Source organism: Pseudorca crassidens, chromosome 19 (genome assembly GCF_039906515.1).
Source record: "Pseudorca crassidens isolate mPseCra1 chromosome 19, mPseCra1.hap1, whole genome shotgun sequence".
Classification (NCBI taxonomy): domain Eukaryota; kingdom Metazoa; phylum Chordata; class Mammalia; order Artiodactyla; family Delphinidae; genus Pseudorca; species Pseudorca crassidens.
The window spans coordinates 41,493,384-41,561,338 of NC_090314.1; the positions used below are offsets into that span (position 1 = coordinate 41,493,384).

Consider the following 67,955-nt stretch of genomic DNA (forward strand, 5'->3'; position numbering starts at 1 on the left):
CAGAGTTCCTGACATTGAGAATGACCAAGGCATTCATTTCACTTCTAAAGATACATAATACTGCACTCTTGAACAAGGCATTCCGTAGAACTTTCACCTCCATGACTGGCTTCAGGCTGTATGCTCCTAGAGCACCATAATGGCCTACTTAAACGAATTCAAATTTAATTAAATGAAATGACACATTTTAGTTATGAAACATTAAGGGTGAATTATAATCCAGGTGTGCTAAGGGCTTGATCATCTTTTCGTATGATTATTGGCTCATAATCTGACCAATAAAATAATTCTCAATAAATTTAAAAGGATTAAAATTTACAGAGCATGTTCTCTCCAAAACAGAATTAAACCAAAAATCAATAACAACAGAGCCGATAAATCATCAAAATTTCTGAAAATTAAGCATCACACTTTTTTTTTTTTTTTTTTTTTGCGGTACGCGGGCCTCTCACGGTTGTGGCCTCTCCCGTTGCGGAGCACAGGCTCCGGACGCGCAGGCTCAGCGGCCATGGCTCACAGGCCTAGCCACTCCGCGGCGTGTGGGATCTTCCCGGACCGGGGCACGAACCCGTGTCCCCTGCATCAGCAGGCGGACTCTCAACCACTGCTCCACCAGGGAAGCCCTTTTTTTTAAAAAAAAAAAAAAAAAAAAGCTTTTTATTATTATTTTGGCCGTACTGTGCAGCTTGTGGGATTTTAGTTGCCCGACCAGGGATCAAACCTGCACCCTCAGCAGTGAAAGAGTGTAGTCCTAACCATTGGACCACCAGAGACTTCCCTAAACAACACACTTCTAAATAACCCACAGATCCTATGAGAAATCATAAAGGAAATTAGAAAATATTTTGAGCTGAATGAAATTGAATAATACAATTTATCACAATGGGTGGATACAGCTAAGGCAGTGCTTAAAGGGAAATTATAGCATTAAATACTTTTATTAGAAAAGAAGAAAGGTCTAACAGTAATGCTCTAAGCTTGTACTTTAGAAATTAGAAAAAATAAAGGATCAAATCAAACCCATAGTAAGCAGAAGGAAGGAAATAATAAAGATAAGAGTGGAAATCAGTGAAATAGAAAATGTATAAACAATAGAGAAAAATCAATGAAACCAAACACTTTCTTAAAAGATCAATGAAACTGATCAACGTCTAGGCAGACCGATCAGGAAAAAAAAACAACTGAGATGACACAAATTACCATGATCAGGAATGAATGAGGGTACATCCCTACAGATCCTATAGACATTACAAGAATATTAGGAACAACTTTATGCCAGTACGTTCAACAACATAGAATACATGAATAAATTCCTTGAAAGACACAAACTTTCAAAGCTTACTCAAGAAGAAATATACAACCTGAATAGTCCCATGTTCATAAAGAATTAGAACTTGAGGTTAAAAAAAAAAAAAATCTTCGGGCTTCCCTGGTGGCGCAGTGGTTGAGAGTCCGCCTGCCGATGCAGGGGACACGGGTTCGTGCCCTGGTCTGGAAAGATCCCACATGCCGCGGAGCGGCTGGGCCCGTGAGCGATGGCCGCTGTACCTGTGCGTCCGGAGCCTGTGCTCCTCAACAGGAGAGGCCACAGCAGTGAGAGGCCCGCGTACCGCAAAAAAAAAAAAAAAATCTTCCCACGAAGAAAACTACAAGCCTAAATGGCCTCAGTGGTGAATTCTACCAAACATTTTGGAAAAAATATCAATTCTACACAAACTTTTCCAGAAAATACGAGGCAATCCTTCCCAACTTATTTTGTGAGGCCAGCATTGCCGTGATATCAAAATGAGAAAAAAAAATATAGAAAACCAAACCAAACAACTACAAATCAATAATCCTCCTGAACTTAGCTACAAAAAACGTTAACATTTAAGCAAATCAAATGCAGTAGTAAATAAAAAGGCTAATACATCAGGATCAAGTGGGGTTCATCCTGAGAATGCAGGGTTGGTTTAACATTTGAAAAATCAATGTAATTCAATTCACTATATCAAAAAACTAAAAAAGATAGAGACATAAAAACCGCTTGATCAAATTTACCATCCATTCATGACAAAAACTCTCAGCAAACTAGGAACAGAAGGGAAATTCCTTGACTTGATAAGGAGCAACTAAGAAAAAACTTACGTCTGGCATTATACCTAATAGTGAAAGAATGAATGCTTTCTTCATAAGATCAGGACAACACAAAGCTATGTGCTCTCATCATTAGCATAGTACTAGAGGTCCCATGCAGTGAAATAGGCAAGAGAAATAAATGAGGCATATAGATTGGAAATAAATAAAGCTGTCTTTGTTCACAGATGAAATGATCATCTATGATGAAAATCCTAAGGAATCTACTAAAAAAACAACTACTAGAGCTAAAAAGAGATATTAACAAGGTCACAGGATACAAGCAAAATATACACCAACTATATGACCCACCAATCCCACTCCTAGGTATTTTACCAAGAGAAATGAAAACATCTGTCCACATGAAGGTTTGAGTTAATGTTTATGGCAACTTTATTCATAATAGCCCCAAACTGGAAACAACCCCAATGTCTAACATTTAGTAAATTGATAGATAAATTGTGGTTTATACATAAAAAGGAATAAATACACTCAGTGACAACCAATTACTGAAACATACAATAGGAATAAATCTCAAAATTAGCATGCTAAATGAGAGAAGCCAGACAAAAATACGACATTCTGAATAATTACATTTCCATGAAATTCTAGAAAAATCAAGTTAATAGTGACAACAAGATCACAGATCAATGATTGATTGGGGATGAGTGAGGAGCAGATTGACTGCAAAAGGACACCAGGAAACTTTCTGTGGTGACAGAAACGTTCTGTATCATGATTAGGGATAGTAGTTATGTGGCTATACACATTTGTTAAAAATCATTGGATTATACACTTTATTTTTTAAATAAATTTTATTTATTTTATATATTTATTTTTGGCTGTGTTGGGTCTTCATTGCTGTGCGTGGGCTTCCTCCAGTTGCAGTGAGCAGGGGCTACTCTTTGTCGCATGCGCGGGCTTCTCATTGCATTGGCTTCTCTTGTTGCGGAGCATAGGCTCTAGGCTTGCAGGCTTCAGTAGTTGTGGCACGAGGATTCAATAGTTGTGGCTCCTGGGCTCTAGAACACAGGCTTAGTAGTTGTGACACATGGGCTTAGTTGCTCCACAGCATGTGGGATCTTCCCCAAGCAGGGCTCGAACCCGTGTCCCCTGCATTGGCAGGCGGATTATTTTTGTGTGTGTGTGTGGTTATTTTTTTTAACATCTTTATTGGAGTATAATTGCTTTACAATGGTGTGTTAGTTTCTGCTTTATAACAAAGTGAATCAGCTATACATATATCCCCATATCTCCTCCTTCTTGCATCTCCCTCCCACCCTTACTACCCCACCCCTCTAGGTGGTCTCAAAGCAAGGAGCTGATCTCCCTGTGCTATGCGACTGCTTGCAGGCGGATTCTTAACCACTGCGCCACCAGGGAAGTCCCTATACACTTTAAAATGGGGAGTTTTATTACATATAAATTATACTTCCATAAAGCTGACAAAAAAAATACTGAAGGGCAGAAAAACCACATTCTGTGAATCTGAGTCTGCTATATCCAGACTAAATGACTTGTTATAAAAATAGTTTCAAAATTATACAAAATTAGTCTTTAATTAGCCCAATACACTACCTCAGGATCTTTGCACTAGCTGTCCTCTGCCAGGAACACTCTTGCCTTCCACGGTTCTCCTAAATAACTTTTCACCTGTCCTTCAGGTCTTAGTTTCAATATCATGTCCTTATAGACAACTTCCCTGAACCACTCTTCCAAATTATGTTCCACCATTATTCTCTATCATAGCACCTGGTTCCTTCTTTCTTCAAGCACTTTATGTGACTCTGTAATTAAACGTTGGCTTCTGTGTTAATAAATTTATTTAACATCTATGGTCCCCCAGAATGTAAGTTTCATGAGGTTAGGAACTGTGTCTATTTTTGTTCAACGAAACAAAAGGCCAGGGCTTCCCTAGTGGTGCAGTGGTTTAAGGATCCGCCTGCGAACGCAGGGGACATGGGTTCCAGCCCTGGTCCAGGAGATTCCACATGCCGCGGAGCAACTAAGCCCGTGCGCAAAGGCTGCCGAGCCTGGGCTCTAGAGCCTGCGAGCCACAGCTACTGAGCCAGCGTGCCACAACTACTGAAGCCCGTGCGCCTAGAGCCCATGCTCTGCAACAAGAGAAGTCTCTGCAATGAGAAGCCTGCGCACTGCAACAAAGAGTAGCCCCCGCTCGCGGCAACTAGAGAAAGCCTGCATGCAGCAACCAAGACCCAATGAAGCCAAAAATAAATAAATAAATAAATAAATAAACAAAATGTTTAAAAAAACCCAAAAGGCCATTGTCATCATGGTTGACAGATAAAAGGTTGAAGATTAATATTTACCCAAAACTAAGAGCTCTCTCTAAGTGACAATGAAAAGACCAATGCTTAAAATGAGCTTAGGTTTGAAATAGGCAATTTACAGAACCGCCAATAATCATATGAAAAGATGATCAACAAACCTGTTAACAAACTTGTACTCTCACACCATATATACAAATAAATCTCAGGTATATATATATATATATATATATATATATATGTATATATTTAAATTATTTATTTGGCTGTGCCAGGTCTTAGTTGAGGCATGTGGGATCTTTGTTGCTGCATGTGGGATCTTTAGTTGTGGCATGTGGGATCTAGTTCCCTGACCAAGGATCAAAGCCGGGCCCCCTGCATTGAGAGCACAGAGTCTTAACCACTGGACCACCAGGGAAGTCCCAAATCTCAGGTATATTTTAAAAAATAAAGAAAAATAACATTTAGGTGTTGTGGTAGAAAGAATAGTGACACCCCCCCCAACCCCGAACACAAAGATGTCCACACCCTAATTCCCGGAACCTGTAAATATGTTATCTCACACGGCAAAAGGACTTCATAGATATGTTAAGGACCTCGAGATGGGGAGATTATCCTGTATTATCCAGGGAGGACCAATCCAAATCACAGATCTTTAAAACTGAAGAATCTTTCCTGGCTGAATCAGAGAAACAAACCAGAGAAGAAGGAAAAGAAATTTGAACATTAGAAGGACCCGACAGGCCACTGATGGCTTTGAAGATAGAGAAAGGAGAGAGGCAAGGAATGTGGGTGACCTCTAGAAGCTGGGAACAACCCTCTGTTGACAGCCAGCAAGGAAATAGAGTCCTGCAGTGCAAAAAAGTAAATTCTGTTAACAACTCAAATGAGCAAGGAAACAGATTCTCCCCTAGAGCCTCCAGAAAGGAATGCAGCCCTCACAATGCCTTGCTTTCAGCCCAGTGAAACCTGTGTGTATGACTTCTGACCTACAAATTATAAGATGACAACTTTGTGATAGTTTTGTATGGTAGCAATAGAAAACTAATACAGGTGTCTATATGAACACTTCATGGAGTGTGGAGAACTTTCTAACTAAAGCCAGACACCCCAATTTCTATTTTAAAAAGATAAGCATCTTTGATCTGATTTTTAAAACACATGGAAAACATACCATAGACAAAATTGAAAATAAGTTGGGGAAGTATTTGCAATGCAGATGACTGACAAAAGGTTAGTAACTATAACACACAGGATATTTTGTAAATTTCTAAAATAGTACAAAAAGGGGGAAAGTTTTCAGAAAGAAAATATTCAAAGAGCACATCTAAATCGTCAATAGATATAAGAAAAGATGGACAGCCTCTCCAATATCCAGTTAAGCAAATGAAATAAAAAGGGATAACTTTTCTCTATCACATTGGCACATACGATAAAGGATAAAAACACTATTGGTGGAAATGAGAGTTATTGTAGCTTTTAAAGAAGGTTGTCTGGTAACAGCTATTGAAATACCCATACTCTTTGACCAGCTCCTAAAAGCAAGCTGGCTGTAAAGTTATGTGCATATATATATATATATTTCTATCTCATTAAAAAGAGACAAATAAGCGAAAAAAGAAAAATTCTGTGTGTATTGTGTGTTTATGTTTGTAAAAGCAAGAGAGAAAGGTATGGAAAAACACAACAATAACTTGTATTATTATAAATCCCCAAATTTATATAATTTGGGGGGAAAAGTGATGGATATTTAAAACACACAAACTTAAAAAAGGCACAATGCAGGTTTCCCTGGTGGCGCAGTGGTTGAGAGTCCACCTGCCGATGCAGGGGACACGGGTTCGTGCCCCGGTCCAAGAAGATCCCACATGCCGCGGAGCGGCTGGACCCGTGAGCCACGGCCGCTGAGCCTGCGCGTCCGGAGCCTGTGCTCCGCCACGGGAGAGGCCACAACAGTGAGAGGCCCGCATACCGCAAAAAAAAAAAGACACAATGCTTGAGTCATAAAATTGTGTTGAAGAGTAAATATATTTTTATTTTTTTTTAATTGAAGTATAGTTGATTTACAATGTTGTGTCAGTTTCAGGTATACAGCAAAGTGATTCAATTCATCCTTTTCCAGATTCTTTTCCATTATAGGTTATTACAAGATATTTAATATAGTTCCATGTGCTATGCAGTAGGCCCTTGTTGTTTATCTATTTTTTATTTAGTAGTGTGTATCTAAGAGTAAATATATTTTAAATGAACAGAAGACTCCCCTCTCCTGCCCCCCACTCAGGTCAGGGGCCTCTGCAGGGTCCCTGGGCCTGTTTCCTGACAATTTGCAAGATGGCTTCTGGCCTCCTCTCTGTCTTTCCCTCTAGAATGTGTGCTCTCTGACCGCAGGACCTGCCTAAGTCTTAGTCACCACTATCCCTCCCAATGCTTAGCAGTTAATGATTTCGGAATGAATTCTTTAATGAAAAAGACTCACAGAGGAGGATATCCAAACTGCCAATAAACGTATGAAAAAGTGCTCAACCTCACTAATCGTCAAAGAAATGCACATTAAAATCACAATGAAATATCACCTCTTACCCATCAGGATGAAAGCTATTTAAAACAAAACAAAGCAAACTAGGAAATAACAAGTGTTGGTGAGGATGCAGAAAAATTAAAATCCCATGCACCGTTGGTGGGAATGTAAAATGGTGCAGCCACTATGGAAAACAGTATAGAGGTTCCTCAAAAAATTAAAAAGAGAACTATCCAGCAATCCCATTTCTGGGTATATACACAAAAGAATTGAAAAGCAGGATTTTAAAGAGATGTTTGCACACCCATTTTCATTGCAGCATTAATCACAAGAGTCAAGAGGTGAAAGAAACCCAAATGTCCATCAACAGATGAGTGAATAAAGAAAAGGTGGTATATACATACAATGGGATATTATTCAACTTAAAAAAATAGGGAAATCCTGTCACATGCTGCAACACGATGAACCTTGAGGATATTATGCTAAGTAAAATAAGGCAGTCACAAAAAGACAAATACTGTATGAGTCCATGTACATGAGATATTTAAAGGAGTTAAACTCAAAAAAAAAAAGAAAGTAGGATGGTGGAAGGGGGGGAAGGGGGAGCTGTTGACCAGTGTATATTTTGTGTTATAAATTTTATGTTATAATTTTTTTGTTATTTGTTCTTACTACTTTTTAAAATGCATGCACACACATAGACACATTGCAACATCATTATAAACCCACCCGAATAACTAAAATGAACAAGAGAGATAATGCCAGGAATTGGAAGGGATATGGAGCAACTGGATCTCTCGTACATTCCTGGTGGGAGTGTAAACTGGTCAACCACTTTGGAAAAGTGTCAGTATCTAGCAAAGATAAACATACCCCTACCCTATGACCCAGCATTTCTACTCATGAGTCTCTAAGTGCAGGTGTCCATCAAAACACATGGGCACCAATGTTCACAGCAGCTTTTTTTTTTATAGTACTGGAAACAACCCAAATGTCCACCAAGAGAAGAATGGATAAATATATTGGTATATATTCAACCAATGGAATATGACATTAAATGGAATAAGGCAATAAAAAAGAATGAACTACTATAACACACAGCAACACGGATAAGTCCCACACACATAATATTGAGCAAATGAAGCCAAACACAAAAGAATACATATCATGACTTCATATATATGAAGTTCAAGGACAGACAAACTTATCTATGGTGACAGAAGACAGAATTATGGTTACTTCCGGGGGCTATTGACTAGAAGGTTATAAGGGAAGGCTGGAAATACCTTGATTTAGGTACACATGTACATATGCAAAAATACACGGAGCCACACACTTAACACTTGGACCCTTTGCTGCATTATCAATAAAAAATGTAGGGCTTCCCTGGTGGCTCAGTGGTTGAGAATCTGCCTGCTAATGCAGGGGACACGGGTTCGCGCCCTGGTCTGGGAAGATCCCACATGCCGCGGAGCGGCTGGGCCCGTGAGCCACAACTACTGAGCCTGTGCGTCTGGAGCCTGTGCTCCGCAACAAGAGAGGCTGCGATAGTGAGAGGCCCACTCACTATCCACGATGAAGAGTGGCCCCCGCTTGCCGCAACTGGAGAGGGCCCTCGCGCAGAAACGGGGACCCAACGCAGCCATAAATAAATAATTTTTAAAAAATAATAAAAAAATTAAAAATGTAGAAAAATAGACTCATTCATGGGAGCAAGTTGAAATTTTGTCATATTTCTATATTCATATTTAAGTGGCTATAGAATAAAATCACCATTTGGATGCCTTTTTCTCTCAGCAGTGTAAGCTCACCAGACCTGCAAACCAGTGGAGGATGCAGAGGCAAAAGGTAAATCATCCTGCCTGCTCCCCCATTTTACAGGGGAAACAAACTGAGTCCAGGGGTGGGTGGGTGGGGAGGGCTGAAGTTAGTGGCAGAGCCAGGCCTAGAACTCAGATCTGAGACACACCTTACATGCCTCCCCCCTCCCCGTCCATTTGCAGGAAGAGGCTGGATTATGACTGGGTCCCCAACCCCATTCTGGCTGTGGAGGAAGGCTTTCAGTATGAGGCCAGGCAAGCCTGGCAGTTCCTGGGGACCAGCCAGCTGGGAGTCAGGAAGGCTAGAACTCAGACTGGGCGGTTTCACTGATAACAGGTTAAGCTGAAACCTCTGTTTGGGTCTGAGAGAAAAATAACGAGAAGAGCCTGTGGTTTCAGGATGGTCCTCTAGTAACCTGAAGGAACAAAACACAAAGAAGCCCGAAGGGCTGGGATGGAAAGTGAAACTTCCAGGCTCTTCCTTTGACCTTGGGCAAGGTCGTTCCCTCGGGCCTCACCTGTCCTGTTCATTCAATGGGGGAAGATCCCATTTGCGGCCCAGGGAATAGAAGAAAGGTGGCAGGTAGAAGTGCAGCTCTCAGCCTGGTGCCGAACCCCCGGGGCAGCCCGAGCCCCAGGCAGGCCGAGCTGCAGGAGGGGTGCGTGGGAAGTCGCCCCCGGGTGCTGCATCCAGCGGGAGAAGGGCTGCAACCTGGCAAGGGACTGGGTGGGGGTGAGGGGTCGGAGGAGAAGTCCTCTGCCTAGATCTGTGGCCTCCAGGCCAGAGTCAGGGCGCCCCCTCCTCTTCTCAGACTCCTCAGACCTCGCCCTTCTCTCTCACATTCCCAACTCCCAAAGACAACTTGTCGCTCTCTTCAGAAGCCGGGGGCTTCTTTCTGTCCCCCAGACTCTGCTTTCTCCCACTTCTTTTGTCTATTTCTCCATTTGACGGCTTCTCTGGGAAGCATTCCTCGGATCCTCTTCCCTTTCGTCTGTTAACCGCCCCCCTCCAACCCCGCGCCTTTGCCTTTGCCTCCCCCCCTCCCCCGCTCTCTCTCTCTCTCTCTCTCTCTCTCTCTCTCACACACACACACACACACACACATACACACACACACACACACACACACACACACACACACACCCTCTCTTTTCTCTGCCGGCCATCTCGGCGCCTTTCCTCCGCGGCCCTGGCCTTCAAGAAGCGCGGAAGGCCCACTCTGGGAACCGCCGCGCGGCGATCCGACAGCGCCCCAGGGAGGGGCAGGTAAGACTGGCGGAATCCCCGCCCGGGCGGACGCGAAGGAAGGTGGCGTCCGCGCCGATCCGCCGCCCGGGCCCTGTCCTCGCTCCCCAGCTCGCTGGCGCCAGGGGGACGAGGACGCCCGAGTCCCTTCACGTCCCCGCGCCGTCGGCGCCGCTGCCCCAGACCTAGACGCCTTGCCCAGGCCTCCCAGGGCGGGGTTGGGGGCGGCGACCGGCAGCAGCCTAACCCCTGGCCCCAGCGCCGTCACCTCCGTCCCTAGGCTCTGTCGCGCCCAAAGCCCCGGGTTCCTGCAGCCCAGGAAGACGAGCGGAGGAAGGCACTGTCCGGAGAGGTAGGTAGACGCTCCCTGCCTCCCACCAGCCGCTGGGGGCAGCGACCATGCAGCTCAGAGCGGCGGCGCGGAAGACCCCTCTGGAGCTGGGCACTCCCACAGCCGCACTTTGAGCGCCGAGCGGCCACGGCGGGCGTGGGCCACCCGGGTCCACCAGCTAACCTTGAGCTCCTGGCCGATCCAGCCTCCTGGGTGGGGCTTGGGGCGTACCTGCAACGCCTGCCCCCCAAACCCCGCCGGCTCCCACCGGACTCCTGCTCTCCAAGCGAAGGTGTGTATAAGGGGGCAGAGGGTCGCCTCCCATCCTTCCCGCGCAACTCTGGCTTCCGGGAGCTGGGTGCTGAGGGCAGCCTTGGGTCCTCTCCGCCGGGTCTCCCTGCTCACAGCCCGGGATTCCAAGCCGTTATAGCCAGAGAGTCAGGGGCCGGCGGCCCTGAGGGGCCTTGTGGGTGGGCGTCGCTTGGAAAGGGACAGTGGTTATTCTTTCTCCACAGAAATTAGAAATTGGCCTGGAACTCTGCGTACAGACGGGAACCCCCAGGCCCCCAAGGTGCAGAATCAGCTCTCTCTCTAGCGGCCTCCTGGAAGGAATGGAGGGAGAATGTTTGGGGAGAGTCTCTTGCCTCGGACGGCCTTTCCACGCAGTAAAGGGGACCTAGATTTCATTGCCCTCCGGACTGCGCTGAGGCTTGCGTGGCCTTCTGCCTGGGAGAGCCTGTATCTGAGTATGAAGGGATGCCAGGCGCCGCCATCTTACTTGAAACTCATACTCACAAAATGACGCGTGTGCAGTTTTGTAGAGGGGCTTGTTGTTTATGGGAGGGGGCAGAAGGCCGGGAAAGGATCTCGGTCTGTATGGACTGGGCCAATACAAAATTACTCGCCTTTGAAAAGGCATGTAGAGAGAAGCAGGCATAAAGGGACTGCATGGTGGGTGTTTCAAGGTCTCCTAGGAATTAGTAATTCTCAGGAGTCAGAGACCAATCCTGTATCAGGGCAGCTGTGCCTCTCGGAGTATTAAGCAATCGTGTAAAGGTTGAGGATTAAGAATTCGTGAAAACATGCAAAAGAGACAGGAAATTATGTTCTCCCCATTGTGCTCAGTAATAAATGTAGCAGACGGGAAATTAATATTTTCACCTATTGCTCTCCCCTTCCAAAGTAGAACAGCAGTACACAGTACATTTCACTTATTCCATGTATGGTAAATGTGGAAACATACAGCACAGAATTGTACTTTCCAGTATCAGTAGAAGCACAAAGACCCATAATGGGGAGGAGGTGTTCCCTCGGAGAAAGTCCTGATCCTTGGAGGAAGAGAGTTTGGTGGAAGATGGACAGCTGGGGGCTTTTCCTGATGTAATCTTCCCTCTAACTCCCCCTTTGGAGCTGCAGCTCCTCCCTTTCTCTAGACTCTGGATGGAGCACTTGGCTCCAAGTCCAGAGAGGCCTCCTCACTCCCCCAGCCCAGGAAGGATGAAGCTTCCTTCTACGCCCAATCACATCGCCCTGGGCTCCCCAGGAGGCAGTCGCCCGCAGCCATCTGCCAGGGTTTAGAACCACCACCCCGACACACACAGACACCACACACATGCACTCTGCCCCAGAGGAAATGCAAGGAAAGGCTTTACTAGTCCCAGGTTAGGCACTGTGGGAGACCCCAGAGGCCCTTAAGAAGAGCCCCTCACTCTTCCACACTGCAATTTGGGAGACCCAGACCCCCACCCTCACCCCCAGAGTATGGATGGCTGTTCTGCCTTCTCACTGCCTCAGAAGCACTGACCCCATGACTCAGGTGGCTGAGAACTTAGTCTCTCACCCACCCTGCCTCCAGCTTCTCTTCCTGGCCTGATTAAAACAAGCGTCAGGCTTCAGATGCTGTTGGATTAGAAAGAGAGTCTGATTGTTTTAATCTATTGGAATCCTCTCCCTGGTTTTCTCCTCTCTCATCACTCTCTTTACTCTTGGGTTTTGTCTTCTCTTTCTCCCCAAACATAGAAAGACAGAAAATCCATGGCTCTTCTGGATTTGGAGGGAAGGGACAAAGAGAAAGGAGGGACTATTTGACCCAGAGCTGTGATCCGGCGCACCAAGCCATCATAGGAGACCCTGCCCTCCAGTGCTTAGAGGCTATTTGATTCCACAATCCCCCCTCACCCAACATCCAATGGCACCATTCTCTTTAAGAGGAGCTAAGGATTTGGGCCTTGTGCAGTTTTCAAAAAATAGGAAGAAGAAAAAAATGATGTAGTTATATTTGGGTGGCCAGATGTGGAGGAAGCAGGCCTGGGCTCACAGAGAAATGAGTCCTCAGAGCTGACAGGGTTGCAGGGCCAAGCCTGCCACGATTGAGACTTGGCGAGGGCAGGCTTGGCCCCTGACCCAGCCGGCAAGGGACCCTGGTCTGTTCACCAGGTGGAAGTGAGATGAGGGGGCTGAGGGTCCAGGTTCCTCCCCTGCCTGGCTGCCCTATGGGCTCCAGGGTCCCCAAATCAGGATTAACTGAAAGGAAAACCTCCCTGAAAACATCCAGATTTGTAATCTACTTAGGCACCAGACCCATCCCGAAAACAGTGGAGAAACCTGCCTCCCTGGCTGACTTTCAACTCTGCTCACTCCATGTGGGTGGGTCAGCTTGAGGTTTCAGATCTTGGGGTCCAGAGCTCACTGTCTAGGGAGCTAGACTGTGGGTTGGGGCCTCTCACCTCCTTTCCTCATACCTGCCTTGCTTCCTTCTCCTCCCAGAGCTTCTCAGAAGGTGACTAGGGCTTTCTTGTAGAGCCATGAAATCCCACAATTTCAGAGGATTTCAGAGTCCTTGAATGTTGGGTTAAGAACTGCTATTTGGATTGATCAGAGGAGCTTGCGTATGGAAAATGCTGAGACCAAATATGGTCTATTAACACAGGTCTTCACTTTTTCCCACTCAGCTGATACCTTGGTGCTTACCAGGTCCACCTCCTGTGAGAGCACCAGGCTGTGTTCCTCTCTCACCACTGTCTGTAAAGAGAGGGGCAAAAGCCAGTGGGGCCTGAAATCTGGGACAAATCCCGATGCCTCCTTAGGAAGATGCCGAGTGGCTGTCCTCAGCCCACTTCCCATCCTTCCCCTACCTTCTTCTGTCCCTTCCTCAGCTCCAGTTATAGGAATAACAGCCTTTACCTTGCGGGGGTAATTAAGGCCAGAGCACCCCCAGCCCATCCCATTTTGGGGCGGCTCTGTCTCCTCTTTCTCATCGCTCCGCTATTGAAGTACTCGGGCTACTGTTCAAGGGTGAATCTCAGCTGGAGTGGATGTGAGGGCTTAGTCCGAAATTAACTGGATATTAAGTAACAATAATGAGAAACATAACCATGACCTCCTGAACCTCCACCATCCAGAAAAGTTCCTCCTTAAACTATGGTCGAAGCCCCCACCCCAGTCGGACTAGAAAGGACTGGTCAGAATACCCAAAACTCTTACGGAGAGAGGAGTCAATATCCAGAGATCTTGTCCTTTAAAGCAATAAAAAAAAGGGAGAGGGTCCAAATTTCTACTCGTTAAACCTCTTACCTCTTCCTCAGTCCGTTAGCTCCTTGCCCCCGGTGAGCCGGGATCCTGGGCTCTGATGTGAACCGGAGGGAACAAGGCTCCTCCGGATGCTGAGATGTCCCTGCCTGCCTTGTGCACTGCAGTGGGACCAGGACTCCTGGGGATTGGGATGGTTGGAGAAGTCTTGGAGAGGAATTTGGAGCCGTTACGCCCCTCGGTCCCCGACTCCGGACGTGCTTGGGACTGCGCGGAACACCGCAGGTCCTGCCTAGGGCTCTCTGGCGCTCGGCCAGCGCGGCAGCCCCCGACGGCGCGCACTCCGCGCTGCTCAGCCGAGGTCAGCACCTTCGCCTCCGGGCTGGGCGTGGAGTGAAGATCTCGGTGCAGGGCGCTGGCCTGGCCGTGGGCAGGAGGACTGGAAGGTCGCCAGGCAGGGAGGCGGCCGCGCTGGAGCCGCAGAGTCGGCGTCCGGAGGAGGCTCAGGGGCACCTCAGGACTCCGAGCGCCTCCAGCTGAAGGTTGGCGCCGCAGGGGTGGGATCTGGAAGCCTGGGAGGGTCTAGCACCGAGCCCCGGCCCTCCGGAGGCTGGTGCCCGGCTGAGGGATTAGAAATGATGCTTTCAAACCCGGCCGAGGTGTCGGGAAGCGGCATTTACAGAGCGAAGGGAGGTCGCAATTACAAGGTGACCCCCCCTCCCCCCGGACGCCGCAACGCCAAAGGCCTGTAGACTCACAACCTCTGCAGTCTAAGGGGAGGAGATGGGGTGGGATGGGGGCTCTGTCCAGCCTCCAGCGCAGGGAGCATCCCGCCCCAAGCGGTATGGCGGAGAGCGGGGACCACCGGCGGCCAGCGCGGGGCGCCCTTTCCGAGGCAGAGTTTTCTTGCTCTCCTGCTCCGAGGGGGCGTGGGCGCTCGGCAGCCCCTCAGGAACAGTCCATTTGCTCCCTCCAGGCCGCCCACGCCACTTGCCCCCATTTCCCCCTCCCTGGATTTTTTCTCCCCGCGCCCTTCCTCCCCACAATTAACCAACTGGAGAAACCCGCCAGTTCCCGGCGGAGGGGCACTTCTCTCTTCCCGAACCGGCTAATTAATTAATCAGAGCCTTAAGGAGACCTAGGAGTTGTAAAAGGCAGTTTGGAAGAGGGGCCGCTGACTGGGGCAGGAACCTCCCGGTAAAGATGGGAGGGAGGCGCGCCTGGCCGCCTCCGCGGCCCCTCTGGGTCCTTCTCAGCACGCGGGTTTTGGCCGCTCCACCTGCCCGCCCCACTCCAGCTCCCGCCTTCCTGTCCGGCTGTTTCACTTCGATCTTTGTCATTCTCCATCTTCTCTCTGGCCGCCTTCGAGGGCCCCTTTCTTTGTGTTTGCTTCTGTCTACCTGTCCAGCTGTTTCTCGCGCCCTTTTCCGCGCCCAACCTGGGCCAAGAGAACTTTAAGGTCATGGCGAGTGGCCCCGGCTGGCGGTCTCGGCTCCCGGGTTTCAGACACTGCACTGTAGGCCTGGCTGGAGCTGAGAGAGCAGGAGACCCGGGGAAAACAGGTCCTCCCCGCACCCCATCCCCCCAAGAGCAGGGCATTCGTGAAGGGAAAACAGATCCTGAAACTTTCGGCTCGGACCAACTCAGGACAAGGCAGCACATGGCTGAAGACCCAGGCCCCAGTGGAGAAAAGCTGCATTTCGTTTTCATTAGAGACACAGAGACCTTGCACATCCCTCCACGTGGGCAAGGGTGCATGAGGTGGGGATGGGGCATTGTGGGCTGCTTGTCTCAGTCCTGGGGTCCTCAAAACCTGTGAGCAAGTGCCTCTTGTTCCGGGGAAGGCTAGGTGACAGTATCCATGCGACCTTGTGATACACACAATTGTTGGTCGGCTCCTTTAATTTATCTTGTCAGGTGCCCAAGTGTGTTTCACCGCCTCCCTCAGCATCACATTTGTGGTGTCTGTATGTGAATAGTGAATAAAAAGTTCTTAGCATTTTGGGGATCTCTGGCTCATACTTTAAAATCTGATGAAAGCTATTGAATTCCTCCTCCCCATGGGGAAAAATGCACTTATGTAGTGCTCACCAAATCCCATAATTTCAGAGGGTTTCAGACCCTTCGGACCCCAGGTTATGAACTCGTATTTGGATCAATTCAAGAAGTTGGTGTCTGGAAAATGCTGAGACCAATATGGTCACTTAACTTAGGTCTTCACTTTTTCCCCTGTGGCTGGTATCTTGGTGTTTGCCAGGCCAACTTTCACCTTTACGAATGCCCATGCAGCAGTGTTCCTCTCCCCACCACTACTGGTGGGATCTGGGTTCCCAGTGAGAGTTGATCTTTCCTCCCTCCCCAGGACCAGGAGGCTTGAGAAGATGGGAAGAGCTTTGCGGGGGGGGGGGGGCTGATCTTGGACCAGCCAAGAGTGGCACCAACTGCTAGAGGGAGCTCGGGCTTGGGCAGCCTCCCAGGGAATAAACAACATACCGGAACTCCTGGGAAGGGAACGTTATTTGGCAACAACCCCCTAGATAATGCTGTCTGTGAGCCAAGCCCATGGGCATCAAGCAACAGAATGTTCTTTTGCGTCCCTTATTGATCTACCTGTTCGGTTTCCTCAGATACCCCAACTCTTTGTGGGGTTGGAGACTTAGCCAAGGTTAGAAGCTGGGGGGATACTGAACTCTGGGCTAAAAGGGGAAGATGTTTGCTCCCAAACATTTCTGTAATCTTGTTAGTAGGAGCCAAGCAGCAGGTGGCCCCTGACATGCCTGGGGGACCTCCTAGTTTCACCCAGACTCAATGCTGTGGCTTGTTTAGACTTCATTCTTTCTCCACAGCCTAGTAAAAGCCTCCTGGCCTTCTCTCCACTCCTTTAAGTTGACCAAGTTAGACCTCCCAGAAGAAAAGGCAGGTTTCTTTGGGGTCTGAGAAGTGAAGAAACTTTCTTCTTCTTGGACTATGTTCAGACAAATTAGGGCACCTGGAACTTGTCTGGCTTTATTGCGCCTCCCCCCTACACACACACTCCAAACCCCCTTAATTGCCCACACATTTCAAGCAAATGTGACTGGGGGCAGGAAAGACCCCAACCCATTCCTGGTTGCCCCTCTCTGAGCCTGGCACAACCTACACCTACCAGTGCCAGCAGTTCTGGGCCGTAACAAGAAGCCAATGGTTGACTAGTAGTATTCAGACCCCTCCCTGAAAATAAAAAGAAAAAAGAAACTATTTTCTGCTTGGGACAACTTAAACTGAATAATTCTGGCTGTGAACACGTGACCTAAATGCTTTTAATCAGAGCAGAAGAAATATATGCCCATTTGTTCCCTACTTTACTAATTTAAAAAGCTAGTTGGTGTTCATAGGAATTTCCGACGAGGGTCAGGGGCCTGTAGTCATCTCTCCTCCCTTCCTCACGCCCCTCTGCCCCACCCCTCCCCCACACAAGATTATCCCCACCGTGGACTTGGCCTCCTTCTGACAGAGGATGGGAGGGGGATGCCCTCTGACCATCTTGCCCCTCCCCTGCACTGGGACTTTGGCCCTGAAAAGGCGATGCTGCCATTGGCCAGAAGGTCTTGCCCAGCAGGGTTGTCCCCCTTCCCGGGCCTCTGGACTAGTTTCTGGGAGCAGAGACTCCTCCCTGGCTGCAAGTCAGCAAGGCTAACGGGTGGGGTGCAGCTCCTGCTGGAGCCCCAGAGCTCAGCCCAGTGCTGGGCACACAGTAGGCACTCAGGAAATGTTTGTTGAATGTGGAATGAAAGTTCCCACCAGACAAAGGTCTGTGACTTGTCTGGGGACCCTCGGAGGCTGGTGCATGGAGAGCTCCAAGGCCTCCTGGCTGCCCAGGAAAGGAGCAAAGACCTGGTTTTTCTCAGGCATTTCTCAGATGTTCTGTTTTAATTCCAGCTTTCTGGGGTCCCTATTTCTTTTCTACCCATTCTCTAAGGCAGGCTCTTGCTCACTTGGCAAAGGGAAAAAGCTCATTGAGAAGCTGGATAAGAATATACCACCACTCCCCAGACCTTTCCCCCAACCAGATCTAGATACTTCAGGCTAAAGGGAGTTTGAACCTAAAATGAGCCAGATAATTGCCCCAATTCTCTGTTCCTTATTGAAGAGGTAGTTACAGGCCAAGAGGTTCAAGGGGCCTCACTTTTATGGACATGGCTCTAAGTCAAAAGAATATATTATACATATACAGGCTGAGACACACACCCTCCAACATAGACTGATTCTCTGAGAACAAAGCAGGCTTCCTCCTCCTTCCCCTTGCCTCCCTCCTCCACCTCTTTTCTCCTCTTTCTCCTTGTTATTAATAGTTACTTTTTACTCCCTGTTCATCAGTCATTGTGCTAAGCCCTAGGTACGTTGTATGTTAATCAATCCTTACAACACACTAAGAGTTAAGACATCCAGATTTTGCTGATGCAGAAACTGAGTTACTTTTCCAGGCATAAAGCCTGTGTGTGTGTGTGTGTGTGTGTGTGTGTGTGTGTGTGTGTAAAATCATGTCGATGTGATACTGGCAGACCTGAATGCTCAAGTGGCATAATGAGGCTGGAAATAAGGAAAATTGATAACGAGAAGATCTTAGAAGTTTTTGAAATATGGAATATTTTAAGAGAACGCAGTTCCTCCTGCCCTAAAATGAACAAAGAAATGCTGCAATTAACGGGCTAATTCCGAGGCCCAAATGCTTCCCCTTGAAATGGGCTGATAATGAGGCCGACAGTATGTTCGCGGTTGAATTTGCCTGATGTTGCTCCATTTCCCCCCCTACCTTTTGCGAATTATTGGGCAAATCACAGTGAGATGCACAGACGCCCCCCGACACGCACAGACTCACACACACAGGAATGCTGACACACACAGACACAACTTTATCCTGCCTCCGGAGTCTTTTATGACTCAGCCCTGGAAATGAAAATAGAGTTTGGAGCGGAATAATGTGCCCGAGGCCGGGTAGGGCGCAGCTGCTCCAGATGCGCTTGGTATTTAGGCGTCGGCGAAAGCCCCTGCCTGGCTGGGAGAGGAGCGTCTCCCGGGGCCCAGACCTGGGCAGGCGCTGCGTCCATGGTAGCCCCATGGTAGGCACGTGCCCTTTGCTGCCGCGGCCCCACTGGCCCCCTCGCCTCTCTTCTTCCCTTCCTTTCCTGCAGAGGATTCTCCGGGAACCCTGTCCTAAGAATAACTTTGGACAAACTTCTCTTAGAGGGCTCTGCAGTATAAAATGATGTCTCTGCCTTGGGGGCAGGGGAAGAGCGACCCCAGTTTCTCCCAACCTCTCCTCAGGTCCTGGATGTCTCTGAGCTCAGACTCAGAGGGACTGGGTCCTGAGCAAGGCTTCTTTTCCCTTACCCCACCCTATTACTTGACTGGCCCCATTCAAGCCAAGGAGAGTGACCCAACAGCCTGCCCTAAGGCCCCTTTCTTTGGGGTTTATGGGACAGTCGTATATCAGGCACCTTCTCTTAGCCATGGGGTCTCTTTTACAAAGGACTCAAACCTTACAATGTCCCCGTCCGTCCAGCAGGTCGTTTTCCTCCGGGCCTTTGAAGGACTAAAGCACTTGCCCATGATCGCACACAGCTAGGGAGGTTATAAGCAGCTTGAGCCGGCCAGTCCTGGAAGGGAAAGGGCCGGACCTGTCTTGGCTCCCGACCTTGGCCAGCCTCTCCTATATCTGGCTCCAATTCCATTATATGCCCCCCCCCAAGTCTTAAATCCAGAAAATACCAAACTTCCACCATAGACAACCTCCAAAGGCTGTCGTTCTGGAAATGAATTTTGCTTGCAAGAAAGACAGTTTTTGCTGGGGTTGTCAGAATTTGGAATAAGAACATTCCATTCGGAGTAGAGGACACATCCTCCAGCCCTGCTTCACCACTTTTAATAACTGCTCTGATCTTGGGCTAACCACTTAAATTCTTCGGGCCTCAGTGACTTCGTTGTTTTTTTTCTTAATTTAATTTTATTTATTTATTTTTGGCTGTGTTGGATCTTCGTTTCTGTGCATGGGCTTTCTCTAGTTGTGGCGAGCGGGGGCCACTCTTCATTGCGGTGCGCGGGCGTCTCACTGTCGCGGCCTCTCTTGTTGCGGAGCACAAGCTCCAGACGCGCAGGCTCAGTAGTTGTGGCTCGCGGGCCTAGTTGCTCCGCGTCATGTGGGATCTTCCCAGACCAGGGCTCGAACCCGTGTCCCCTGCGTTGGCAGGCATATTCTCAACCACTGCGCCACCAGGGAAGCCTCTCAGTGACTTCTTTTGCATGTTATGGGAGGGAGTTAAAGATCCTGGTGCTGCCCCTGAGCTGGCTTCTGGAGAGATCAAAGGCGATTTGGGCTGTGGAAGGCTCCCTAGAGTCGGGGATGGGGTAGGGGGTGGGGAGCTCATGGAGCCATGATTAGCTGTGGATTCCTTTCCCAGCCCTCACTCGTTTAATCGTGTCTCTCTTGCTTGGCAGAGGGCGCCAAAGGCGACGCGCGGGCGGCCAGCTCCAGGCCAAGCCCGGTGCGCCTGCAGGAGCCAGCCCCTTCAACCCGGCGCTGGACACAGAGCTGCGGGAGGAGGATCTTCTTCAGCGCGAACTCAACGCCAGGGCGTCGCCTAGAGGTCGGCAGCTGCCCCAGCCTCATCCGCCAGCGACCACAGCTGCTTCCGCAGCCACGGCCAGAAACTGGGGGGGGGGAATCCAGCTCGGGTTTCAGGAACACGGCTTCTGGCACCTTTGACTTGTCTGAGATACTCCCCGCCTTTAATGAACCCTAGGAAGGGACGCTGACCTGGAAGGCCCAGAAAAATTTATTCTTGTGACTCTCACTAAATGGGAGGGTGTCTCAGTTTTGGTTTCTTTGAGGATCCCGTGTTGTGCATCTGTGTCTGCACTGCCTCCTCTCACCATCCAAATTGTCCGGCCTCCTCCAATTGTGCTAGAACTCTGCTTTATCTTCAAGGAGGGAAGGGAGTAGGGAACAGGTGCCCCTAAATCTAACAGCTTGGTCATCTACATTTTCAATTTTCAGAATAATTTGGAAATGGACGTGCTTTTGGAAAGTATTCGGAAAACTTTTGAGGGTGAAAAGAAACATTGCCTAAATGGCCTTTACGCACTAAGTGACCATTAACTCGTGTACGAGTGACATTCGGGAGTGTGCTTGTTGGCATCAGCGCCCCTGTTGGTGGGTGTCTGTGCTGAGCATTTGAAAGCTGACTGTGGGGCCAGGTGACCTAGGATGCAAAGGCTGCCCGGCACCCGTGGTTCGGGTGCTGGAGGCCCCGTGCAGAGAGTTTTATTTGTTAAACTGGAATCCATGGCCTGGGTTCTCAGGATGGGGTAAGGGGAAGCCACAAAACTGAAAAGTGTGTGAAATGTGTGTGTGCTCAGGTGTGTCATTCTAAGGCTGTGGTCTCTTCCTTTTTTTCAGATTCCGCAGAGACCCAGGTCAGCAATGGGCAGGGAGCCAGCACACTGACCTGTGTCTGCCCCTCCCCAACCTAGGAGGGCAGGGGTGGGTAATAACACTCTTGAATGGTGTGGAAAGTGCAGCCCCTCAGGTCTGCCCTCCTCCTGTCACTAACAACTCCCAGAGGCAAATCCTCTCTGATGAAAGGAGTGACTCTTTAGTTAAAAATATATAGAGCAAGATGAAGGGTGAAATAAGGGAACTGGGGCACATAGCGAGGAGGGGAGCTGGAGGGCCGTCCCCATGCATATCCTGGAAAATGAATGTTGGGATGGCAACAAGCCCCTTCCTGTCTTCCGGCTGTTAATGAGCTCCCCGATTCCTCCTTCTTGGTGAAGGGAAGGAGCCAGAGGGCATCGCCCACCCCTTGCCAGCTGAGGCAGAGTGGGACTGCCTGAAGCATAGTTAACCTTTCAGAAAATGTGGGACCTGTAAACCACAGCCTAGTATTTTCCCGGTCCATTCCACTTTTTATCCATTTTGTAAAAATTCCCAGTAGTGCTTTAGGGCCTTTTCTTGGAGGGGGAGGTGGTGGACTTGGCTGGTCACGCAGGGCCACACCTGTGTGTCTGTGTGAGGAAGGTGAGGGTCAGTGCACCAAATTCCCACCTGGGTCTGCAGCTAGGCCTCAGTCCTGTACCCAAGACTTGCCTGAGCCTCTTAGACCCGAATCCTTGGTTGTTTTGTGACGAACTGGGAAGCATGGTGGAATTCCTTTGCTCTCCCACCCCGAAGCGCACCTAACCAGGCCCCTCCAGCAGAGAAAGTGAGCAAGAAATCCACAGCTTTACTCCTGGATATCTGGAGCCCAAGGCGAAAAGGGATTTTTCTTAGTTTTGGTTCACGTGGTCGAATTGTGATTCCAAATGCAGATTCCACGAAGTTTTGTAAAAAATGAACGGCTCAGAGCAGAAAAGAACTATGGAGAGGATTCGTGCAGGTCCGGGTAGCGGTCATTTTTGTTTGATTTTGAGGTTTTTAAGGAGCCGGAGAAGAGAGCAGACGGTGGCAGAGCTCGGCAGAGGCCAGCTTGGACACTACTAGGCCCTGGCCGTCACTTCCACTTCGGCGAAGACCGGCCCCTCCGTTTCTCCTCCGGGCACCCATGCCCGGCTCAGCCCCCTCAGACCTTCGGACTCCCCTCTCCTCCCTTCTAGCAAGTACCTGGCAATAAATGGGGCGGGGCAGGGCAAAGATCTGGTGGCTAGAGACGAAAAAAGAAAAAAAAAACCCGCTTTCGGCGGAAAGATGCAAAGAACGGAGGTCAGGGCGTGGCTGGCAGGGCCCGAGCTTTAGCAAGCAAGGACCGGGGCGCCTAGCTCTGCCTCGAGAAGAGCGGAGAGCCGAGCCGAGGACGTGCGCGGGCTCGGTGCGTTTTCGGTGCGGGCGGTGGCCTCCAGCCCTCGCGAGCGCCGAACAGGCCGACCGGGCGGCGGGGACCGCGGGCCAAGTCCGAGGCCAGGCCTCTTCTCTCCACGCGGACACGGTCCGTCCGGCGAAAGAAAGGGGCCGAGCGGGGCTTCCACGGCTCGTAAACTGGTTTCCCCTTCCTTTATCCCGCCCCCGGCCGTCTTTCTTTTCAGGACAGGAGGGGATGTAAACCGTTTGAAGTTCATCAACACGGTGAAGTTTTATTGTATTTCCTGTCCCCAAGATTTATACCCGGGAGGGGGAGAGGGCGGCCCCGCAGACTCCTGCGCTCCCTCGGACTTCCCCGTCGGACACGTGGCCGCTGGGACCCTTGCCTCCGGGGCGAGGCCGAGAGGGAGCCGGGCCGGGCGGGATGGGACCGCTCACTCCACGCCTCCAGCCCCTTCCGACGGTCGCTCCCGCCCAGCGCCGCCGCCGTTGCCCAGGTAAGTCCGCCGCTCGGCCCGCGCGGCCGCCGCCGGGTGCGGAGTGTTCGCCGGGGCACCTGTGAGGGTGCGGGGTCTGGAGGGGCGTAGGTGGCAATAGGGGACATCGGTGGGGGGCGGGGAGCGAAGGGCCCAGGCCGAAGGTCCGGAAGGAAGGAGCAAATTTCCCGGTTTCATCTGTGAATTCAGAGTAGAGCGTCTTACCTGGGACAGCTCAGCCTCTGTGGAACCGGGCTAGGGCGACTTCCGGGCGACTGCTCAGGTCAACCCGGTTTCCCTTCCAGTCCTGGGTTTCTGTTTGCTCCCTAGTGTTCCTGATACTTTCTCCCGCTCTGCTTTTTGGCTACCTCTCCGACTGTCAGTTTTTCTCCACTCTCTTGTCTATCCCTGGTTCAAAGTTGGGGTCTGATGTAGGGCTTGAAGATTTGGCCTCTCAGAGCTACCCTGGGTGACTCTGGAATAGAGGCAGTAGCCAGATGGTGACCGTAGACATACCTTGATAACAGTTTGAAGTTGAGAGAGAAATCATTTTGGCTGTGGAGACCTTCAGCTGCAGAGACAGAGGCTGAGAGGCAGTGACCAAGCAGGTATATCCCCAGGGCCCTGCCCAGGCCTGAGGCTGGGCCTAGGGTCCCCTCTGACCAGGGCTCCTGGGAGAGAGCGAAAGTTCCTGGAATCTGAGCTGCCAGGACCAGCTCCAGCATGTTTTTGCCTGGAGTCCTGCCTCCAGTTCTTTGGACATGTTGTTTACTAGCAACTGTGTTCTGTTTGGGAAGAGGTGGAGGAAAATGGAGTTAGCTGGCCACCCCTTTGGGCCCACAAAAATGGCGGCAGGAGCCTGCCCCCAGTGAGCCCTTGACCCAGAGCGTGAACTGGAACTGCTGAGTGAATTAGGTAGTTTCATGCTGTCGGGCCTGGATTTCTGAACACAACGACATTAAACCACCCGACTCACGGCAGTTACTGCTCCTCGCTTAGTTGGAGGAGTGGGGGTGGGTGGGTGGGTGGGGAAGCAGAGTCAGGACTACTGTATCACCCTTGCAACGTGATGAAGAGGTTTGATGTCCCTAACCCAGGAGCAGCAAGAATGTTCCCTGGAGAAGAGATCTGGGATGTTCTAGGGCGTCTTCCACTTCTGTATTTGTTTACATGTGTGTTGGGAGGGAAAGGGGGAATGGGGAGCATTGCACTCTCCAAAGGCACATTTCTGAGCTATTCTACAGAGTCAGAAGGATCTGAGTTGGGGCTTCAAGCTTCCGGCTTGGGCTCCTGTGTACATCCAGACTTTCCAAAGAAAGTCTCCCCAGCTTGGCAAATGCATGATTTCAACAGAGACACAGGGGGTCCTTGAGGTCTTTGTAACTTTTTGCGGGGTAGACAGGGCTCCACCTCAACAGGAAGCTTCAGGTCCTTGAAGAGGGCTCAGTCTGTCCCATTCTGACAGGGAAACATCAGAATCCCTTGCAGTCTCGGCCTACAGGCCCCCAGGGTCCTTTCTAGGGCCCCCTAGTGGGACAGAGGTGGGTCCAGAAAAGTCCTCCCTTTTCCCATCCCTCAGCTGGCCCCTTCCCCACTGAGTGGCTAAGCCTCCCCTGTAGACCCTTGGGCTGGGCTATGGGTATACGCACGTCTGGAGGGCCACCTCCGACACCCAGAGGGGCCCGTCTTGCAGGCTAGTGGGGACCCCAGACTGTTGGACAGTTCAGCCCAGGCTGATGGAGTGGCAGGAGATAGCGAAGGGGCAGGTGGGACGGGGCAAAGCTGTGATACCCTCTGTGACCCCAGCCCTCTCCAGGCTGCTAGCTCTCTGCCCAGGAAAGGAGTAACTAGAATTGCTGGCAGAAGGAGGGGTACAGTCCAAAGCATAAGCTAACTTTTGTTCCCAAACTTTTTCCCCTGCTTGAGGCAGAGGAAAGGTGGAAAGGGGCCCGGGGAAGAGGCTCGACCGGATGGGGCTCTGGCTCTGGGCTGACTTGGAGGGCGAAGGGTGTCTCTGAATAAGTGGACCCTGCTAGGGTGGACGAGGCCCTTGGGAGACCCACCCTCAGCCTGGGAGGAAATGCAGCCTCAAACCACTGTCCTGGTGAGCGAAGGCCAACAATGCTGTCCCTTGACATTTTCTCATCCTCTGATCTGGGTGAAGATGGTCTGGAGTGTCCTGCTGCCTGCCATCCTTCTCCTCTGGCCTCTCGCAAAGCTGCCCGGCCACTCAGAGCCTGACTGTCTTCCATCACTGACGTCCCTTTGCCACCCCCTCCCAGGAATAGTGCTGTAAAAAGAAAAAAGGGAGATGTTAGAGAGAAAGGAGGAAATAAAGTCTTTGGAAAGCAGAGTTTTACAACAGCCTCGGGTTTTATGGAAGCAATTCTGTAATAACCTTCTACCTGCTCAGCTCCTTTCCGCCCTGCCTGCCGCCCACCCCGTTTGGCCTCCTGGATACCCCCTCCCAAAGAGTCAGCCACACCCCCCAACATTCCATATTCCTGGTGGCTGATAGTTCGTAAGAAGATTCCCGAGATCTGCTTGGGCCGCTGAACTCTCCGTCCTTCCTTTCACCTCTGACATCCTGGGAGGGAGGTTTGGGAGAAGATTTCGTTACTTTACAGTTAAAATCCCCACTTGGAGTGTGTGGAAGCGCTAAGGATTGAACCCATGGGTGCAGATTCGATGTGATCCCTTTTGGAGTCTGTTGTGTGTAATGGGTGAAGGTTCTGGGGGCCTTGATTTCTTCCCCGCTGGAGCAAGTGTCCCCACACCTCTTTCTTTCCCACAGTGGGTCTGGACTCTGATCCTGGGTCAGAAGAGATAACTCCAGGTGCTTGGGGACATAGACATGGGGATTTCTCTAATTTCGTTGTACACAGCAGTGCTTTTGTATGACCTCCACAGTTTCCTGGGAGCTTTCACATTCAACTCATTTCTGTCCACTGGTCAGCTTCACACTTGTGTGGGACACGCTTGTGCCCAAGTAACGGCGCCTTCATTCCCGTGTCCATTGCTACCATGAAATAAGCATCACACGATGTACTCTGTCCCTGCGGTTTCGGGTAAGAGACACAGTAAAGGATTTCGTGGTCAGACAAAAAAGTCACAAAATTTCATGACCTGCCCTGGGGCAGGAATTTCTTTCACCTTCCAGAGAAATATTTTAGAAGGAAGTTGTAAAAGAATCCAGATTTAAGTCACATGTGTTTGCGGATACGGTATATATTTTCCTTGAATATCAAGTCAACAGGCCAATTTTCAAGTGAAGCTTCTGAATCAGCTGGTGTTTTATAGCCACAATTCCAGTCCGCAAATACTAAAGTTTTTCCGCCCTTTCTTTAAGCGTGTGATGGTTATAAAAACGTACGCACAGGCTTCTGGGTCATAGATCTTATATGAGCAGAATTGCAAACCCGTATCGTTCAGAGGGGTTATACACGCATCACGTATGCACCATTAGCTCTTATATACAAATGCCCAAGCACATTTAGTATTATAGTTGGGCAGATTTATTTATTACATATTCTATACACAACATAGAGCACAGCACATGTGCACACTGGGTTCCCCATAAAGAAATATTGATTTGAGATATAGGTACAGGAAACACACATCTATTCAAGTACGCATGCATAAATTTCAGCTTAGCTTATCGATTAAAAAACGTTCCCCCTTCTCCACTTATTGTTTTTCTTTTTCTTTTTTCTCCTTGCTTTTATTTCCTTCCCTCTGTTGAGATTTTCTCTCTCTTCTTATAGTGAAGGGCCCTTCCAAAAGCAGACCTTAAACCACAGACACTCACCGGCTGGTCCTGGCCAGGGCTGGCCTCAGCTTTCCCCATCTCAGCCTCCTTCTTGGTTCTTGGCCTCTGGGCCCTACTGTGGCCAGGAGCTGTAGCTTTTCCCTGCCTGCCCTTCCTGGAACTATCAGCTACTGGCCCCAGCTGTGTTCAGGCGCAGTGCTGGTGCAGGGAATGGCAAAAGCCTTCGAGAGGGTTTTCCTTCTTTCTCTTTAGGACTGGGGGGAGGTGGGGAGCAGTTTGGTCTCTCAGGGCAAAGTGACCCCCACTCAAGCAACCCCTCTATTAAGCAGCTCTAGAAGCTGAGCTCCAGGGGCCGCTTCTCTCTGTTTGCTTCTCTCTGTCATGTTGGGGTACCATTGTCTGGGAGAGAAAAGTATGTTTTGTGGGGTGGTCCTCAGAGCACCCAAACAAGGGGCTTCCTCTCAGCTGACCCTTTAGTCATTTGCCTGAGCTGGAATTGAGCTTCGATTTGAGGCAGCAGTGCTTTCTAGAAAGCCTGGCTGAAGTGGGACTCCTTGCTTTCTGTATCTGGATCCCCACCTGGAGGAGATGAGAGCTGGGGCACAGACTCCAGGGCTTGGGTGCTATTTCATTCTCTTCCCTCCAGAGCCACCTCTCCTGAGAAGACATGAGACCTCCAAAACCTGTCACTTTGGAATTATTTCCACCCTCCAGCTCGTTTGTGAGCAAAGACTAAGTTCTGGTCTCAGAAGAGAGGCCTGGGTCCCCTCCTTACCCAGTGCACCCAGGAGCCACCAGGGGTTAGGGACAGCTCACCAGACAACCAGCAACCCACAAAGCTGAACCCTGTCTGCTGGGACACTCCACCCCTGCAGAGCACAAGTCATGAGCCTGAATGTTCTCCTTCCTCTAACTTCTTCCCTAAACTAAGTGGCTCCTCAACTTCTCTCCTGTTGCAAAGAGAGACAGCGGCAAAGCCAGGGCCAGAGTGGGAACCAGAAGGGCTGTGGCCAGAGCCCAGCGTCTGCACAGCCTGGGTCTTAAGAACAGCCCAGTGCTGTGACTTTGCCATAAATTAAAAAAAACTCTGCCCGCAGCCCACATGTCCTTTTGGGCCCTAATTTATATACTACAGAAAGTCATATACTCAAGCCCACCATGCTTCATAACACCATTATTTACAGCAGGAGAGGAGGTTTTTTTTTTTCTGAAGAATATATTTATTACAGGTAAAGCCAACAGCAGACTCCATAGGTCTGGCAAATCGAGAACAGGTGCTTTGCCTTAACTGTGATCCATTCACTAGGCGCCCCGCTTTTTCCGCTGGCGAGTCCGGGGAACTCCCTCGACTTTCCCAAGCGTCCAACCGCTATTTAGAAGAATTTGCATCGGATTTCCCACTTGGGTGCTATGGAAAAAGCAGATCTTCACGCTGTTTGGTTCCGGATCTGCTGGGCTGTCGCCCTCGGAGAGCTGGAGTGGAAAAGGAGGGGGCCGGCTGGGCGCCGGCATTGATCTTTAAAAAATCATTTTGAAATCGCCATAATGTGAAGAAATATGGCGCTTTGCCCTCGTATTTCACGCGTAATGACACGAGATGGCTTCATTTGGAAAGAAAAGCGGGCGGGAGTGTGTGCGTGTGCGGAGGTGATCCACAGCTTTCTGCACGGCAGAGGGGTACATGGCCAAAAAGATAAAACCTCAAATTAGAATGGTCCTGCTTTTGTTAAAACGACAGGACTGGGACAGCCAATCTTATAAGGGCCCAGGGTCGGAGAATGCTGAGAAAATCGGCCCCAGCCTGCCCCAAACCCGACCGGAGAGGATTGGGTCTGTCCAGGGGCCGCATCTCCCTGAGAGCCCACACCACGAGAAGCCACGGCACCCAGGGCAGAAGCCGGAGGAAAGACTGCTGGAGATGGGCCAGGAAGCCAGCCGGTGGCCCCGAGGGAGCCCCAGCGCAGGGCCGCAGAGGAGATATCAATAAAGCGGGCTATTTGGAAGCTCCTGCGAGAGTGTCTGCAGGAGGGAAAGTGGCAGGAGACTGACCCTGCAGCCTCCCTGTCTATGCTGGTGTCCAATACAGCGTGTTTGGAAATCCTTCCGAGCAGGAGAGGCAAAAACTCCCGACTCACCTCCTTCCCCACTGGGTGGAAGGGGAGATAACTCTGGACCCCTTCCCACACCTCTGCTCTGCTGACACCTTAGGGAAGTTCCCTTAACCCTTTCTCCTGTTCGGCTCCCCCATCTGGGCAATTTTAAAGGTCTGTTATTCAGTGGAGGAAAGGAGAAATGGCTATGCACCCCCCTTCGTTCAGAGGCTCAACTTTCCAGGGGCTGTTGTATCCCTTTAACCTCATGCGGGTTCTAATTTCAGGACAGCTAAATTTTAGGACAGATCTTTGGACACGCAGGCCCTTTTATTCCCTTCTCTTCTCCATCAGCCACTGAAGGGTCAGGAGAAACTCCCAGGCCTACAAACCTCCCAAACTAGTTACAGAGTCCCCTCCAAAGCAGACAACATCCTATAAAATCCCAACTTCTCCCCCATCTCTTTTACTTCATCTCCAGTGGCTTGCTGCTGCGCTGTTGTTTAATAAATATCTGGTGTCAGGGGACAGAGAAGAGAAAAGGAGAGCCGGCGGGGTGGAGTGTTGGTGTGTTTGTGGGGGGACGGTACCACCTCCTCTTGCTTTAATTACGCCCTGGGCCTCTCCGGCTGCGCCCCAGGCTGGGGCTCGCTCCCTCCCTCTGTGCTGCGCTCCCCCTCTCCCTCCGGGACCCGTCTGGGGAGAGGGCTCCACAGCCAGCGTCCCTCCTGAGGCAGCCCGCTGCTTTCCCTCCGCCTCTCCTCCGCCCCCGCCGCCCCATGGCGAGAACGGCCCCCCTTCCTGCAAAAGCGGGGGGGCGGCCGGCAGCTCGGGCTGAGGGTTACGTGGCCGCCGGAGCCCTGACGTGATAGCACATTGCATCAGCATAAAACAATCCATCCTCGATATGGAATGCGGTGCGGACGGATGACAGCGAGAGCGCAGCCCCCTCGCCGGATTGATTTATGTCGGAGCTGACGCTTTATCAGGCAGTCGGAAAAACTTTGACCAATCATTTTGCAAGGAGCGCTGAGCCAGGCTGCTCCACTGTACTTTGTTGGCTGAGAAGTTGAGCAGGGGTGGGGGTGGGAGGGTGGGGGGCTGGGGGGTCGCGTCCGAAAGCCCTCACACCGGTCCGGGTGCCACCTCTCCCTGCTTGGGTGCTGCGCGCGAGCGCTTCCCTTCCCCCTGCGAGCGCCCGGATAATGTCTGAGAATGTCCATTTCTGGGACGCTTAGCAGCTATTATGTCGACTCGATCATAAGTCACGAGAGTGAGGACGCGCCTCCAGCCAAGTTTCCTTCCGGCCAGTACGCGAGCCCCCGGCAGCCAGGCCACGCGGAGCACCTGGAGTTCCCCTCGTGCAGCTTCCAGCCCAAAGCGCCGGTGTTCGGCGCCTCCTGGGCGCCGCTGAGCCCGCACGCGTCCGGAAGCCTGCCGTCCGTCTACCACCCCTACATCCAGCCCCAGGGCGTCCCGCCGGCCGAGAGCAGGTACCTCCGCACCTGGCTGGAGCCGGCGCCGCGCGGCGAAGCTGCTCCTGTGCAGGGCCAGGCGGCGGTGAAGGCGGAGCCGCTGCTGGGCACGCCTGGGGAGCTGCTCAAGCAGGGCACGCCCGAGTACAGTTTGGAAACTTCGGCGGGCAGGGAGGCCGTCCTGTCTAATCAAAGACCCGGCTACGGGGACAATAAAATTTGCGAAGGAAGCGAGGACAAAGAGAGGCCGGATCAAAGTAAGTTATAAAAAGTGAGGAAATACCCAGGCCGAAGGCCAGGCGAGGGGGAGGGGAGGGGAGGGGAGAAGCAATAAACTGCGGACAATGTGAAGGGAAACCGCGGCGACGGCCGGAGAGCGAGCGGGGGCGGAGGGAAGATGGAGGGAGGCAGATGAGTGCCCCAGAAAGGGAGACTGAGGCCGCTGGAGGAGCGCCGCCCCCACTCCTCCAAGTCCACGGGGGACCCGAGGCGCAGGGACCAGCTCGCCGCACTCTCGGCCTCCCTTCCCCCACGCCCCCGAGGCTTGGGCTGAAAGCCCGGGAAGAAGCCGACCACCGCCGGCTGGGAGAGGAGCTGGCGGGGCCGGGGAGGCAGCCAGCGAGGCCGAGAGCTCGCGCGGGCCAGGGCGGGAGCGCACCGGGCTCCCGGGCACCGCACGGCTGGCAGAGCTCCCCGCGCCACGCGCACACCGTAAAAGCCGGCCAAGGGGTAGTGGGAGGGGGCTCATTAGGATTTTATTTGCGATGCGACAGCTTGACGGAGGATTGTTTTTAGCAGATCTCGCTCAGTAGCCGCTCAGGGTCCGCAGCCGGCGCCGGGAGGGGCGCTGGAAGCCCGGGACCCGAAGACTGAGCCCCCTCCCCGGATGCGCCGGCCCCTCCCCGGGGGCCTTCCCTCCGGTCGCCTCCTCCCCTCCGTGGCATCCTCGCCCGGGTTGCAGCTTCCTTTTCTGCGGCTCCGGCTGCTCTCCGCGGGGCTCCCTAGCCCCAGCCAGAGCTGTCCGCCTCGCAGGGAGTTGGGGAATCGCTTCCGAACTTCGCGGCCGACCGGCTGCGTGGAGAAGGAGAGATACCCCGAAAGGACCCTGGGGAGTAGAAGGGTGGGGGGGAGAGAGGCTTGCGGAGAGGCTAACTTCATCCTCGGAAGGTAGTTTCTCACCATCTCCCACCCCTCCAAAAGCACCCCCGCCAGGAACCGAAGTCTGACTAATTTCCAGGATGTGCTGCTCGCTAAGGGCGGCAGGAGGGGAGTCGCGGATTTTTCGTCTTTTAAGGTTGAGAAGGGCAAATTGGTCGGGGCTCTTAGCCCCCAAACAATAACCTGCAGGATGGTGGGCACAAGTCCTCGCCCCTTACTCTTTTTGGAGAGTGAGGGTCAGATATTTTAGTCTTTGCTTTTGCCCTGCCGGATTTCCCATCAGCAGAGCGGCCCACAGGCCCTTTGGGGTTGCCCTTGCCTGCTGGAGGGAAGAGAACTGCCCAACTTCCCTGAGGTCTCTGTGAGCTCCCATCACCTCCAACCTGCCAGGCTGAATCACAAGAGTTGGCATTTGGGTAACACACTGGCTCTTCCCAAACCCTCCCTGCTCACACCCAAACAGAGCCCCCCCCCCCGACCCCAAGCCCACAAACCCTACTTGGAAAGTCCATTACTGCAGGGCAGCAGTTTGGCTAGAATCAATAATTAACAGTTATTTTCCTCTTTCCTATTTAATGCGGCTGTGGGTCCCATCCCGGGCACTCACATTAAGGAAGTAGCTGCAAATTGGTAAGACGCGGCACTTAGTGTAGGATGAACCAGGTGTTTTTTTTTTTTAATATTCAGTGCTTTTCATTTGGGGTGAAGGAATCTAGTAGAGGGTGGCTGTTATTTTTAATTGGCTCTCCTTTATTTGGCAACTTTTCTGAGTTCAGAGGTAAGGAGAAGAGAAGCCTGTATATATGTTTCCTCTGTTTTCCCCCACTGCTACTCAGTCACCCCTTCCCTTTCTCTGTTCCCTCTCACCACATGCAGCCAGCTGGAGCTAGCTATGCTCTGAAGGACTTCTGTTACCCCCACATGATCCATGGCTCCCCCCCCCTTAGGACTGGACCAATCTTGCATTCCAGTTTCCCTGAACTTACTTTAACCAAGCTGCGAGCTGAGCAGGAGTGGAAAAGGAGACTATTGCAACCATAAGTTACCTGTGAGCCCCCAGCACTCCCTTGTCCACAGGCTGGAGTTGATCAATGGTTGCAATTGGGTTGCGTGTGAATTGGAGTGTGCTGGGTGTTTGCAGCGTCTCTAAATGAGAATCCCTATTTGTGGTGTGGGGGGGGGGGCAGTGAGATATCTGCACAGACACACATGGCTGCTGCCATGTGGCCAAGAGATGCAAGCTTGTGATCAAGGCAGGAGGGTGCACTCAGACTGGACTGGAGGGCCGGGAGGTCTCTTGACTGTGACTGAGCAGAAGCCCCTCTCCTCTCCCCCAGCCCAATCCTTCTCTCACTTCTCAGACCTAGAGCCAGGACCCTTCAGTCAGCCACCACTAGTTAGTCTGGTAGAGCTGGTGGGGGAGAGGGCTTTAGCCAGGCTGGGCTCTGACCTGAGTCCTAACCAGTTCCGACCCAAGTGGAGAAAGAGACTGAGTGAGGACCTGGGGCAGCCAAAGCTTTGGAAGTGGTGAGAAGCCTGGCACACGTTTGGCTCTATCCTGACCAAATAACTCACCTGGAGGTGCCTTTAGCAACTCTTGGCCCATCTCTGGAAGCCTTTCTGGGAACCTGAAGGCCCAGATTGCCCCTTTCTCCAATGTAAGATGGGGAGTGGAGACCAGGGGTGCACCCTCTTGGAAGGAGAACACGGGGGCCCTTCACCCCCTTTCCTTTCTTTGATTCTATCGCTGCTTCTCTTTCAGCCAACGTCTCCGCCAACTGGCTGCACGCTCGCTCTTCCCGGAAGAAGCGCTGTCCCTACACCAAATACCAGACGCTGGAGCTAGAGAAGGAGTTTCTGTTCAATATGTACCTCACCAGAGACCGTAGGCACGAAGTGGCCAGACTCCTCAATCTGAGTGAGAGACAAGTCAAAATCTGGTTTCAGAACCGGCGGATGAAAATGAAGAAAATGAATAAGGAACAGGGCAAAGAGTAAAGATTCCCCCCAGCCCTCCCCACCCCTTCCCCATCTCATGCTTATTTATAAGGGATGGCTGTGGAGCCTGTGCTGTCTGGGATGTATTCAAGTGAATGGGGAAGGGGGTCTTTTTCTTCAAAGTCCTTTTCTGCATCTAGAGCCTCTCTCCTTTCCTTTGCCCTCACCTGTCCTTCTCTTCTCCCTGGGTCTCAGGAGGGAGTTTTATTGATTTAGAAGGTAGATATAGTTGGTTCCTAAGAAGGTGATGGGCCCCAAGGAAAGAGTGCCCCTAGTAGAGCCCCTAGCAACCCTCTTAATTTTCCTGGGAAGCCCCAGCCCCTCACTTCCAGCCCGCTTGTTTCCCCCCTGTACCTATCCCAGAGTCACCCAGGGACACTCCAACTGCACACAGCCCAACAGACGCCCACCTGCATAAAGCCTGGAGCCCACAGTAACAATGGGAAGCGCTCACAGTCAGCACTCAAATGAAGTGACACCCTAAATGCAGACCATCACACCCCAAATCTGGCGGGATAGCCCACAGACCATCAGGCAAGTCCAGGGTCTGCCCCTGATGCAATTACACACCAAGAAGAAGTCTAGAGACACACTCCTGAATGAGGCGCTGCAGCTCAAAGGGCCCAGCATCACAACACCATCCCCACGGAATCCTTAACTATACCCGGGCATGGACTCCAGGGCAAGTGGGGTAAATTCAGCTCCCAAGCTAGTGGGTGAGAAAGGACAAGGAAAGGCAGCGGTGGTCTTAGGAGAGTCTCTTAGGTTTTATGAAGGTCGTCCACATACACACATTGTGCTGCAGGAAATGTTTAATTCTGCATGTTTTCCTCTCCTTCCAACAAAAGGAGGTCAGATCGTGGGTCGTAAGCCTTGGCAGTGTCGTCCTCACGTTCATCTGTGCCCCGCTTGACAGAGACTGTAGCTTCTCTTGCTCAACACCGGCCCTGAATTCGCATCTTCCCCAGCTCTGAAATCAACTCTGTTCGGCCAATCCACCTTGCACCAGCGAGCCAAGTCGCCCCTGTAGAAACCCCCCTCCACCCTCCATCCTCTGCTAGCTCTACCCCTGCATAGGCGGAAAAGCCAAGTCAGGAGAACCCGATGGAGAATTTATTGTGAATCGATTCCCGGGCTCCTCTCCAGCGCAAGCTGTGGAGGAAAGGGGGGAGCGAAGTCTCCCCGGGCGCGCGGAGTTCGACTTCTTCCTCCTGTCCTGCCCGGTCTGAGCCCTGCGGAGGAGCCCCGGGCTTGTCAGCTGCCGCCCCAGCGCAGAAGCGCAGAGACCAGCGCCAGTGCCTGGCTTTGCCTCCCAAGACTCGGGCCTGGATGGCGATCTGCGCGCGCACGCTTCTGGGGAGCAGTCCCGCTTGCTAAGGAAAGAGGCGAAATCGCACCTAAGCATTAGGCCGGAGCTTACTCTCGGCTTCCTTTCCTCCCCCTGCTACCCCACCTCTCCAATCCCCTTCAATTCATGGACTCTCTCTCCTGCTTCTCCCGACCCTGCAAGGGGACATTCCAGTAGAACTTCTTTTGCTCTGTCGGTGGCAGTCGTGAAATTGTGCTGTGTTTTGTGATTTCTTTGGGGGTGATTGTCTCACCTGTTTTCAGTTGTTGCTTATATGGGAGGGTTGTGGGTGGGAGTGGGGAGGGCGAGGGGCTTAGAGCTGATTGTTTGTTTTGGAAGGAGAAAAACAAAGAAAAAGAACAAAAAATATATATCACTCTAGAAAATAAATCTCTCCTGTGTGTCATTCTGTGTTGGCTCGCCTCACCTGACCAGAGGTAGAGATGCTAGTTCCAAGAGGCTGGCTTGGAATAAAGAGAGAGTCCTGTGCCCAAGAGGTTGCAGGGTGGGCTTCCTAGTGGAGCTGAGAGCTGGTCCAGACCAAGGTTCCCAAGACCACTGCTTAAACTGAGCAAGAGCCTTCCAACAGGAGAGCTGGGAGACTGGAGGGGGAGAAAAGGAAAGATTAGTGGTTTGGAGAGGGGTCTGGGTCTGCAGGGAGCAATGGGAATCTTCCTCTTAAGTTGCACTAGAGACTTCCCCACCACCTCCAGAGCCAGAGGATGGCGAGGCCTGCCCTGCCATCCCTGGAAGCAGGTCCTCTCTCAGCTGGCTGAGAAAGCCACCTTGCTTTGGCCACTTTAAAGTATCATGCAAGTGAAGAAGGCAGTAACTCCGTTCTGCTATTCCCTGCAGCGGAGGGATGGGATGCAGATAGAGGCCTCCGGAAGGCCAGGCTGTCCTTTCTTCCACTCAAAAAGAGTAAGCCCCTTAGGGTTTTCAATCCCCACCTGGAGTTTGAGGCTCCAGTTTGAGCCACAGGGTAGCAGCCTTGGTGTAAGGCGGGTGGAGTTTGGTAGGGGTGGAGGCAGCTCCTACAGGCTGCAAGAGATGGTTGAGTGTGAAACAGAAATGGTTCAGGAGGGGAGAAAAACAACAACAAAAAACCCTTCCCAGTCGGACCCCAGAGTTAAATTCGGTTTCAAGGCACCTTTCTGTCCCCCTCAGACTGTGGCGTCCCACCAAAGCCTCAAATGGGGAGCGCTGTTCTCGGCAGCCCGGCCGTTCCCATCCAGCCGCTGGGATTCTGCTTCTGCCGGGCTGGCGCTTGGGAGCCGGCCTCCTGCCGGAGCCTCCCACCGGGCCCACCCAGCAGCGCTGCAGTCCGCGGAGACCCTGAGGTTGGGGTAGAGGTAGGGACAAAGCCTGGCCCTCGAGACAGCAGTCTGGAAGCGAAAAGGCCCTGCCTACCCCTCTCCGGCGAACGGAAGGATGAGCTAATCGGAGAGACAGCAGGAGGCAGGAGAACGCGAAGCTCCTGATACAGCTGGGCCCCAACCCGCATCCTCCGAGGAGGGTTCCAGTCGTTATATAAAGTGAATCTGCCTTTAGAGCTTGTGTAGAATGGGCTCCCTCCCATCCTGGGCTCCCAGGAGCCAGCCCGTGCTGAGAGTGAGCCGAAAAGGCCGGATTCCGCCCAGAGGAAACGCAAGAAAGTGAGGCAGGAGCTGAACGGAGTGCTGCGGGGTAGGGGGCGAGGGCGCCCCGGGAAGCCTCCGACGGCGTCTGGATCCCCAGCCCGGGGTGGCTTCTTTAAAAACAAACAAAGGCGAAGATGCGGAGGCTCGGAAGCCGGAGATGGGGAAATCTGCTGTCATAAAAGAGAGAGATTCAGAGAGGGGGACTGGGAGAGTGCGAGACAGAGGGAAGCCGGGAGAGGAATTCAATGCCGTGCGCGCAGCAATAAAAGAATATGACCGCTATAAAAGTTTATAGCGTATAAATTTCTGAAGGTTAAGAAACTAAACAGCAACAAAGCAAACAGAGAGGGGAAACTTTCCGGAGCTGAGAGAGCCACAGCTGGGCCTGGGCTCCGGGTCTGGCGGGCGAATGGGTGGGCCTGACTGGGCCGCCCCCACCCTCACCCTCCCGAAATGCAGGGCGCGGGGTTTCCGGGGGCCCCAGGGGGAAAAGAGGGGCGAGGAGGGAGGGGGAAGGAAGAACACTTCTGTTGTCACAAATGCTTCACGGAACGCAACTGGGACTCGTCTTTGTTCTTCGCAAACGCACCCCCTTCCAGAATCGGGTGTCATAAAGAGAAGATCCCTGCACGCGCGCGCGCGCGCACACACACACACACACACACACACACACACACACGCAGGTCCGGCGGGGCCAGACGTCTGGGCGCTGGCAGCCTCTTGATCCTTTTACAGTCTCGTCCCACTCTCTCAGGCCTCCTCTCCCCCTACAAAAAGCCCAATTGTTTCCCCTCAGAATTTGAAACAATCGTGTTGGGTTTGAAATGTGCCCGGCTCCCCCTTTTACGGGCCATGAACGGCGCACTGCTCGGCGGTCTCTGCCCGAAATTAGGGGCTTGAGGTGGGGGGGTGGGGCGAGAGAGAAAAGATTCTGGTTTCTTTTTCGTTCCTTATCCCCTCTCCGTGTTTGTTTGTTTTGTTTGTTTGTTTTGTTAAAAAAATTTTTTTAGCTTATCTGCACAATTTTATGAACCACTGCCTGATTTCCGACGCCTTTTCTCTCGCCCGCTCTCGTTTCCCTCGCCGTTTTCTGCTAATACTGAAAGTTTCTCCGCATTGTCGCCGCACTGGCTGGCTCTCTGAGAAGCTGGAGGAGACGGTGGCGGCGGCGCCTTTTCTCAGCGTGGCCGCTAGATGGCACCCTTGCTCCACGTGAAAATTCCCCATGCTGCGGCTGCCGGCGCCCGCGGCTGCACCTCGCACTTCGGTCGGCCCTGAATCTAAGAATTGAGCGCTATCAAAAGTCATGAATAATTTGCCCAGAATAAAAATATTGGGTTCATTGTGGCTATTTCCCCCATTTTGTAGATTTCAGATATAGTGATGTTGACCCCCTCTCCTCAAATGGTCAATTTTCTGAATTTCCCCCAGGAGCAGGGCTCAGGGCTTCTCACCCAGTTTACGTTCGGTGGGACAACAAATGCATGAAAACGGGGAATAATAGTAATAATAGGACTAGTGGATCCAAATAAAAGAGGAGGATTGGTTCGGGAAAATGAGATTATCCGGGGAAGGGTGCGAGAGGAATGTCTGCGGATACGGGTGAGCTGGTCAGGTGAGAAGGGCGAGCCGGCAGAAGGTCGGATATAGAGGAAGCCGCCCCAACCTGCTGCGGAATCGGCGGGAGAGGGAACCGGGTGAGCCAGCCCGAGGTAGGGGTGGGAGCGCTTTGGGGAAAACGGATCCGTGGCTTTGGCGGGGATTCGGAGGTGCCCAGAGCCGGCGGGGCGGCTCCGCACGAACCGAGGCTCTAGAGCCTTTGTATGTGGCCAGGGCTGGGCAGAGCGGCGCCGGGCGACCCAGGCTCGGGGCAGGGGCTCCCAGAACGGCGAGGTGCGAAAGGCTCGGATATTTCCTCGGTTGATCTGGGCGCTCCAATTTGGGCCGCCAAAAAAGAGTACGTTTTCCGGATGGACGTGGGAACAGGCGCAGTGCGGGAAGTAGGGGCTTGGTTCTCCCCACGTCCCGTGGCTTCCAGGTGAGAGCTCGGGCTCCGTGCCCCGCGGCCCCGGCCCCAGACAGATCTAGGGAACACCGGTCCCTTCTCAGCTTAGCAGCTGGAGGCCTGGACTTCAGGCATTTCTCCCTCTGAGACCTGAGCGCTGTCAGCCTGCCCATAGCCCCTTAGATTCCACATCTCCCATTTCGACCCGGCCCGGCCGATCCTTGCCCTCCATCCAGACAAACGCGTGCGAGAAATAGATGCCCCCTCTTAAGATTAGCCCCGCTGCAGCCTCTCCTCTCCTCCCCCAGGACCCGGAGGCTAGCGGAGTTTCTCAACTTGAGTTTCTCTAATAAATCTGCGCTCCGTTGGGTGTTTATAAATTACCTCCTCGCTCTTCCTTGTTTTTTCTTATAATAGAAACATTTTCCTTCCATCAGGAATTTCTGGCACGGTGTAGGGATGATTTAGACCAAGCCATTGAATTTCTACCTCACTGGTGAGTCCTCAAATCATGACCATAAAATCCCCGGCACTTGATTAAAATGTTCGCTTTGGCAACAACTTAACTCTGCCTTCCGCTGCCTCACCGCCCCCTCAGCCTGGCGCTGAAAATTCAAGACCCTGATCCTCTCCCCTCCTTTTCTCCTTTCTCTCTCTCCCTTTCAGCCCCTCTCCCATTCTCCAGATTCACTTTTGAAGGACCAAGTGGCCCCACCAGTACCTTCCCTTTGGAAAAGGTGATAGTTTCATTTTTACAAAGGTTGGGGTGAGTGGGATCCCCAAAAAGCACCCCTCCAAAAGGAAGCCACTCTCTTGTGAATAAACAATGGATCAACAGTGGATCGAATGTATTTGTAAAGGCTCCACCTTTGTTACTAGATTTCTTTCTCTCTCTCTCCCTTCCTTCCTTCTTTCCTCTCCTTTCCTCTCCTTTCTTTTCCTTTCCTTTCCTCTTCTTTCCTCGCTGAGTGAGCCACTTCAGGAAGCCATTGGTTTGGACCCTCAGATTGGGGCCTTCTAAAGCCTGGCCACCATTGTCACTAGGCCCAGTAGGCTGGGAAAGGCAACTGGCCAGAGGTGTGGCATTCAGTCAGCTGGGTCCAGCAGTCTGTTTCAGGACCTAGGTCCTCAGGTCTGGAGGGAGAGCAGGGTTTAACCAGAGGCTCCCAAGGGGAGAGGAGAGAAAGTGGGGGACTCGGTGACCTTGCTGCATCCAAATCCCTTCTACCCCAAAGTCAGTCTAGGTAGTGACAGTGGCTCAAAGGACGGTGAAGGCTAAATGGTGCCCCTCCCATTCATACACTCTGCAGTCACTGTCCAGGGCAGAGGAGGGCACAGGACAGTGGGCACCAAGGCCAGGCACCAGGGCAGCAGCCTCCATTGCTCTCCCCTCCCTCTGATGTGCTGATGAGCCTGGAACCGCCCTCTCAACCGAGGGTGATGCGGAAGGTGTGGAGGACTGGCCTGGGAAGGTTGGGAGCAGTTGGGCTTGGTTACTGGGTCCCGAGGCCTGGATGCAGGACTGGGGCAGCCCAACTGAATGTTATCCTGCTGGTGGCATCAGGCCCCTCTCCCATCACACAGACTTGGTCTTCCAAAGGCTTGCTGACTGGGCTCCAGGACCTTCTAGAGACCCCCTCCCCATTCCAGCAACCCCCTCCCAGGCCACCCGAGGTTGTGTAAAACTGCAGAATCGCAGTCACAGGGTGAGCTTTGGTCAGGACTTCACCACTGCCCATTAACCAGAAAGTTTCGGCTCTTCCTCCTGGTGCCTCCTCAAGCTCTCCTGGATCCCTTCTCCAAAGAAAAGCCTTGTTTGTTTGTTGGAAAGTTGGTGAGTGGCCTGGGTGGGGCAGAGAGTGTGGTTTGGGGGCTCCGGAGAGGGAGTGGGGGCAGGTGCTTCAAAGCTGAAGGAGGCCGAAAATCTCTGAAAAGTCACCGTTTGCGCCGAAAAAAACCTCATAATCATTCTCATTTCGGCTTTGTCACCCCCACCGTGCTGCAGTCGGGCGGCGGGGGCGATCGAAGCTGCAGTTTTATAGCTGTAGAGGAAAGAACTCGTAAAATGCTAACAGCTTTTATGCGCTGCGGCATAAACAACAACAGACTCGGCTTTATTGCGTTTTATAGTTTGTTAAAGAGTTTACAGCCGTTTTTGGGGGCCGGTTACCCAGCCAATTCCCTCCACACGATAGTTAAACCTTTATCAATAATAAGGAAATTGATCATTAAAGCTTTAAATATGACTACCTCGTTTGTTTGAAAATATGTTTAGGAGAGGAAGCTGTATGATTTGATAACTTGTATTAAAATACCAATTACATTTATAGGACCTTTTAAAACTCGGTGCAATTAAACCGTGTTCTTTTACATTTTTCCGAAGCGACCCTGACATTTAAAAAGACTCCAACTGCCTCGTTAAAATCGCGAAATTAACAGCGTGCCTACGCCTGGCGCGTTGTGTATGTGTGTGCGTGGTTTTTTCCGTGCGCCCCACATCAGTCTTTGGGGGTGGTCTGCGAGGGTATTTGATTTGTTGCGAGGCGAGAGATATCTCATTAATGTAGGTAGTTAAACAGATTTAATCCGTATTCATGCTCTCTCCCCCCTCTCCTCCCCGCTCTCTCCCCCTCTCCCCCTCTCTCTCCCTGGGTTTTTTTTTTTTCTTCCCCTCCTTTTTTTTTTTTTTTTCCGCTCTCTCCTCACTCCCTGGCGCTCTCTCGCTCTAGCTCTCTCTCTTGCTCGCTCTCTCTCGCTCTCACCCTAGCTCTGCGTTCTGTCCGGGAGGAGTACGGAGAAGCCAATAGGATGCGGGGTCTCTAATGGATGCAAATGATCATGAAAAGACAGTGCAAAATATGAAACAACTCATTTGCAGGGAAGTAAATCACCGAAAACTGTTTATGAACTGGCATCCCTTCTTCGAAATGTAAAGCGAGGACCTCTTTAAGTGGCGGTATATTTTTGGGGGGGGTGGGGGGTGGGGGAGGGCGAGCGAGCCGCGGCTGCCATGCAAGCTTAGACTTTTGGAGGCTTCGCTGTCCTTTTCTATTCCTGGAAATCACAAAAAGTGTGGTGGCTTCGAGATATTCTTCGCCTTTTCTTTCTTTTCTTTTTCCCCCCTCCTCCTTTTCCTCTCCTTTCCTGGCGAGGGTGACTAGGAGCCGGCGAATCCGCGTTTTTTTCTCTCTCTCTCCCTCCCTTTCCCCCTCCCCACCCCCTCCCCAACAGCCCCCAACTACAGCCGCCGCCGCCGCCGCCGCCTCAAAATTCAATAAAATGAGCTCTTATTTCGTCAACTCACTGTTCTCCAAATACAAAACCGGGGAGTCCCTGCGCCCCAATTATTATGACTGCGGCTTCGCCCAGGACCTGGGCGGCCGACCCACCGTGGTGTACGGTCCCAGCAGCGGCGGCAGCTTCCAGCACCCGTCGCAAATCCAGGAGTTCTACCACGGGCCGTCGTCGCTGTCCACGGCTCCCTATCAGCAGAACCCGTGCGCCGTGGCGTGCCACGGGGACCCAGGCAACTTCTACGGCTACGACCCGCTGCAGCGGCAGAGCCTGTTCGGTGCGCAGGATCCAGACCTGGTGCAGTACGCAGACTGCAAGCTCGCCGCCGCCAGCGGCCTGGGGGAGGAGGCCGAGGGGTCCGAGCAGAGCCCGTCGCCCACACAGCTCTTCCCCTGGATGCGCCCGCAAGGTGAGCTCGCGTCGGGGCCGGCGGGGGGAAGGGAGACCCGGGGCCCAGGCCGGCACGGGGGGGCCGGGCAGGCCAGGCGCGGTTCCGCCAGCCCCTGGAAGACTTGCTTGTTCTGTTCAGATAGGCTCCCCCTTCTTTCCTTCCTTCCTTCCTTCCTCCCTCCCTCCCTCCCTTCCTTCCTTCCTTCCTTCCTTCCTTCCTTTCCTTTCTTTTTTGTTTCCCTTGAAGGAGGTCGCTAAGCGACATTTCCTGAATCCATAAACCCCTCACCCTGCCTGACTTTTTTTCTTCTTCCCCTCCTTTTTACCCCTTTTACTGTTTTATGGGGGGTAGTGGAGAAAGGGTGGTGGGAATGGGGCGCTCAACTTTTGCACTTCTCAATTGCTTTATAGTTTAATTACCCTGAAGAAACTTTTCTTCTGGGGCAGAGGCTCTGGGGGCTTTTCAAGGTGGGTCCATTCGTCCCCATCCTGGCTTTTTTATTCTTACTTTCCCCCTCCTTCACATCCTTCCTTCTAAAGTTTATGGCACTTTTAATAGATTCAACCACCCCCGCCCAACTCTCTGGTGCTGGTTACCAGGGGAGGGGGCTCCCCTTTCTGGCTCCCTTAGATTCAGTGGTGTCTGATCCCCCTCACCCGCCCCCCCTCGGCTGACCGCGGCCTCCCAGCGCTCCCGCCCCTGCACGGGGTAGAAGGTCCCCTGCCCTTATTATACTGGTCTCCTAGGCTGGTTCACGAATCTTCCAACCTTCTCTGTCTCTGCCCCCTCCCCCACCCTCCCCTCCCCTCTGTCTCGCCCTTTCCCCCATTCCCAGCAGCCGCCGGACGCAGGCGAGGCCGACAGACCTACAGCCGCTACCAGACCCTGGAGCTGGAGAAGGAGTTCCTATTTAATCCCTATCTGACTCGCAAGCGGAGGATCGAGGTATCGCATGCGCTGGGACTGACAGAGAGACAGGTCAAAATCTGGTTCCAGAACCGGAGGATGAAATGGAAAAAAGAGAACAACAAAGACAAGTTCCCTAGCAGCAAATGCGAGCAGGAGGAGCTGGAGAAACAGAAGCTGGAGCGGGCCCCGGAGGCGGCGGACGAGGGCGACGCGCAGAAGGGCGACAAGAAGTAGGCTCCAGCTGGGACTGCCAGGGCCGCGGCCGCCCTGCCTCCGCGGGTCACCCGACCGCGCTGCCGTCGCCCGCCCCCGCCCGAGACAGCTCTAGCCCCGTGAGCGGGGCCCGGAGCCTGGCCTCCCACCGCAGCTTCCCCGCCGCGCCAGTCCCCGCTAGTGGTAGTTTCTCGTAATAGCTTCTGTGTGTGAGCTACCGTGGATCTCCTTCCCATCTCTTGGGGGCCGGAGGGGTGGGAAAGAAAAGGATTTTAAGCAAGGACTCCCTCTCCCTGCTAGGGTGAGCGGCTGCGGCCTGGCTGAGCCCCACCCCCACGCCCCTGCCCCGTGTAAAAAGCCTCCTTGTGCAATGGTCTTTTTTCCTTTGAACGTGCTTCTTTGTAATGACCGAGGTACCGATTTCTGCTAAGTTCTCCCAACAACATGAAACTGCCTATTCACGCCGTAATTCTTTCTGTCTCCCTCCCTCTCCCTCTCTCTCTCTCTCTCTCTCTCTCTCTCTCTCGCCTCGTACTCATTTCCCCTCCCACCCCCCTCCCCGCTGCCCTCTCTAGCTCGCTGGCTTTCTCTCTGGCTTCTCTCTTTTCCTCCCCCCCCCCCCGCTTTGGTTTGACAATTTCGTCTTGTGTTTCTCAAAAGAGGTTACTTTAGTTAGCATGCGCGCTGTGGGCAATTGTTTAAAGTGTTCTTAGGTTTACTGTGAAGAGAATGTATCCTGTATCCGTGAATTGCTTTATTGGGGGGCGGGAGGGCTAATTATATATTTTGTTGTTCCTCTATACTTTGTTCTGTTGTCTGCGCCTGAAAAGGGCGGAAGAGTTACAATAAAGTTTACAAGCGAGAACCTGAGACTTGCCCGGCCCGCGCTCCTCATTTGCTCCCGGCGCCTTGCAGAGCTGCGGAGCGGGGGAGCCAGTCACCGGGCTCCTGCGTCCGCCTGGCCGCGCAGCGGAGGGGGCGGGGGCTGGAGGCAGGTGGTGCGAGTCCCTTGGCCCAGGGGCGCAGGGGATGAGGGAGGCGGCTGCGCGTGATTGGAGGAGAGACGAACGAGGGAGGGGAGCCGAGAGAAACCCCCTCCCCCTCCCTTCGCGTTCCGAGGCTGCCGGCCCCGGAGACCCCCGCGCCCAGGCCATGCTGGAGAGATGCGCCTGGGCTGGTGGCTTTATCCCCCCAACCCCCCAACCTCCCCCTTTGTTTTTGTGTGCCCTCTCCTGTGTGTGTGTGTGTGCGGGGGTAGAGGTGGAGTGCGGAGCTGATGAACAAGCTGAAAAATAAAAAAAAAAATTAATTTTTTTCGTACTCTCGTGGGGGGGGGGAGCAGGAGAAGGGAGATGCTCTTCCCTGCCTCTCCCTTTCTGGGACTTGGCCACCTTCGCCCAGCTCCGAGGTGGTGGCTCGCCGCCTTCCTTCCTTCGCTCCCTCTGCTTCTCCAGCAGCCACGCTCGACTAAGGCATCCGCCTCCGGGAACCAGGAGAGCAGCATACCAGGCCACCCTCCTCCCTTCCTTTCTCTTCCCACCCACCCCACCCCCTTCCTTTTTTAATTTTCAAACCTTTTTTTTTATTTTTTAGCCACCAGAAACCGCAGCATCCAACGCCCGTGGGCTGGATTCCGCGCCTCTGGGAGCACCCAGGAAACCTCACTCCGTCCCTGCCCGTCTGGGGCAGAGAGAGAGAGAGAGAGAGAGAGAGAGAGCCTTGAGGCCAGGCTCACCTCGCTCCTCACCTCGGGAGAAACGGACCGATTCCGGACTAAGTTCCCCCAAAGGCCCAGCCAGGCTGAAGCGGTCCGGATTAATAAAGACCTGGCCTGCCCCCACCCACCCACTCACCCGGTTGTATGCAATCCCTGCGTTTGTTTCTGGCTGGGTAACGGGCTGGGGAGGAGGGGGTGACAACAAGGATCGCTCTCGGAGGTTATTTATTTTCCCTTCCACTCAATCCCTTCTTCTCCAAATCTCGCCTGCAAGCTTCCTCCAGCCCACGGGGGTCGACAGCGGCCCTTGAGCCCCCAGCCCTAATCCACAGGGCCTGGTTTTCTCATTCATTATTGATCATATTTTATAAATCCAACGCCACACAATTTTTTCCACATTACCGGGAGCCGTGGGGAGGCTGCCCGGCTATTGGCAGAGGGGACGTCACGTGGGCGGGGTCACGTGGTCCAGAGAGGAAAAAGGGGGTCCTTTTTGGTGTAAATCTGGACTCTAATTCTGTAATATATCAAGGAATCTCGTAAAACCGACACTAAAACGTCCCTGACTACAAATCATCCGGCCAAATTATGAGTTCATTGTATTATGCGAATGCTTTATTTTCTAAATATCCAGCCGCAAGTTCGGTTTTCGCTACCGGAGCCTTCCCCGAACAAACTTCTTGTGCGTTTGCTTCCAACCCCCAGCGCCCGGGCTATGGAGCGGGTTCGGGCGCTTCCTTCGCCGCCTCGATGCAGGGCTTGTACCCCGGCGGGGGGGGCATGGCGGGCCAGAGTGCAGCCGGCGTCTACGCGGCCGGCTACGGGCTCGAGCCGAGTTCCTTCAACATGCACTGCGCACCCTTTGAGCAGAACCTCTCCGGGGTGTGTCCCGGCGACTCTGCCAAGGCGGCGGGCGCCAAGGAGCAGAGGGACTCGGACTTGGCGGCCGAGAGTAACTTCCGGATCTACCCTTGGATGCGAAGCTCAGGTAACGCCGCGCACCGAGCAGTCCCGAGCGGTCCCGAGCCGCAGTGGCCCGGGCACATTCCCCGGAAGGCGCCCCCTTCCCGGCCAAGTGCCCCTCTCCTTGTCCAGAGTGCTCCTGGTAGGAGGTCGGCCCTGGGGACGCGGCCCCCCACCCCGAGCCGCGAGCCGGCGCGCCGCCCCCATTCCCGTTTTTGCTTGGTGCTCTCAGGCTCGCTCGCTGCTTCCCTAGCGGATCCCTCTCCGCCGACGCCGCGGCGCTCTGAGCCCCCAGACCACCCACCCCCACCCTTCTTCCCGGCCTTTTAGCTTTAAATATTTATCAGCCGCGCCGGCACGGGCTGGAGAGGAGGCCGTTTGTCTTGAGGAGGAAGACTGGGGTTTGCAGAGAATAGCCATTAGAATCTCCCCCCTCCCTTCTCCCTTCCCCAGCCGGGGATCTCAACTCTGGGTGTGTCCCCCAGCCTCAGCTTGGATAAGGTCTAGGGAAGGGGGCTGCAGCGCTGAGCAGTTCTCCCCTCCCTCTTTCTTCCCAGCCAACCCCGCTCCCCCATTATTCCCTTCTGGACAATTAGAGGTGGGCTCTAGAGGCCTGGTGGGAGGAGGGGGTGTGAGAGGTGATGAGGATTCAGCCAGGGACACAGAGCCAGAGAGGCAGGTGGAGAGAGGGGGGCTGAAGCCAAGAGAGAGCAGGCTCCTGACCCCCAGTAAACTTGGGAAGCGGGAGGCAGGAGAACTAGAGAAACTAGAGAAAGGGGCAGAGGCCTCAGGGGAGTACAGCTGGCTTCCTCAGGTGCCCTTCCTAGCACCCCTGGAGAACTGGCCAATTAGTTTGCAAGTGTCGATCCAGAAGGGTGGATGTCCTCTTGGGGGAGACACTAGGACTCCAAAAAGCCAAATCAAGAAAGAGTGCAGGCCACCGAGGAAGCTGCTGCAGGAACCCCAAGAGACCAGGGGCTCCGTGGGGTCTCCTGACAAGCCTGTCCCAGACAACCTTCATAATGTTGTCCTGGACTCAGAGGCCAATCTCAAGGTCCAGAAGACCCAAGACTTGTGGTCGGAAGCTCCCAATCCGGCCAGGGTTGAGGGCCAGGAGAGCCCAGCTCTTACACTTTCCGTATTCGTGGTCACGGTCCCCATTACCTGCTTCATAATTCAACTGGCTTTCCAGCTGATTTATTAAAGCCCCAATTTTTCTGCTCATAAACATTTCAGCTTGGCTTTTATCTGACTTGAAATTAGGGCCCCTAGCCCCTCCTCCCACTGTCTCCTTCCTAGGAGGGCTGGCACCAGCACCTCCCCCAAGCCTCCTCAGGGTTTGGGGCCTAACCTGGGAAGCTCTTCCCTGCCCTTCAGCCCCCACCAGCCAGATACTGAATGTTCTACCCCAACCCAGGCTGCTGTCTCTCCTCTCCCTCTGTGCCTTCCTGGAGGCCCAAAGATTGCTTTGGAGGGCTGGGTTGTCTGGGCAGGTGGGCAGGCAGGACAGCCTGGCCCTGTCTGAACCTCAGCCACTCACTGGAAAATAGTCATCAGAAGGCAGTTGCTCTCCAACTGACTCCACGCTCCAAGGAAGTCTGCAAATTCTCACCTCCTCCTCATTCCACAACAGGCTGGGGGAGGGGGGAGACTGGACCTGTGAGGCTCTTTGTCTCCTTTTCTTTTTGGGAAAAGCCCTCAGGCCAGGCCTAGAGTCCCACTCCAGGGTCACTTGCATGGTTTATGTTGTCCTGTACCCCCAAAGACCATCAGAGTCCGCATGCAAAAGGGGAGACTTGGGGTTCCTGGTCCCGGAGGATTAACTGCCTTTCATCCCACATACACACCCCTTTAGGCACAGGGCCTTCAAGAGCCAGCAGGTTAGACCTTGTTAGAGGTTAGACCTCAGAAGCCCTAGGCTAGACGACTTCCTGGGTGGAAGATGGGAGTGTTTGCCTTGGGAGGCCTGTAGAAAGGTCTGCACGTTGAGGAGAGATGGCAGGCATAGGCTGGGGTATGGATAGTGACAATTTGATGTAATGGGAAAGAAGCTCTTCCAACCACCGATGCCAAACCGCATACAGGGTCCAAGAGGGAGGGGAGCACTCTCATGGCTCGTTCCTCACTCACTGATTTTTCTCCTGCAAATAACCTGCGCAGGGACCGACCGCAAGCGAGGTCGCCAGACCTATACCCGCTATCAGACCCTGGAGCTGGAGAAGGAGTTTCACTACAATCGCTACCTGACGCGGCGGCGGCGCATCGAGATCGCGCACGCGCTCTGCCTCACCGAAAGACAGATCAAGATCTGGTTCCAGAACCGCCGCATGAAGTGGAAAAAAGAGAACAAGACAGCGGGCCCCGGGGCCACCAGGCAGGACAAGGCCGAGGCGGAGGAGGATGAGGAAGAGTGAGGGACAGAGAAAGGGCAGAGGAAGAGAGACGAAAAAGGGAAAGAGAGAGAGAGAAACCCAGCTCTGGGAACTGAACCAGGAAACTCAAGTCAAATAGGGAGGGAAAAAAAAACTATTTAAATGGAAAGCAGTTAATTTTTTTTAAGGAGAGAAGGTGAAATTTTGGTTTCTTAACACTGGAAAAAAAATACTACCTATAGGAAAGTCCATCAGGTTTGTTTTGTACAGTATGGGAAGGACATCATCTACCTGTTCTGTAGCTTTCTGGAATTTGCCTCCCCTTTTCTATGTTGCTAATTGTTAAGGTCTTTGGTAAAATCTTGCTGTTTTGTAAGCCCCATCTTTGACGCTGTCTGTGGGTCTGGAATAACATGTGTGGTTCCCCGGCTTCCTGAGCAACCCCCCCTTCCCAGTAGCGGCACTGAAGGGGCCTTAGGGAGCCCTAAGGACCCACCAACTAGCTCAAGTGTCCCCTCTGTGCACCTGGCCTGCCCGCTGCTCCTTGCTCCCACCAGCCCCTGTGATCCTCTTTGCATTCTATATGTATCTGAAGGATGGAGAAATAAAAGCAATTAAAAATAAACAGAGCCCCTATTTTCTGTGTCTCCCTAAGGCTGGGAGGGGGTGAGGGATAGTCATGCATCCCAGCGCCCCTTTGCTCCAACTTCTGCTGCTGGCCCATTTCTTTCTGTGCTGGGGCCTCTTCTGTTTTCTTGTGCCCCTTGCTCTGGGGGCTGCCAACTAGTGAACCTCGGATACCACACACACACATTCCCTTTACATTTTTTTACACATATTGACACGCAGATGCACCCAACCACACCTATTTACAGGCTAACACTGCACATAAATAAATATATACATTGTCACACACAGTCACAAACGTCCATATTCATATGTTCACAAATAAACAGACAGGCATTCACACATCCCAAACCCTGCCCAGAACACATAGTATTCACATTCACTCACACAAGTAAACCCACGTTCATACTCACAGACATATTTATACATACCAGGGTACACTCACACATCGGCTCATAAAACACACAGATTCACATTTGCCCCCAAGTAAACACGTCCTTGAGTCCACATGCCCAGTCGCACACATTCACAAAACAAAACAAAAAACAAGCCCCCCACAGTTCCACAAACTCTTCCTCATTCAGGCCTTCACACGAGGCTGTGGCTTGGCGCCGCCGAGGCACCAATATAGAGCTGAAATCTCAAGTGCTAGGCCTCAAGCAAAGAAGGAGCGGAAGGAAAGGGAAGGTGACCACCCAAATCCACTCCCCCTTCTCGCGCCGGCGGGCGGGCGGCGTTGGGCAGAGGCCAGACCGGCGAGCAAAAGCCTCCCGGCCGCCCAATCAGGCCTCCAACGTCAAGATGCTCCTGGCTTTCCGCTCGGTCGGCAAACATTTTCCACAAGAGCTATTCGGTTATTTTATTGAAATTTATTTTACTTTCATTTATTTTAATTTATCTTATTCTAAATTGACCCAGCGACCCAAGTAAAACTTGAAATTGGGGGAAGAAAATGAGCGCCGATAGCGAGAAGCTGAGCGGTGCGAACTACCCGGCTGCTGTGGCCGCATCCCTGCTGCTCTGAGCCCGGCCGCCCGCCTTCCGCGGGCTGCCTCTGAGCCTTTCTGCCCGCTGTCCGCGCTGCCGGCAACCTGGAATCTTCTCCGGAGTACAGAGAAAGAGAAAAAAGAAAAACATTTGTGTGTGGGGGAGGTTATTTCCTTTCCTGCATTTGGGCGCTGGTAGCTCAATTCAAAATTCGGGCATATTTCAGGGGACCTGGGAAACCTGGGGTGAATCTGGGTTGTTGTTTGTCTCCAAAACACCCCCTTGATTGAGGGATAAATACCCAGAGGACGGTGCCTACGTAGCTAGACCTGCGGAGTTGATTTTTAGTATCTATTCGATTATAAACCCTGAATTATTAAAATTTAAAGATCGGGCATCGGAACAGAGAAGGGGAAGAGGGTTGGAAGGAAGCGTGTTTTAGGAAAATCTGTTTAATCTGAATTTGTAAGTAAAAGGCTCCTAAACCTTCAGTTCCCTCATTAATGACCGCAGACCCCCCCGCCCCCCCCAGCAGAGCACAGGGAGTTGTCCCTAGGAACCTGGGCGTGTGGGCATTTGGGTGGGAGAGTCAAGGGTCCGGCTTTACCCTCCTCCAATTTCTGGGGTGCAGAGGCAAGCATCCAGTGGCTAGAGTGTCTGCCTTGGCCCCCATTAGCCTCTTTGGGGCAAAAAGTAGGCCCTAGGAGATCTAGGGCCCCACACCGGCAGTGCTACAAGCTTCACAGGTGGGGTTCCCGCCATCTATAGTGCTGGGAGGGAGGGGGGCATTCAGAGGTGGGAAAGGGGGCACTGAAGCTTTCATTTTGCCCTGATGCAAGTGGCAACTCTGGACACTAGCTGCTGCTCCTAACTCACCCCCAGATTGCCTTAGAATGGTCCCTGTGTGGAGGTTTTTGGGGTGAATTTTTACTAGAAGAGGGGACAGAACTCCTGTGAGAATAGGGAGTTTCCAAAAAGAACCCCCCTCCCAGCTGGATGCTTGTGCCTCCTCCGCCTGATTCCCCACACCCCAAATCGCACCCTTTCTCAGATTGGGGTTTCCCCAAAAATCGAGAAGGAGAAGAAAAGAAGATGGCGACTGAGAAAAGCGTTGCTGGTGGAGCAGCCATGAAGAAATGCAATAAATTCCTTGTTGTTTTATGAAAATTTACAACTTTGTGATAGAAGTTTATGAGTGGTTGAATCCAGCGATTGGCCAGCGCCGGTCATGTGGCCGGGCGATCGTGAACATGAACTTTTTATCATTTCCCTGGTGGTTATAATGCAGCATTCTTTTGGACACCACACCTAGGTCGGAGCACTGTCGTCCTTCAGGGCTCCAGCCTCTTGATATTTTTATACTTCAGTATCAGCTCGATAAAGCAAAAGAGAGAGAGAAAAGCGAGGGGGAGAGGAAAGAAGAGAGAGAGAGAGAGAGAGAGAGAGAGAGAGAGGGTGGGGGGAAGGAGGGGTGGGAATTACACAAAAGAGAAAACCAAAAATAATTTTAATTTCTAAGTTAATTTGCTTGTTGATCTGGGATTTTAGTCATCATGGAGGGTAAATGGACAATCTGCCCAGGACTGCAGCCTGATACCATTTTTCAAAGCCAGAACTTACTCCATTTTCTATGCAAATATCAGAAAAGCGAACACCCTCTCTTCCCAAGTCAGAGAAGGGGAAGCAACGGCTCTCAGGTTGGGACAATATTATCTGGAAGATGAAGAAGAAACCGAACGCTCTCTCTCCCTCTCTCTTTTTTTTTTTTTTTCTTTCCTTTCTCTCCACCCCCTTCAATCGGAGGAAAGAAATCCCAAGGTCTGCAAAGGTAAGAGAAATTCTACAATTTCTTCTTATTCTTTTGCATCGATTTTTACAGGGGGTGGGGGCTTGGGTTTGTCTCTCTCTTCCCCCCGGCCAAGACGGGGTTGAACCCCACCTCTGGGCGCTGCAGGGAGAAGCTTCTCAGGACATTCGGTGGCCGAGAGAGGGGTGGATGCTCCCTGGAGGGGGAGCAGGGCAGGGAGACGGGAGGAGGAACAGAAAGGGGCCATGGAGGCGAGCTCTAAGTCGCCTTTTTAAGCTGGGAGGAGAGGTTTAAGCGAGGGGGCTGCAAAAGAGAGGATGGGGATGTCTGGGCTTCGGGACGCCGGCAGAAGCCGGTTGCGACGGCCTCTGTGGGTTTGCGCCCCCTCCCCCTCCACCATCCTTCCCTTGTTCCGGCCTCCCCCAATTGCCCCCGCGCAGTTCTCTTGCCCGGTGCGGGTATCGGGTATCGGTGGTTTCCCGGCAGCACTGGCACAAGGGGCGGTGGCGCTGAGGGACGTCCTGGTCTCTGGAGGGCCTGGAATCTCCGCAGAGGCCAGCAAGGGCGAGGAGGCGTCTAGAGAGACACAGAGAGAACAATTCACAGAGAAATACTCATTATCTCCCTTCGGAGATATTTCTGAAATTAAAGGGCTGTGGGTGGAGGTACCCAAATCGAGGGAGACCTCCCAGGAAGCATGCCTGAAAATGCCCAGGTCGTTCGCCACTCCCGCAGGAGGGAGCCTCGCTCTGCAGGGAGACAATTTTGTGGTTTTTAACGCGGTAGGTTACAGCGTGTTGATTTCTGTGCAATATCGATTCTATTACTTGTGTTTTATTGGTATGGATTTCGGTGGAGGAGGAAATTGCCGTGTGTGTCTTGATGTGGAAACATTTCAAACTTTCCTAGATCCAAATGTGGTGATTGTGAAGAAGCTGTTTAACACGTTGTTTTAGGCATGTAAACAAAAGAGAAAAACAAAAAAAAGAGAAGAATAAAATTAAAAGAAAATCCCATTAGGGGACCTGATGGTGCCCGGACCAGAAAGCTGCCTGGCACTGAGCTCAGACAGCTAATCCTGTCCCTCCGGCGCCTGATTTCATTCCCCAGCCAGACCTCCGGGGGCGGGGGTAGCGGGGAGAAGAACCGTAGGCCGGGAGGCCGAGATTCCTAAAGTAGCTGGTGGGGTTGAAAAAGGCACAAGTCGCTGGGTGAAGACTTAAAAATAGAGAGGGCTTCTGGGGAAGCTGCCAGACGACAGATAAGGGACTTAGGGCGCGGAGGGCAGGAGAGACTGTGATTTAGTTTGGTTTGCAGGAATAGGTGATAGCTTTCCTCTTTTTAAAGAGCAGATGCAGAGCATTCAGCCTCGGGCCTCCGGTTGCCCAGGGATTTGGGGGTCTGGGTGTGTGTAGGGGGATATTGACCCTCTCAATCCTGAGCTGAGAAGAGAGAAGCAGCCACTTGTGGCGCTGGAGGGGGGCCCCTGGAGGCACAGGTAGATGCCCTCGAAGCAGGCCCGGCATGGGTGCCTGAAGGGACTCCTCGGCTGCGTAGCGAGAGAAGTTCTCGGCCAGCACCCACGGCACTAAGAGCCTATTCTCAAAGGAAAAATTCCCCAAACCCACCCAGACTAAAGGTCTTTTTCTCCTGTAGTCTTGGCGGGGTATAAATCATCCCTCAGACAGTTTACTCTGACCCAAATTATGCGGTTTGCTGCCATCTACCGTCCGTTTGGAGACATGCGGCTTCGGCGCCGAATGCCCCGCGACACTGCCTGAACCGTGCCCGACGACTGGAGCCCCCGCCGCTCTGGTTCGGCGGGCTTCTGGGGACGTCGGCCCAGATTGACGCTTTCCGCTGGATCTCGGTTCCCGCCTGCCCGCGTGTGAATTGGAGACCAAGCGTCGCCTCCCCCTTGTCAGCCTCATCCCAGCTCCAAACCTGGCGGCTGGCTGAGGGAAGCGGCTTTTTCTAGGGCATATTTAAAAAGGACTAATACTTCATCCCGCCCGCGGGCAGGGGCCCTGAATCAAAGGATTGGGGGATCAGAGTCGAGAGCCCTCTCCCCGCTATCCCCCTCCAAGCTCAAGAGGGGATCACCAGGGCCGCTAGGGAGATCCGAGGCCAAGGCTGTTCAAGGTTTATTTGGTTTTCTTTTCGGCTAAGGGAGGGGTCCCGCAGGGGAGGCTCTGGCCCGGGCAGTTCCACTCGGTTGTCAAAAGACAAACCGAGTCTGTTTTCTCCGGGTTGGGTGGTGGGTCTTGCCAGTTTCTTGGCCATTTGAGTCTGTGGTGAAGGAATTGAGACGAGTTTTCTGGAAACTGTTGGTGTCTTGCAAGTGAGTGTGCGTCCCCTTCCCTATTCCCGATCATTTCAAGCGAAATCGACACAAATATGCTTTGGGAAAAAACGGGGAGTGGGAGTGGGGATCAATCAGTAAGGAACCCTAACCCTTGTAATTTCCGTTCCTGCCGAACCCCTCATACCCACTTGAGCCGACTGCTTTCCCAGAAGCGGGTGGCGAGGGCGGGGGTACGCGCCGCTGCCGCCGAGTTTGAATATTGGCCCCTGTTTCACGCGTTACTGATTAGCTCGGGCTTTCAAGCCGCAGGAGGAAGCTCTGGCCGCTCCTTTCAAGGTGCTGTGGCCCCAGTTCCTGGGCGGGGGCTCCAGGAAATTGCTTGCGGTGCCAGGCAGGCCGAGGTGTTACTAGGGTCTGGCCCGGAGCTGCCGAGGTCGAGGGGCCCAGCGGTACTGGGGGCAAACGCGGGGGCTGCGGCCCGGAGTCTTTGGCGCCTCTCGAGTCTGGGCCGCAGGAGCAGCTCTTTCAGCTCTTCAGCAGAGAGTGACTTTCTGGCGGCTAGAAGGCCCGGCCCAGTGCTGGAGGCCCCGATGGAGCGCTCTCCGAAGGTCTTGGGCCCCTCGGAGGATTTTTTCTTGTGGACAATCCGAAGGACAGATGGGGAGGGTAAGGCGGCTGGTATAGAGGATTGAAACCCTGAAGGGCTCTTAGGGTGCCCAAGGACCTGGGGAGAGGGAGCTGAGCTGCCACTGCTCCCCCCTCCATCAGAGAAGATGCCGTTCATTTGCATAATGGAAATGTCTTTGTACTGTGCTTTGGACTGGCCAATTTTAAGGCAATGTTCTCTCTGGACAACTCTCGAAGAGTGGGAGAGGCCACACTGCTCCCTCTGGGAACATTTGTGTTCCCCAAAACCAGAGAATCACAGAGTCTAGGGGAAGAACTGGGTTGAGATGTTTGAATTCACCCCACCCCAATCACAGTTGGGAGTGGGGTGGGGGAAGGTGCCCACAGTCCTAAGAGCTGGGGGTGGGGGGAGCTTTGCAGCTGAGAGGAAGTGGGAAGCCTGGACAATGTCTCAATCCCCTCCCCTCCACACACCTACTGGCAAATATCCTCCCTGAGATTACCGGTGCAGGAGAATTTTACTCCAGAGCTGAGCACAACTTAGACTTTTCCCTGGGAGCTGGAATGTGTGTACGTCCACAGGACCACAGGGTCATAGCTCAGAAAACTACAATTATACATCCTGCCTGTGGGATTTCTATGCAATCCTTCTGTTGTGTACTCAAGACTTAGTACACGTTTATATCCGCCTCTCCATACACACACTTTCTCGTTGAGCAGGGGGAGACACCCCAGACCTGCCGATGGCTGTGCCCACTGTGTATTTACATATTCCCCCTTGGAGACAGACAGACGGCAGTGGACGGAACCACAGACAGATTCATAGAGATCTGGCTCCAGAAGCCAGGCGGCCTCTGGCCCAGCCCTGCCTGCCTGCTCTTTCTCCCAAACAAACGGATCAGACGAATAAACGCTCATAAATACCTCTGGGCTTAGATAAGAGCGATGAGGCGCTATTTCCTTTCATGCCGGACTCCAGGCGCCCAGGCTCTGCCTTTGCGGCTCCATCTCACGACAGGCAACCTGCAGAGGTGAGGTTAATTTGGGGCTGTGACTCTAAGGATAAGGCGATTATTCTTGTGTTTCTATCACAGGGGAAGACTTCCTCCCTCACCAAATCTTATGTTATCCAGGCTTCATGGAAAAGCCCACACCATCCAGTCCTAGTATGAGGACATTGTGGCCAGAGAGGAGGCGCAGAGGGCTGAGGCCGAAGGCCCCGCCTCAGGAGCAAGGAGGAGGGAGGTACACGAGGCACTCCCCCCACCTTGCTCCTCCAGCCCAAATGCTCCCCATTCCGCTCCAGGAGTGGGCCTGACCACAGCTGGATTAGAGCACTTATGACTCTCCATCATTAGGAGGCTTGAGTTTATTTTCTTAAATCTTGACAAAACCCCCCAAAGAGTTGGGCTAGGAAGTGGTGGATGGGACAACTGGGAATAGCCACTTAGCCATGAAGTTGCAGCCCAGAAGTTGTCCTGAGTTCAGGGAGCCTTGGAGGCCACTTTGCAAGCAACCAAGTTCCCACCCTTGGTCACCAACTTCAGCCCTCTACCTCTTTTCCTAATGCCTTGTGCCATCTTCAGTGGGCAGAACTGTCCCATAAAAAGGAGTCCAAAGTACAAGTCAGAGAAGGGTCAGCCCGGCCCCTTCATCATCAGGTTTTGTCTCCCACCCTGGCCCTTTCCTGGCCCCAGGTCCAAAGGTTGTCACCCTTTATGCCTAGCCTCCGCGTGCACATTAGAATGTTGAAAATACACCATGGCTGAGTCTTCCAGCCTGCCTCCAATGCTCATTTTCCTTAGATGAGAGAGAGAGAGAGAGAGAGAGTCAGAGATGTACACACTCTCTCACACCAAAGCTTGTAGGTAGCAAGCGGGTGATACAGACATGAGACGTGGTAGGGATTGTAGAGATGCTGAGAGACAAACAGAAGGGTAGTGAGCATCTGGAGAGGGGATACGGAATGATAGTTGTAAGCTGCCTGCTGCAACCCCAGGAGGACCCAATCCCCCTCTCTCCTTATAAAACTAAACAAAAACCAAGTCTTGAGAAAGAATTAATTTTAAAGAGAACTGCCAGCTTCTGGAGAGACCTGGAAAAGGAGCAAGGGCTCCTCTCTTCCCAGTGGTCTCTGATTGTCTCCAATATCAGGAGGGTTTGAGGACCCAGACCTGGAGGAGGGAACAATTTCTTCCCTGAACCCAGACTTACTGAAACACCTTTGATTCCTAAGAATCTATAGCCCAGTATATTCTAATGTCTTTTGGGGTAGGAGGTGGGGTGGAGGGAGGGTTGCAGGCAGGATAGGGATCAGACAACCTAGGTTGGAGGATGCCTTTCACCCCTCCTCTCCCTATCCCCCTCTTCCCCGTGCCCCTTCCTGTGCCAAGAGCAAGCAGTACATACTAGAACCAGGCAAGATGTCTTGGGCAGCGGCAGCGGTAGCCTTCCCAGAAGCTCCTAGCCTAGCTGCACAACCAGAGGGAGAAGCTTAGCCTCAGACCCTGCTCCCATTTCCCAGTCTTCTGGGTCCTCTGGGCAGCAGGCTCTGGCCTGTCTCTCAGACCATAAGAGTTGCAGAGAAGCAGGAATAACAAACCCAGGCTTGGAGGAGATGCAGTAGAGCTGAGAAACAGGAAAAACGTTTTTCAAAACCTGGGAAGAGAGGGTTTCTTCTTTGCTTCTCGCTTTCTGAAAACAATGCTGATCAGTGGAGAACTCTTCTCCCCTTCTACCAGTACAAACCCCGAGAAAACAGCCTCCTCCTTTAGCTCTCTTCTAAGGAGATTGAGATTCAAGATTCAGAGACATCTACCCACCTTCCCTGGAGGGAATAACCCCTGCCTTGCCTAACCCCAAGCAAAGCAGGGGTTAACGTCTCTGAAAACACAATTAACTTTTTCCTCTTCTGCGTGGGGAGGGGAGGGATATATTTATTTGATCACTGGGGGATGGGGTGGTATCAATCCAAGTGCTCCCTCCTCCCTCAAAGGCACAGACGCCTCTTTCGCAGACCCTACGTAGGTGGAACAGGACGGGTTGTGCTGTTGGGGAGAGAGAGAGAGAAAGCAGAAGGAGAAGAAGGAGGGGGAAAAAAAAGGTTGATAGGTTTGTGCGCGGGTCCCTAGCGCGGGCTGCGCTCCTCCTGGGTGCTATTTGACAATTCCTGCCTCTGCCATTGGTCAGTGTTGGATCAGATGGTTGTATTTCCTTCTGGCCCTCACTGGCACCTCGCCATCCCCCCTCAGCTAAAACCCAATCTCAGATATACTACTAATAGGCGCGGCGCTCGGACTATAAAACACAACAAATCATAAACCCGGCGGAGCAGCAGCGGCCGCGCGCGCCTCCCCTCCCAATGAGTTCCTATTTCGTGAACTCCACCTTCCCCGTCACTCTGGCCAGCGGGCAGGAGTCTTTCCTGGGCCAGCTCCCGCTCTACTCGTCGGGCTATGCGGACCCGCTGAGACACTACCCCACGCCCTACGGACCCGGGCCCGGCCAGGACAAGGGCTTTGCAGCTTCCTCCTATTACCCGCCGGCCGGCAGCGGCTACGGCCGGGCGGCGCCCTGCGACTACGGGCCGGCGCCGGCCTTCTACCGCGAGAAGGAGTCGGCCTGCGCGCTTTCGGGTGCCGACGAGCCGCCCCCGTTCCACCCGGAGCCGCGGAAGTCCGACTGCGCGCAGGACAAGAGCGTGTTCGGCGAGGCGGAGGAGCAGAAGTGCTCCACCCCAGTCTACCCCTGGATGCAGCGGATGAATTCATGCAACAGTGAGTGAGACTTGCTGCGGCCGCCGCGACCCCCACGGGCCCCCCTCCCGGAGCCAGAGCTAGAGAGCACCCCCTTCTCCTCCAGAGAGAGCGTCTCGGGTCGGAGCTTAGGGAAGATTGGGCGCCTGCACCGGTCTCCCGCGCTGCCCTCCCGCCCTCAGGAGTTGCAAAGTTTGCAAAGTCCCAGATGCACTCCGAGTCAGGGGGAATGAGTGTGTTCTCCCGGAGCGCCAGGCCGCAGCCGGGATTCTGGGTCAGGGAGGCGGGCAGGGGCCGCAGTCACTGGCTGGGCTCTCCCTGTCGCCCCCAGCTCTGGTCCGATCCCCCCACCCCAAGACTGTTCATTAAAAACGGAGTGCGTCATGGGAAGAGGGGCGGCGTGACGCTGGCGAGGGAGGGTTGAGTCTGTCCCGGACTGGTTTTCCCTGGGGGTCGGGGGCTGGGGAAAGATGAGGCACCAGGAAAGGGGTGGTAGTCAGAGGAGGGAGGGAGAATAAGGAGAAGAAAGAGAGGGAGCAGGCGGAGGGGAACAGAAGGAGAAGCAGGCGCTGGGATCTCAGGTTGGATTATTTGTCGGCCTTAAGTCCCAAATGGATGTCCATTAAAGGGACACGAAAGTGAGGAGCCCTTAATGCCAACTACGGATCGATCTACGTCATTACGGATTAAGGGCCGGAATCTATCACAGGATGGTGGGGGAGCCAGATGGATGGAAAGAAAAGATGCGGCTAGGAAGAGACATACCTGGCCAGTGCTTTCCCAGCCCCTCCTCCTAGGCTCAGGTGGGATTTAAAACTGCTCCTCCCATCCCCCCACCAAGAATCTAGACAGAAGGCGTAAGCCTAGGAGACCTGGAGGGAATCTGGAGGGGGCGCTGGAGGAGTGAGGAAGGAAGGGGGGCAGGGAAACAGGGAGAGTGGAGGGCATCCCGGGACAGGCTAGAGTCCCCGTTCGAGGGTCGAGTGGGGGAGGGGGGCTCTGACCCTGGTGACCCCAGGCCTCAGCATCTCCTCTCTGCGTAACAGGTTCCTCCTTTGGGCCCAGTGGCCGGCGAGGCCGCCAGACCTACACGCGCTACCAGACGCTGGAGCTGGAGAAGGAGTTTCACTACAATCGCTACCTGACGCGGCGGCGGCGCATCGAGATAGCGCACGCCCTGTGCCTGACGGAAAGGCAGATCAAGATCTGGTTCCAGAACCGGCGCATGAAGTGGAAAAAGGAGAGCAAACTGCTCAGCGCGTCTCAGCTCAGTGCCGAGGAGGAAGAAGAAAAACCAGCCGAATGAAGGCGCTGGAAGGGGGCGGGGGGACGCGAAGGGAGAGGCCTTCGGGGAGCCGAGGGCGTCGGAGAGCCCCGAGAAGGCTCTGCGGGCGGGGGAGCCTGGGGACCTGCTCTCCAGCGCGCGACAGGCGGGGCCACTGCTCTCCTGGATGCCCCCGCCCGCAAAGCTCTCGCTGGGCGCTGGGAGGCCGCGCTGCCTGAGCCCAGCCAGCACCCCAGCGCCCCCTCCATCCCCGTGGAACCTCCTTAGCCCAAAGAGGCTCCCCCGTGAGAACTGAGGACCGGACTCACTTGATGTTTCCTGGAAGCAGAGCAAAACGCTCTTGTCCGTGTCGCGTCTCATTTCGTCCATGTCCCCCGTGCACGGTTCAATGGTAGATTCGCAGTCCCCTCAGCGGGGGCCTCGAAGACTCCCTGACCCCAGACCTCTCTCCCAGCCCCTCCCCAAAGCCACTGGAAGGAGCACATACTACCTAGAAGTAAGAAGAGGAGCCCCAGAAGAAAACAAAGTTCTATTTTATTAATTTTCTATGTGTTGTGTTTGTAGTCTTGTTTTAGCTCTGGACGTGAAATACTTCGGTAATAATATTAATATTATTAATAATGATAATAATAATAATAAAGACGTAAAACCTCGCTGCTGGGTCACCTCTGCTCCTCCCCTGCCACTCCCCTACCCCCACCGCCACCCCTGCGTCCCCGTGCCGGAAACTCCGCAGCAAAGGCAGGAGCCCTGGTCGGCCCCAGAGGGCTCGGAAGTTACAGTTGCGATAAAGGCTGCAGCGGTTCGGCCCAAGCTCCAGCGCTTCACCTCGCCGGTGTTGAGGCTCACAACGGCCTCTCCTGGTGCGGAATTGGGGGACGGAGAAGGGCCGTTTCCCTCTTAGTCTCTAGCATTTCCTCGTTTGTCCGTGGCACGAGGGACGCCACCAAGGCCCTCCAGCCGGGAGCTCTTGCAGAGACTGAGCCAGGCGGGTCTCAGTGCCTCAGCAGCGCTGTTCTCTCCACAGGATCGCCAAGGCCCGTGGTCTTTGGCCTGCCCGCATGGCCTGGTCTCCGCCGGCCTTGGCCCTCGGCTCCTGGCCTAAATTGGGGCCACCGGATATCTATCTCTTTGCCCTCAGCTGAAGACTCCCGGCACCCCTTCCTGCCTCAAGTAGTAGCTCAGCGACAAGTAGGGGAATGTGAAGCCGCCGGCAGGCGCCGGGCGAAGGGCAAGACTTTCCCCCTGCTCTTTGGAGACCTGAGGGCAGGAGGCCAGGTGATGGGGCAGTTCGGTCTCATCCCATCAACAAAAACCGACCCATTCTCTCCCCACCCCCACCCTCACCCTCACCCTCACCCTCACCCTCACCCAGGCGGCAAGCTGCGGAGACTGTTTTCCTTTCTTCCTCCTCCCTCTCTCTCCCTCTTTTATTTTTAAAGAAAATAGCCGCCTGGCAGAAGGGGCCCAGCTGTGGCGGTCTTTGGCCGCCCAGCGCGCTCAGCAAGGGGCCGCGGGTCCTCGGAACCCTTTTCCGGGGAAGGAGTGGGCCGCTGGGCAAATTCTGAAACTACCCAGACGCCAGCAAGGGGTCTCAAGTGGGGCATCCCAAGGCAGTAGCGGGCATCTGGTGAGAAGGCGAAAGGATTCTGCCTTGGTCCCAAACTCTCAGGACCATGTTTACACCCAAACCCCAGCCCCGACACGGTCGTCTCCACCGTTTTTCTCGCAACTAGGCCACTTAGCCCCAGCCGGCCTCTTCCTTTGGGGTCTCTGTCTTGCTCTGCCCTTCTTCCATCCTGGGCTAAGGATGAGGAAGAGGTCAGAAAGAGGATTTCAAACTTCCAAGGGAACAAGGAGAAGCGAAGGCTTCTCCTTCGAACCCTCAGCTTAGCCTCACCGGCTCAGCTTGGATGCTGTGGACGGGCCACTGCATCCCGGTCAGGAAGCAGGCCAGGCTGAGCTCACAGGGGAAACCCTTTGCAATCATTGTTTTTCACACACATCTTCCAACCTCTCCCCCATTTCCGTCCCCAACTCGGAGACTTGCAAAGCCCGAGTAAGGGAAGAGCAACTCAATCTTGGGTCATCTTATCCAGAGTTGTTATAATAATAATAATAAAAACGACAGGGAGAAGGACCGATGGACAGACGAACTCCACTCCCGAGAAAGTGGGTAAAGGCTCGACCGGGTTTCTCCTCTAAAAGATTCAACCCTGTGGGTGAGTCTAGGCCGGGTTTCTTTCGAGCCCCGCGGTTGCACGGAGCCGGCAGGGAGGCAGCTGTCGCCGCCATGGCTGTCTGCGGCCCGCGCTCCCGCCGTTCGCCGGGAGGTGGCGCGCTCTGCTCAGAGGCCGCCGCCAACCTTCTCCCTGTTTCTCCCCCTTCTCCTTTTTCCCCCTCTCTCGGAGGCTCGCATTGAATCGGCCCTAACGATTCTCGGATCGTCATTATTTGTAACCATAGAGCATGAATTACCTCTTGAGGTCATCAGCGAGAATTTACGACTGGTCAACAAAAGCACGTGATTCCCTAACGCCCCCCCATCCCCCTTCCACCCCCCCCATATTTGGCCGCATACATAGCAAAACGAAGTACAGTGCATCGCTATAATTCATTAATACATCATAAATCGTGAAGCACAGGGTTATAACGACCACGATCCACAAATCAAGCCCTCCAAAATCACCCAAATGAGCTCGTACTTTGTAAACTCCTTCTCGGGGCGTTATCCAAATGGCCCGGACTATCAGTTGCTAAATTATGGCAGTGGCAGCTCTCTGAGCGGCTCTTACAGGGATCCCGCTGCCATGCACACCGGCTCTTACGGCTACAATTACAATGGGATGGACCTCAGCGTCAACCGCTCCTCGGCCTCCTCCAGCCACTTTGGGGCGGTGGGCGAGAGCTCGCGCGCCTTCCCTGCGCCCTCCCAGGAGCCCCGCTTCAGGCAAGCGGCGTCGAGCTGCTCCCTGTCCTCGCCCGAGTCCCTGCCCTGCACCAACGGCGACAGCCACGGCGCCAAGCCCTCTGCTTCGTCCCCCTCCGACCAGGCGACCCCGGCCAGCTCCAGCGCCAATTTCACCGAAATAGACGAGGCCAGCGTGTCCTCGGAGCCCGAGGAAGCGGCGAGCCAGCTAAGCAGCCCAAGCCTAGCTCGGGCGCAGCCAGAGCCCATGGCCACCTCCACAGCCGCGCCCGAGGGGCAGACTCCGCAGATATTCCCCTGGATGAGGAAGCTTCACATCAGCCATGGTAATTCTCGCTCTCGCTCCCCTTTTTGTCTTCTCGGCTTTCCTTCTCCGCGTTTGAGGGGGGGGGGGCGGCGGCGAGGAGAACTTGGCTTTTCCTCAAATATAGATTTCTTTCCTCCAGAGGGGAAGAAGTCTCTAAGAGGGTCCTCACAGCTCAGCTCGGGGGGACAGAGCCAAAGAAGGTCTTTAGCTGGGGGTTTGGGGAGGAGTATTTTTAATAATTTGTTCCCAGATTCGCCTTAGGTTTTATTTGCCCAGCTTGAACTAGCTTTAGGATGAAGGATGAGGTTTATGTAACGTGGGGAAGGATCCTGCTTTGCCCCCGAAATTTTGAGACTGTTTCTAGCAGAGGAGGGGCGAGCAGTAAAACGAGCCTTCCAGGGCAAAAGTGCAACCGTTCTCCTCCCTCCCGGGGTGAGCGACCGCCTGAGCCCAGCGAAGGGTGAGGCACAGGGAGGGAGCAAGAGACAAAGCCGGGCGCACTCGCTGCCAGCAGAAGTGGGGGCTGCAGGAGAAAGGGGTGCAGAAAGCGAGCTCGGATGCGGGCATCTGGAGTGGGGAGAATTGGAGCTGCGGTGAGCTGGGTGCCAGGGACGCCTGGGTCCTGCTCCACGCCCCCCTCCCACCCAGGGCCCCCTCCCTTAACCGGAATAACGTTGCCTCGCTGCTCTGTCTGCTCCAGATATGACCGGGCCGGACGGGAAAAGGGCCCGGACCGCTTATACCCGCTACCAGACCCTAGAGCTGGAGAAGGAGTTCCACTTCAACCGCTACCTGACGCGGCGGCGGCGCATCGAGATCGCCCACGCGCTCTGCCTGTCCGAGCGCCAGATCAAGATCTGGTTCCAGAACCGGCGCATGAAGTGGAAGAAAGACAACAAACTGAAAAGTATGAGCCTGGCTACAGCCGGCAGCGCCTTCCAGCCCTGAGCCCGCCGGGAGGAGCCCCGGGCGGCCCAAGAGCCCGTGCTGCTCCCAGCCCTGGCCCCTCCAAGCCTCCCCGCGCTGCCGCTGCCCGCTGGGGACCGGTTCCCACGAGCCTGCCTCGCCCGGGCCTTGTGCTACGATTTTTCGTTTGGTCTTAAGTCTTCCTGTGGCTCCCTCTCTCTTGGACTGGTTAATCTTGTTATTATTGTAATAATAATGATAATTATTATTTTCCCACCATGCTCCCCACTCCCCTCTGCTCACCCCAAATCCGCCAGTGTTTCTGAACGTTCGTGTCTGTGGTTGCACTCCTTCCCCCAGGACAAAAAGAAACTCGCATGTTTAATGTGAACTTTCCCCTCCCCATCTGTGTTCTTCTAACTTATTTATAAAAGGATGATCGCTGTATTTTGAGTTTCAGCTAGAAACTTCTCTAAAAGGGGCAGCAGTTGAGGTCGGATAGTGCCGCAGCACCGGGCCCAGCTGAGCTGGCCTCGGAGACCAGAGTCCATGACTGTGTCTCATTCCACCTTCCTCTTCCTCCTCCCTCCCCACTCCCAGGCCCAAGTCTCCCAAGACTTGGTCCTGGGGTGGGAGGGGGCCGGGGAGGACCAAAGGGTGATGTTGAGAAGAGGGCCGGTAAATACTGAGATTTAAGTTCCTGCCGCCTGGGTAGGCCCCACAAGGCCTGGTCCTGGAGCATCCGGAAACAAAAATAACCCTCAGTGTAAAATGTCGTGTGTATTTCTCTGTGAATTCATGGGTCTGGCATAGAGGGCCCAGAGCTTGTAAATATGGGGATAGTCTGGGTCAGACCTATCCTCTCCTCCCTACCCATTTCACTTCCAAGACCATTTGTAGTGAGCGAGTGGATGCTGTGCTACATGTGAAATCTGTCTTTGCCGGGCGGGCCTGTCTCAGTGATTCGCTTTTGGTATTTGTTTGTAGCTTTCCTTGAAGTCAAATAAATGTTTCCCCTCCTCCACTGCCCTTCCACTTGTCTTTTCTCTGGGGCCTGCCTGTCCCATCACCGGGCACACCCTAGACCATTCTTGATAGATCTGGGGTGTAGGGAAGGGAAAGCAGGACGCTCACCAGCAGCCCCTCTCAACCACCTATGTCTCTGCTTGGTCAGCGGTACTTGGGCCAGGGGACAGGCTTTCATGCCTGGGGGACTGAGAGACCCAGGAACCCCACATGAGCCTGGGGCAAGGGGCAAGGGGCAAGGCTGGGGCGAAAAGCAAGCCTTTGCTGAGCTGGACTCCACCCTGGCCTTCCACCAGCTGGCCAAAAAGTCTCTGGAAACCTCTTAGCGGAAAGTAATCTGGGCCTAAGTCCTGAGCAGGAGGCTCCTGGCCTTTTGGCGGTGAAACAGGCCTGCCCAGCGCCACTGTCCCCTGGTCCAAATCCCAATTCAGCTCTGCCACCCACTAAGGCCAAAAAAAACAAAAAAAAATCAGCTCAATTTCAAAGGTTTCCTCTCACCCTCAGTCTTCTCTACACTTATCAAGGGCTTCCTCTCTCCAGGGGCCCAACTGACCTGCCCTCTTGAGTAGGAGCTGGGGTCCCTCCTGGAAGACCCTTGGTTCCCCCATCAACTGGACTGGCTCAGGGCCAGGGGCCAGTCCTCCTCCATCCAAGTCAGCCTCCACCCTGAGCACAAGTCAAGTCTGGACACTTACCCGGTCAATCCCTTCCAGCTTGGCCCAACTTCTTACAGGACTTGTGGGGGGAGGGGAGCTGGTGAGGAGGCAGCTGAGGGTCTTGGTGGCTCTACTGGGCCTTCCTTCCCCCTTCCCCCTTGACTTTGTCCCCCTTTGCCCATAGCAAACTATCCCAAAAGTCGCTATGACATTTAGATGTCAAATGGATAGGGGTTTTATCTTGAAGTTAGATCGTAAAAATCGCGGAGAAGTCAGACAGATACCCCTCACTGGCTCGAGAAAGTCACGTGAGGTCCATAAAGTTAGTTTTATGGTTTTGGGGAGTTGACACCGCGCGGTATATTTCACATTCTCCAGAATGTTAAGTGACACTTTAACTGCTCGCAGTGGTGGGGAAGGGGGCAGAGGTAGGTGAGCGCTCTCCCAGCCCAGAAGGCGGTGGTGTGGCAGCAGCCCAGGCCCAGCTCTCCCACAGTAAGTCGCTTCCAGTTTTTGCTTTTCCCCTCGCAACTGTGGGGCTTGGAACTGGGGGAAGGAAACCTTGCCTCCGGCAGGACTGTGGGATGATAAGTAGGGGAAATTTAGCCTGATTTTGCACCAAGTTCTGACCAGCTGGGTGTCTGAAGAGGGGCACTCAGTTCCGTTCAATAAGGCCTTTGCAGTCCGGGGTGCCTGGTTTTATTTGCCGGAGTGTCTGAGTCTTTGTGGGGAAAAAGCTTGCGTGGGTTCCTTCAGTGCCCTTGGAAATTTAGGGGGCAAGAAGGAGGGGTGTTTACTGCTGAAGGGAGGGCCCCGTATGTGTGTGTGGGGGGCCACTTCACTACTGGGTATCTTCAGACAGACATCTCCCCACCCCCAGGAAAGGAACTTTATGACATTCATTTGTCAGGGGTGTGTGGGAGCGAGCCGCCGGGCACTTTTATCTGCATACATCTGAGCTGAGAAAAAGTCCGGGGAAAGGCTAACGCAGCTGCTGTGGGCTGCCTTGCACTGGGACACTCTCTGGCTTTTAGATCTTTGAACCCCGTGAAAGGGGGTACCCCTGCTTCTCTATGGTCTCATTGGGGCTATCAGGGATGGGGAGCATGGCACTTTTGCATCCAACTTCAGCCTTTTGGTCCCAGGCCAACCTTCTGGCTTGGCTCTATGTAGGGTCCTGAGGTCCAAGCAGGGAGCAGACAGAGGGTGAATTTCCCTCAAATTCCTGGCCATGAGTGGGGGGGAGGGGAGAGCTTCTTTTTTTATCTGGAGGATGTAGGTGTTTAAGTAGATCCCTGGAAATCCCTCCAAAAATAAAACTTGCTGAAGAACACACAGCCCCAACTGTCAGGAGAATAAAAAGGGACTTAGGAGCTGGGAGAGAAAATTGGAAAGGTGCTCGTTTCCTCTCCTCTCCTCTCCTTCCTCCTTCTTCTCTCCCTACCAGAGCCTAGAGGCCCCTTTGTTTTGTGGCACCACAAACCAGAAGGATTTTATTATTTGACTCCCTGGGGCCCGTTATTTTCTAAGGATAAGTCACCCTCCTTCTAAAAACTGGAGGTCTCTTCCTCACCAAACTGACCTCCCAATTTTAAGACCCATGGGGGGGTCAACCACCCTGTCACTCCTGCTTTTGCCAGCCCACCCTCTCTGGATTTAGCTCGTCAGTTCCCATTGTCCCTGGAATTGGTCCTGTGGCATCTTAAGGGGTTTCTGATCTTTGGGACAAGGAGAGGGTGACAAGATTCTCCCCATTTCACATTAAAGAACATCTGCACTCTCTCCTAATTTCCTCTCTCTCCTGCAGCTGCTCTCTATTCCCTGAGCTCTGCATTCCCTGCCCAGGCCTGATTTACGGGAGACCTTTCACAGGCTTTGAGTGCAAAGAGGACAGAGGGCTTGGGGTCCTCACCTTACTGTGAAGACACATCTCCCCCGAAACGATGGGGCATTTGTATCCCATGGAAAGGAGACTCTGGTCAGTTCCCAAAGGATGTCGAGCACCATTTAAAATACCAATAAATTTTGGAGGCATAACTTCCACAGGCTTCCACTCTGGACAAGGCAAATGAGTTGAATGAGATGCAAAGGAAGAGTGCAGTGGGCACAGAATCTGACCTGGGGTCTCCTGGGAAACCCCACTCCTATTGTGCCCCTGGTCTCACTCTGATGCCGCCAGCCACCCTCTCTCAGAAACCCCAGACCACCGGGACTGCCACTAAAGATTTTCTGGCCCCCTCC

At 53.2% G+C, this 67,955-nt stretch overlaps 5 protein-coding genes across 7 annotated transcripts; all 5 read left to right on the forward strand.

Moving 5' to 3' along the window:
* Window positions 1–30,102: 30,102 nt before the first annotated feature.
* HOXB9 (homeobox B9) lies at window positions 30,103–35,399 on the forward strand. 2 transcript variants are annotated; one of them, XM_067714601.1, is made up of 3 exons: window positions 30,103–30,746; window positions 33,410–33,641; window positions 34,494–35,399. In XM_067714601.1, exons 1-3 carry the CDS (start codon window positions 30,230–30,232, stop codon window positions 34,513–34,515), a joined length of 771 nt encoding a protein of 256 aa, XP_067570702.1. In that variant the 5' UTR covers window positions 30,103–30,229; the 3' UTR covers window positions 34,516–35,399. The 2 variants fall into 2 exon arrangements, with proteins under 2 accessions (XP_067570702.1, XP_067570703.1); XM_067714602.1 differs by having other exon boundaries at window positions 30,104–30,746; window positions 33,410–35,399.
* A 6,518-nt stretch (window positions 35,400–41,917) lies between these two features.
* Window positions 41,918–43,780, forward strand: HOXB8 (homeobox B8). Of its 2 annotated transcripts, none has more exons than XM_067714742.1 (2): window positions 41,918–42,341; window positions 43,159–43,780. In XM_067714742.1, exons 1-2 carry the CDS (start codon window positions 41,918–41,920, stop codon window positions 43,464–43,466), a joined length of 732 nt encoding a protein of 243 aa, XP_067570843.1. In that variant the 3' UTR covers window positions 43,467–43,780. The 2 variants fall into 2 exon arrangements, with proteins under 2 accessions (XP_067570843.1, XP_067570844.1); XM_067714743.1 differs by having other exon boundaries at window positions 43,162–43,780.
* A 1,282-nt stretch (window positions 43,781–45,062) lies between these two features.
* On the forward strand, window positions 45,063–49,102 carry HOXB7 (homeobox B7). The gene is made up of 2 exons (XM_067717214.1): window positions 45,063–46,150; window positions 48,286–49,102. Exons 1-2 carry the CDS (start codon window positions 45,751–45,753, stop codon window positions 48,537–48,539), a joined length of 654 nt encoding a protein of 217 aa, XP_067573315.1. The 5' UTR covers window positions 45,063–45,750; the 3' UTR covers window positions 48,540–49,102.
* A 2,511-nt stretch (window positions 49,103–51,613) lies between these two features.
* On the forward strand, window positions 51,614–60,543 carry HOXB6 (homeobox B6). Its single transcript, XM_067714674.1, has 3 exons — window positions 51,614–51,939; window positions 53,575–58,626; window positions 59,652–60,543. The coding sequence occupies exons 2-3, from the start codon at window positions 58,212–58,214 to the stop codon at window positions 59,909–59,911; spliced, it is 675 nt and encodes a 224-aa protein (XP_067570775.1). The 5' UTR covers window positions 51,614–51,939; window positions 53,575–58,211; the 3' UTR covers window positions 59,912–60,543.
* Window positions 60,544–62,583: 2,040 nt separating this feature from the next.
* HOXB5 (homeobox B5) lies at window positions 62,584–65,042 on the forward strand. The gene is made up of 2 exons (XM_067714315.1): window positions 62,584–63,145; window positions 63,827–65,042. The coding sequence occupies exons 1-2, from the start codon at window positions 62,584–62,586 to the stop codon at window positions 64,072–64,074; spliced, it is 810 nt and encodes a 269-aa protein (XP_067570416.1). The 3' UTR covers window positions 64,075–65,042.
* The last annotated feature ends 2,913 nt before the right edge of the window (window positions 65,043–67,955 follow it).

What these genes read in the sequence shown, in the direction of transcription:
- HOXB9 (XM_067714601.1), top strand. Translation starts at nt 30,230, where the DNA reads ATGTCCATTTCTGGGACGCTTAGCAGCTATTATGTCGACTCGATCATA. An exon ending in CAAAGAGAGGCCGGATCAAA is followed by an intron (nt 30,747 to 33,409) that starts GTAAGTTATAAA and finishes CTTCTCTTTCAG; the next exon opens with CCAACGTCTCCGCCAACTGG. An exon ending in AATAAGGAACAGGGCAAAGA is followed by an intron (nt 33,642 to 34,493) that starts GTAAAGATTCCC and finishes TTCCAACAAAAG; the next exon opens with GAGGTCAGATCGTGGGTCGT.
- HOXB8 (XM_067714742.1), top strand. Translation starts at nt 41,918, where the DNA reads ATGAGCTCTTATTTCGTCAACTCACTGTTCTCCAAATACAAAACCGGG. An exon ending in CCCCTGGATGCGCCCGCAAG is followed by an intron (nt 42,342 to 43,158) that starts GTGAGCTCGCGT and finishes CCCCATTCCCAG; the next exon opens with CAGCCGCCGGACGCAGGCGA.
- HOXB7 (XM_067717214.1), top strand. Translation starts at nt 45,751, where the DNA reads ATGAGTTCATTGTATTATGCGAATGCTTTATTTTCTAAATATCCAGCC. An exon ending in CCCTTGGATGCGAAGCTCAG is followed by an intron (nt 46,151 to 48,285) that starts GTAACGCCGCGC and finishes TAACCTGCGCAG; the next exon opens with GGACCGACCGCAAGCGAGGT.
- HOXB6 (XM_067714674.1), top strand. Translation starts at nt 58,212, where the DNA reads ATGAGTTCCTATTTCGTGAACTCCACCTTCCCCGTCACTCTGGCCAGC. An exon ending in GCGGATGAATTCATGCAACA is followed by an intron (nt 58,627 to 59,651) that starts GTGAGTGAGACT and finishes TCTGCGTAACAG; the next exon opens with GTTCCTCCTTTGGGCCCAGT.
- HOXB5 (XM_067714315.1), top strand. Translation starts at nt 62,584, where the DNA reads ATGAGCTCGTACTTTGTAAACTCCTTCTCGGGGCGTTATCCAAATGGC. An exon ending in GAAGCTTCACATCAGCCATG is followed by an intron (nt 63,146 to 63,826) that starts GTAATTCTCGCT and finishes TGTCTGCTCCAG; the next exon opens with ATATGACCGGGCCGGACGGG.